This window comes from Biomphalaria glabrata, chromosome 7 (assembly GCF_947242115.1).
Source record: "Biomphalaria glabrata chromosome 7, xgBioGlab47.1, whole genome shotgun sequence".
Classification (NCBI taxonomy): domain Eukaryota; kingdom Metazoa; phylum Mollusca; class Gastropoda; family Planorbidae; genus Biomphalaria; species Biomphalaria glabrata.
Window position 1 is genome coordinate 23,627,702 of NC_074717.1, and position 60,948 is coordinate 23,688,649.

The 60,948-nt window shown below is 34.5% G+C and overlaps 2 protein-coding genes and 1 long non-coding RNA gene across 5 annotated transcripts in view; 2 read left to right on the forward strand and 1 right to left on the reverse strand.

The window, feature by feature from the left end:
- LOC129927295 (uncharacterized) overlaps nucleotides 1-1,711 on the forward strand; it is a 4,179-nt gene extending 2,468 nt beyond the window's left edge. The window contains exons 4-5 of one of the 2 annotated variants that reach the window (XR_008778957.1): nucleotides 1-51; nucleotides 769-1,711. The exon at nucleotides 1-51 is cut by the window's left edge and continues 18 nt beyond it. This is a non-coding gene — a long non-coding RNA (uncharacterized LOC129927295). Of the gene's footprint in view, nucleotides 52-745 lie in introns of both variants that reach the window. The other variant, XR_008778956.1, reaches the window with a different exon arrangement.
- A 32,040-nt stretch (nucleotides 1,712-33,751) lies between these two features.
- LOC106072381 (uncharacterized) lies at nucleotides 33,752-47,199 on the reverse strand. Its single transcript, XM_056034531.1, has 4 exons — nucleotides 47,063-47,199; nucleotides 42,853-43,172; nucleotides 40,066-40,248; nucleotides 33,752-37,363 (listed from the first exon to the last, which is right to left on the reverse strand). Exons 2-4 carry the CDS (start codon nucleotides 42,982-42,984, stop codon nucleotides 35,714-35,716), a joined length of 1,965 nt encoding a protein of 654 aa, XP_055890506.1. The 5' UTR covers nucleotides 42,985-43,172; nucleotides 47,063-47,199; the 3' UTR covers nucleotides 33,752-35,713.
- A 2,881-nt stretch (nucleotides 47,200-50,080) lies between these two features.
- Nucleotides 50,081-58,475, forward strand: LOC106072383 (dynein regulatory complex subunit 4-like). 2 transcript variants are annotated; one of them, XM_056034530.1, is made up of 10 exons: nucleotides 50,081-50,239; nucleotides 51,553-51,660; nucleotides 52,364-52,561; nucleotides 53,100-53,306; nucleotides 53,914-54,174; nucleotides 54,625-54,792; nucleotides 55,194-55,280; nucleotides 56,210-56,419; nucleotides 57,245-57,310; nucleotides 57,697-58,475. In XM_056034530.1, exons 1-10 carry the CDS (start codon nucleotides 50,237-50,239, stop codon nucleotides 57,844-57,846), a joined length of 1,458 nt encoding a protein of 485 aa, XP_055890505.1. In that variant the 5' UTR covers nucleotides 50,081-50,236; the 3' UTR covers nucleotides 57,847-58,475. The 2 variants fall into 2 exon arrangements, with proteins under 2 accessions (XP_055890505.1, XP_013088196.2); XM_013232742.2 differs by lacking the exons at nucleotides 50,081-50,239; nucleotides 51,553-51,660 and adding an exon at nucleotides 51,784-51,895.
- Nucleotides 58,476-60,948: the final 2,473 nt, after the last annotated feature.

A 60,948-nucleotide genomic window follows, 5' to 3' on the forward strand; every position in this document is an offset into this window, starting at 1 on the left:
GAAAAAGGCATGCATTCCTGAAAAGTCAATGATTGGTTGCACCTCCTAAAGGTAAGGTACTGCAATTTTTCCCATGTACTTTTCTCATAAGCTGAAGTACTTGTATTTTTGAAAAACTAGTTTTCCATGAAAATGTAAATCATAATATATGTTATAGTTGCTTTTAGATTAGTTCAATGTGCATCAAATTAACTGAACATCTGCCTTCACCTATAGTAATAATTCATAACTATTAAGGTCAGGGCCATGTCTACACATTAACGCAGTAGCTTATCTTATCTTATATAATACAGACGTTACTTCAAAAAAGAAGATGATTACGTCCTACGCGTCATGCATTTAGTCATGCATATTAACCAATGACTTAAATTCTGCCAAGTCACTGGTTTTCCTGGCTAGCTCAGGCAACCCATTCCATGCTCTAATAGCACTAGGAAAGAAGGAGTATTTGTACAAATTTGTCCTAGCATATGGGACGAGGAATGTGCCTTTATCTTTGTGTCTTTCAGAGTATTTTATTAAATTTTGTTTTTGTATTTGAAGATTATGGTTCAGTGTTTTATGTATTATTGCTACTTTACTTTTGAGCCTTCTGTCCTGAAGGCTTTTAGGTACAGACTATTTTTAGAATGGCAAAATTATATAACTATAATTAATAACATATATACGTTTAGCATGGTCAACACATATGTCACACATATTTTTTTATTTTTTTTTAAATCCTTTTATTTATTTTTATAACTAGATAACTTTCTGTTATGAGAAAAGATGAGATTCTTGGACTCCTGCATAGCACCACCAGAAAGGAAAATCCCATCATGTTGCAAAATAAAAGTCTTGGACCAATTTTAATTTAAGATATATATATTATACTGTAAGCTGTATACATATTTATGTATATCCTGTCATTCAGCCAACAGGTTTGGATTTAGTATATGTTTAAATCTGTTTGATATTGTACTTGAAAACTATTAATCTGAGCCCCATTAAAACAAGAGGGAGTGCAGTAGATGAGTGGTAAGGGAAATTTTACTTTTTTAAAATTAAAATAAGAATCTAACAAAAGTTAACATATAAAATATGGTGCATTCTCCTTAAAACTAAAACCTGGTGCAAAGGTTTAAAATGTTGGCAAAAAAAAAAGCAACATCAATTAAATATTCTTAATTCCCTTTGCAACATGCATGTTGTTCCCTCATAAGTTTCTTGACAGAGGAAATCTTGTTTATATTAGATTTGAATTAAGCAAATTAAGAAAAAAATTATAATCATTATTTCAAATGGTTTTATCTAAACCTTATGAATTATTTTTCAGTTATAAGTATATTGAAATGAATGGATAATCATGAAATCGTTAAATAATTGCTGCTGCATTGCTGCTATCATTCCATTGACTAAAGAACCATAATTTTTTTTAAAATTAATTTCAAAATGATTTTTTTCAAGCAGAGTTCACATAGATCTTGAGTGAAATTTTTCTTTTTTTGACTAATGCTTCAATTTTATTGTATCATTAGTTTTTTATTTTTATTACCCAGAATATTTTAAAAATGAGTACACTATTTTCATGTAATAATGTAACTTGGTATTCACACATCAAAATACGCTATAATCTTTAGGCCATATAGATTTGTATAAATATAAATTAACTTGCTTAAATACATTGTAAATGTATATTGTTTGGATAAGAATAAAGTTTTTCTGTAGACAATTATTGTTCAAGATTTGTTGATGCTCCTGCTTAATAAATTATATATACAGGTCATTAGTTTTAACACACTACTGACACAAGAAAAACTGGTCGCCCCCACTTCCATTACTTAGATGTAATAAAACGTGACCTCAAATCAGTGAACATCAATACTGACAATTGGGAAGACATAGCTTTAGACCGCAACAGATGGAGAGACAGTGACCAAGAAAGCTATGGACAGTGAAAGAACATAGGTCTCAGCTCAGGAAGAAAAACGTACAGTCCGAAAAACGGCCAGCTCCTCTACCACCGAAGCAAAAGCCACCTTAACCTGTGCTATCTGTGGACGGAGTGTCTCCAAAATAGGGCTCCACAGCCACATGAGCAAGTGTGCTCTGAGATGAAACCTTAGTCTTTCTACGACTGAAGGAGGCCAATGATGACGATACAGGTCATTAGTTTTAACACGTCTGATAATAAATGACAGTACAAGTTATTGAATGAAAATTTGTCATTATTTCAGGTGCTTTAGGCCTACATCAATGTGAGGTACCAGTACTTTGATTGTGTCATATAACAATTTAAAGCAACATTTTGAAATGAATAGTGTGTAGAATTGACAGTAAATACATTTAAGTGATGGGCTGTGATCTGCATGAATTGAGAGCTAATCATGTATTGAATTTGTGTTTTTGATCTTTACTTCAAGTAAATGTTAATGAACAATTAATTTTTAATGAATAAATAATTAAAAAAAATACAAAGAAACCATAAACATCTACTTTATTTTAATAATTTTTTTTCATCAGAACAGAATTTCCAACTTTGCATTCTTAAAATAAAATATAATTTATTTAGAGTAGAGTCAGAACACAAAATCATAGTTTTGAAATTAAGTAAATTAAGTTTTAGAAGCTGTGATCTCTTATAAACATTTGTATATAGACTACACACAATTTAATTATTATTTTTCATCAAATTGCAGGAACTAGTACATGTACTTATGCATATTTGACAATAAAAAACCTTAGTCAATGAAATAGTAATACTAGTAAATGAGATAAAAGTAAACTAAATATCATCAATGCTATTGAAGCCACACTTGTTTCTTTTTATCTTGTTTGGTGGACTGCAATTAAAGTTGCTATTAATTTTACTGATTGTCTTATCTGAAATGCCAGTGTCGTCTCTTTGAATCCTAAGCTTTTTTTCTTGGTTAATGGAAGTCCAGATGTTTGGAGTTTCATTTTAAACACCTATATATTCCGAAATGGCCTTCCGTTAGGCAAAACCTATTTGCCTAACATGTCATATGCACATAAAGAGGTACCACAGAAATGCTTTAAAGACAAGCTAAGGCGCCAACTTGCTTTAACTGACATAGAATAAGAGAGCACCTGGTTGCATACAGCTTCAGAATGAGACAGCTGGAGGTCACTTACAAAGGTGTGGTATACACCAATAAAAATTAATTGCCGAGGGTAGACGGCAAAAAGAAAAAAACAACTGATTCTACCACAGGTGGACAATGGTTATGCCTGTGCTCAGTGTGGCATAATATGTAGGTCACAGCTGGGGCTGAGTAGCCACTGGAAACATAGCATTCCTCATAAGTCTTCGGAATCAAAGACAAGCCTATCATTTTTGTAGAATAGTTTGTAGCTTCTGTAAATGCATGAAATGCCATCACAAATGACACAAGTCCTCTGTGAGTTTGATCATAGTTTGATGGATTATAAACATCTTACTTCTTTGCCTTATATTAAATGGTCCTTCTGTCTGTTCCACTAGGTACTTGCGTTTATCTAAATATCATTGATATATCGTAACATGCCATCAAAATAAAAACTAGAATCTCTGCAATTGGTTTACAAGTCAGAAGTCATCAATAACACTTGCCATTTAAAAAAAAAAACAATTTAGATTACTGATTAGTCAAATTAGTGACTGATTATTCGATTCATTTAGGCCTATAATTTTTTTTATGTGAATATATAATGATCCTTTACACGTTGTGACTTTACTAGTAGATCTATACTTTGGAGTAGACTTGTTTGTTGAGCTAAAGTCGGAAGTACACATTGAATTTTACTGTGATCTAGTAATCATCTAGTCAAATGTAGTGATCTACTAGTACTAGATCTAGATGTAGAGTCTAGTAGTAGAGAGAGTAGGCCTATCTGTCATGACTCATATCGTGATCAGTAGGTGGCTGAAGTTTTATAAATCTATTCCATGACAAAAACCCTGGCTAGATTTAGATCTACTGGTCTAGACATCTAGATCTAACTAGAATTAAACTAGAAAACTGAATTAGAGAAGTAGCTTTCTGGATCTAGATCTAGAACTAGAATCTATATATTACTAATATTAGATCTAGTTGCGTCAAACGCTTAATTTTTGGTTGTTGTTTTTAATAAATGCACATAAAATACATTGTATTTTGGCAATAAAAAATACCCAGTTGGTAGTCAAGTAATTCTAATAATTAATTAATGAATGACTCTATCAGTATTTGTTTTAGATCTATCAGATTCATATGACTTATTATTTATACTTATTTTATATCATGCGTCCAAGAAAATCTAGCTCTAGATCTATTTCATTTTAGATTAGGCTATAGTTGTTTTTTTTTTTTTTGTTTTTTTTTTGGTCATTTTATTTAGGCTACAATATTATCAAGATTAACTTTTTCTTTGTTTCCCACGAGACGTGTATGCCTATAGCCTAGTCCTTTCGATAATAATAAAAAAAACGATTAGAAATGCGTAGCTTGGAGTGTCAAAACTGTATTAGGCCTCCTATTTTTATTTCGTGCAATTTAGTATATCGTAACAAATACGCATTTAGCGGAACGGTAGACAGGTCTTCATCCAGATTTAGTGTAAATAAACCAAACACAGAAACACTGAAAGATTGTATTTTCGGAATTTAGATTCTATTTTTTGGAAAATAAGTGGCATTTTATAGGGTGATCGAAAAAAATAACTTTTGTGACGATCTCTTATTCAGGGAAATTGTATCTATTTTATCAGATAGTCAGAAAATGGATAAAGTTTTTACAGATCTAATAAAATATAGTGTGGGGAAGTTTTACTCTCAATGAAGGTCAATCCAAGTGGCTCTCGGAGTAAATTTCTTCTTTGGCATCCTCATCGATTTTTCAAATTGGTATGGTGCGCGAAAAAAGATGCGCGACGGCACTTCGACTCTCTTTGTCTTTGTAAAAAACTCGAAGCTGGTGTTCCATTAGTATAGTTCCATGGTTCAACCCTTTTCAGTTTTTTTAAAAAAAAGGTCAGCACAGCCAAAAGTTATTGCTGCACATCTTTTGAAACCAAGGAACACTTTTTACAATGACTTCAATTAGCTTGCAAGTTCTTCATGTGTTCTGGGTAGAGCCTTTACAGGATGGGCTTTTCAAAAATGGCTATAATGATTTTCTTGAACTTTGACAGTTTATGTACATCTTTGAGAAATCTCCTTTGACTGTTATAATTTTTCAAAACATAATCATCTTAAAATTAAATTTGGCTATTTTTAACATGCTTTTGGTGGGTATTCCCGCGCTCAACTCAAATGTTTCTTTGTATTCAGTAAAGACTTGAATAAATAAACAGATGTTCATGAACAATTTGAATCTTATGTAGAAATTTGCTGGACTGTAATAGAAAAACTTGATTGTGGAAGCTCACTGGAAAGGCTCCTTGGGATACTAAAGCATTACAAGAAATAAATATGAGAAATTATAGACCACCATCAGCTTCATAAGAGAGGAATTGATTATTTACAAAACTCTTTATTATGTTACTTGTTTCTTCATGTAACTATGTAACATACACCAAATGGTGACATGAATGATTTCAGCCTACATTTTTTTTTAAAGCACCATTACTTAGAGCTTTTATTTTCAAAAAATTTTTAAAACTTGGATTCTATTTAACTCCAAATTTCAGTTTTTACAGAGGTCATAAAATCAGTGTGAAAATAATAATTATACTGAAGGCCATGTCTTGCAAATCTAAAGTAAGTAAACTGTTTGTAATGCCTCAAGTATTATTTAAGTTTCTCTTTAACTCCTATCTATTTGAACAAATTAGAATTAATATTCTCATAAATAAAATGAAATCTCATATAGTTCTTGTTATGTATGCTATGCATTTAGTAGTTGTTTTTTTTTACGATTTGTGAAACATTCATAGAAATTAGAATATTTGCTATGTCAGGATACTTATTTATATATATACTTATGGTCGTTGTGCTGGCCTCATGACACCCTCCTTAACCATGGCCACAGAAACAGATGACCTTTACATCCCCTGCCCATAGATCGCAAGTCTGAAAGAGAAACTGTTCCATAAAGAGAAATTCTGTATTTGTTCACCTTAACAAAAATTCCCTGGCCTAGTTTGAAAGGAGCAGTTTGAAAGTAGCACCATGGGATGTACATGCTGAAAATACTAAAATGTATTTTATAGCTCATTCTATTGTAACAAAATTTTACTGCTAGTACCGGTTCTTGAAAGTCATGTTGACAGATTGCTAAAACATTTAAACTTTTACTGAATGCTGGAAATTTGTGCTAACTTAGGGTATACCTGGGTCTACTCTGCTCTAACAAGTACTATACATTTTATAACAAAAATAATTAAATGGTTAATACTTTCTTGAATCAACTCTTGTGTCTTAGTGAGTTTCTAATGCATTTCATATGCATTTCTTTCATCTGTGGATCTACGCAGTGCTGGTTGCTTTAATGTTCATTATCTCCATGTATAGTCTAAATTTATTTCCTTGTGTTGACATATAAATAATATGTAAGATCTAACTCTGTTCCCATAATGCTTTGCTCTGATAGATTACAAGGAAAAAACCTAATGTCATCATGACATGCCCTGCCACTTTCCACAGCCTGATTATCAACACAGTCTCAAGAAATTAATCTGCTGCTCCTTCCAGCACCTCCCCCCACCAGAGGACCTCACTGGCTCAGTAACACAACCACAATGTCCCATGAAAGCAATGAAGATAGTCATTTTAATATATTTTTGTATGTATTACTTTCTCTAATGTTACATTTTTTTTGTATAATTGTTCTTATAAATACTTGAGAGTTGAGATAACCAATTTTAAATCTGATATGAACTGCACAGTAGTTTTAGGCAGCTGTCCATTCAGTTGCTTTTATTTCAAATGAATATCATGGGGTCAGTATTTCAGTCAGACTTAATTAGACTTAGATCCTCCCGCTCAATTGCTACAGAAATGGCAAACTTTAAACATAAAGATTTCAGCCAGGCATCTTAATAAACAATGCAGGTTTTTAAAGGATGTGATGCTTAGGGCATGTTTCGCTAATTCCAATATTCATCTTCTGGAACATTTGTTGTCTCATTTTGCTGTGTCCTCTGCTGGAGGAGAACAGTTATATTTTGGTGTGTCATTTTTCTTGAAGTTTGGCTGATTTTTTTTTTTTATTATTAATTTAAATTAATTATTACATGTTCAACTTTAAAAAAAAAATGTTTTATCCAGCATGTGTTTGTTTACTTAATTCTTTGTATAAATGGTAGACTCATGACAGTTGGAGTTTGATTTTAAATGTGCCTTGAGTATATGCAATCAATATAACTCTTTAAAGGTATGGCATAAACTGTAAAGTATTTTTAACACTTTCCATCACACCTGTACACTTTGCAAAACCTTAAAGGCTAGTGCCTGGTCATGCAGTTTGCATACTGGACTGTTATTCAGAATTATCCATGGTTCTGAGTTTAAACCCTGCCCGTTCCCATCCCTTGTCATCCTGCGGGAGGTTTGGACTAGGAAGTAAATTATCATCAACTCTGAAGGAACATCCGAAGCTTGTAAAACATTTGCAAACATTTTTAATTCACTTCATGTACACAAATGATTTGAATTAATGCACAAAAACTTCAGTTAGATTTTTTGTTCCTACCCATCCTCCCCCTCTTTATATCCTTAGGTATTACATTTTCCAAATGAAAACAGTGCCAACATTTAACTTGCAATAGGGGTCTCTCTAAGATGCATGTATTAAGACATTTTAAACTATTAGGTTCTGTTGATCCTGTGTAGTTATGTTTGATTTGTTCTTTAAATTTTGAAATCACTGTGTGTACTATCTTCCATGTGTTGATATGGCTCCTGATGTCTCAAGAAACAATAGTTTTACCCAGAAAAAAAAATGGCACCAAGGCCAGATTTAAATAAGTGGAGGTGCCAGGTCAGTTTTTTTGTGGAGGACCCTGCACAATTCGAATCTTTAATAGAAATTCACATATTAATAATTATGATTCTATCTAAAGCATTCCATATTTGAGAAGAAATAGAGTAACAGTAAATGTAAATTTTATTTTATTTTCCTTCATAAAAAAAATGTAATATGCATATTTTAATTTTAAAAATGTATATTTTGGAATTAGTGGAAGCATTGACACACTGCCAAAAGTTTGGAGCTGCATTTGTATATTACAAGCAGGCTACTTAATCATGACAATCTTCTCAGCCATAAGATTTAGAGTATTATCTGTAAGAATGTGAAAAAAAATTGTTTAAAAAAAAAAGAAACCTAAAAGTTGCTGACTCTTTGAAATTAGGATGTCTTTATTGTGGCCCCATATGGGAGATCCCTTCTGTGGAATCCTTGGGGCAGTGGTCCCATATGCCCTCCCCTAAATGTGGCCCTGACTGGTTTCCTGGGTTGTATTTTTGTTTGTTCTGTACAGACAAACTTAGATTCAGTCTGATCACAAGTACATGTCCTATGCCCAGAATGACATTTGATTTCCATGGACCCAGTCTACAACTCTACCTCTTACACAAAAGTTTACACATCAATTTTGATTTCATTGTTATAGCCAGCCATTTGTTATTACTAGTCATAGAGTTTGTCTGTCAAAATACTTTCTTGGGAAAATAATAAATAGTTGAAAATGTATATATCTGCATTGTAGAATTTAAAATTCCAAATTGTCTCCCTTGTTTGGTTTTATTATTTATTGTTAAATTTTATTGCTACTTTTGCATGAACTTCAGTACTTTTGGCAAGTTTCTGATTTACTATTACTTGGCTTTGGTTTGTGTGGTCAGACAATTTTTGGCTGAATGTTTATTAAACAGAGAACGAGAAAAACGTAAAAAAAAAAATACTTTTAAAAAAAAGATGTAAATTATACCACCACATCTGTCAAGTAAAATTTCTGTCCCTTGTTCAAGATACCAGTACCAAACAAAATAATTAGCAATATTTAATTAAATAATTAGTTAATTGTTTTGATTGATTCTTGTGTTATCAGCTTAATCTTAGGTTGGGTGTGGGAAAAATAACGTGTATAAACTTTTTACCATACAGTGAATTGATGTAAGCTTTGTCAAAAGTGGAACCACCTGAATTTCAACTCATTTTTACTTTAAAGCGGTAACCTATACCACCTCCTCAGTCAAGTACAATTTCTTTCCCTTGTTTGAGATACTATATAAAATAATTAATTACCAATAGTTAATTAACTACTTGGTTTTTTATTATTGATTCTTCTGTCAGGTAAAAGAGATAATTGTGCAAAATTTCTGAGATTAGTTGAGAAAGAAATAGGGTATACAAACCTTTTACCAGCCAGAGTGAGCTGATATAAGCTTTGTAAAAAGACTACTATACAAACTAAAGAATGACACTTTGAAGTTTCTAGCAAGCACTATAATGCGCTAAATTGTCGTCTCCCCCTGCAGCATAAATATGTTTTGGACACTTATTTTAGTGCCATTTGTATCCATTTTTAGTGATGCCTATTAGTAACATTCGCAGAGTGCGTCTAATCCAGTTATCTTCTCCTTCTTATTTCTTCCTTCACTGGATTTGCATGGGGCGAAACCTCCAAGACATTGTCAATATTATAGAAACTAATGGAATCTCTATCTGCTCTAACGAAAGGTCGGGGAGGAAGAAGCCGAGCTTATCTTCTTACCTATTTTGTTTTCAAAACTTGTATCAACTCTGTCTGTTTGGCTTAAAAAGAAAATCCTTTAGTATTCACCCATTCTCGGATCAAGTTGAAACGTCAATTATTTAGTGTACGCAACAAAACAGGAATCATTTACAAAAATTAACCAATTAGTCAATTAATTATTGGTAATTATTTTGTCTGATATCAAATAATGAAAATAAATTGAGATTATTATTGAGAGATATAGTTGTAAGTACGGAGTTCTTTCCCTTAGTTAAGCTTTGTTGTTTTAAAATGATTTTTTAGCGGCTCCCGAAAGGGGAAAAGACGCTATTAGTTTTGTGCGAAATGTCTGACCGTCTGTCCGTCCGTCCCGTTTAGATCTCGTAAACTAGAAAAGATATTGAAAATCCGACATCACTATATTTTAGACCATTCAAAGTTCTGATGCAACGGCTACTTTTTTTTTCTTAAAAGGAAAAATCTAATTTTTAAAATCAGTTATGCAAGCAGTTTTTTAAAGAGAAAAAGCTAATTAGTATGCATTATAAGTTAGACCTAATTTAAATTGAATAGTAATCTTATAAACTCCATTTTTCTGAACATTTTTTTTTTATTGCGGAAATTTTTTTTAAATATTTTTTTTTGAGAATTCGAATATGAGATTGAACCTTGTCAAAACATTTAGATCAATTATAAGACATCAGTTAGGCCAGGGGAGGCGCGGTGGCTGAGCGGTAAAGCGCTTAGCTTCCGAACCGGGGGTCCCGGGTTCGAATCCTGGTGAAGAATGGGATTTTCAACTTTGGAATCTTTGGGCGCCTCTGAGTCCACTCAGCTCTAATGGGTACCTGACATTAGTTGGGGAAAAGTATATGCGGTTGTTCGTTGTGCTGGCTACATGACACCCTCGCTAACCGTAGGCCACAAAAACAGATGAACTTTACATCATCTGCCCAAGGTCTAAAAGGGGAACTAGTTAGGCCAGGTTCACAACTAACTTTACATTCACTTACACCTATGCTTTGATCTGCGGGACCGTTGGGGCACTACACAAGATCTGTTAACCTTCTTTCTCCATTCTTATCTCTCATTTGTCTTTGATATAATTTTATTTGGATGTTCTTTCTGAAAATATTGAAGCCTGCCTGGGTGGACCTTTTCGGGGGCCGATTTTGAGTTTGTGTTTCCACACAAACTGTCTTTTGCAACCTTGTTTAAATATTTTGTTTGTTTTTGTAACTACCATCTTATATAATCGTGCATTTCAGTAGACCTATAACCGCATCAAGCCATATGAAATTTTTATTACCAGACACTTATTTTATTGTACCTAATTAGCCGCTAAGGTTAAGGACGCAGATTTTTGCTTAGAGAAAATTACAAGGTGAAACTATTGAAAGAAGATTGTTAAATCGTGCCTCTGAACACCCAGAAGCTAGATCTGGCCATGACCTAGCTAGCCGTAGCGGTATGTTTTCTCGGAAACTAATACGAGAATTTCCCGATTTTCATTATCAGATTTCAATTTGGTGACTTCTAGACTTTAGGTTGTAGGTTTGGTAGTGTAATATGAATGTGTGTGTGTGTCGTAAGGGATATAGGCCATATGAGCCTTGTTCAAATGTGAAACTTCATTGGTGTGTGTGTGTTTTTATTATCTACTAGATGTGTTTACATTCTGCACTGGACTAGATATATGGGCATGATGAGAAGTACGAGTCACTGGTAACACACGTATTTATTTATTGAAAAGCTGTCATAGCACTTCCTTTCAGTAAAGTAGATGAATACAAGTAGTTCAGTTATCAAAACTTTGAAATCATTTCAATTATCGCCCACTGTCTCGGCCTATAAAAAGAAGACGAGTAGTTGGTCAGAGATTCTATATCCGTGTCGCATGCAACGTCCATAATGAAAAAAAATAAGGTTATTGTAGACATCGCCAATCTTTCACTGCTTGCATTTCATTATGTCCTTCCACAAGTCAAATGTTACTTTCTACTTCTTCTTATGAAATACAGACGTTACTTCACAAAGAAGATGATTACGTCCTACGCGTCATGCAACTAGTCATGTTAACCAATGACTTAAATTCTGCCAAGTCACTGGTTTTCCTGGCTGGCTCAGGCGACCAATTCCATGCTCTAATAGCACTAGGGAAGAAGGAGCATTTGTACAAATTTGTCCTAGCATATGGAACGAGGAATGTGCCTTTATCTTTGTGTCTTTCTGAGTATTTTATTAGGTTACTTTAAAAGAACAAAATTTGTTCTCAGTGTCACTGGTCTGATGAAGTGCTTAGAATTCCAAAATGTTTAATATATCAAAGCACAATTCGCAAATCAAGCTGTTTTATATAATCAAGTGAAATATAGCGAAAACTGTCTCATGTAATAAGCTTAATGTCTGGTTATTTAATATTTAGCATACATGTGGTTGATGCTCAAAATGCCCAGAAAGTTAAGTGTAGTAGTTACCTTTTTTATTGTGTGGGGATTTTTTAAAATGTTGCACGTGTTTAAATTTCACCTTGGGTCTTTATTCTGCTGTGTCTTGTGAACAAGAACAGATTTATGTGTGTTTTTCTGAGTTCTTAAACATTAAGATGGTCTTTTTGACATATGTAAATAAATATTTTTGTTGAAAAATGTGTTTTACAAATTCTCCTTTTGGTTTGCAAACTTTTCATGGGTTCAAGGTCGCTAGAAACGGGTAATTTTGAAAACGATTCAATGATTTTCCTACAAATCATAAAAAAAACAAAGAAAAAACTACATAATAAACCACACAGTGAAAACTCTGGTTTGACCGTTATTGCCGGTTATAATTTTTCTAAATATAATCACCTTAAAATAACATTTGGCTTACGTCTTTTACGTCCAAGGCTTGCCGCACTTGACTCCAAAGTCTCTTTGTAGTCAATGAAGAGTTCAATGAATAACTAGTGGTACAGGTTGTGCACTGTCTAACTAGTACTTATAACTCATTCTAAAATAAATACGGTCTCATGTAGTCGTGAAGTGGCTATAGATCATCTTATAGAAATGAGATGATTGTTTGTGTTTGGGCATTGGATATTGTCGGAAAGATGTCGACCACACAGCTGTCTCTCTCCCCCATCCTTTTCCTCGCAGCTGATGTATCTAGAGGAACGGCAAGTGGCGATTCAGTTTTTTTTTTAGCCGACTGTTAATAGAATAACTTGATTGCGCTAAGGTTACACAATAATGAAACAAGAAATAACTTTTTTTATTACTTGTTTTTTTTAACAATTTCATGTAAAAAGGCAAAGACTTGTATACCAATACATGTATTAGGCGCCATTAAAGCTAGAGTCTTCTTGGTCTTCCTATAAAACATGCGCCAGATTTGGCATCCTAGGCTATTTTCAATGCCAAGTGGAAACAGAATAATAACAATAATTCATCCGCGAACATAGTCTAAATGGAGAACATTTATTACCAAGCTTCTATCAACTCATTCTATCTGTCTGGTACACATTTTGAACACATTATTTCCCCCACATCCATTCTCGGATCAAGTTGAAACTTTACACATTTATTGATAAAAGAATTAATAGATTAGTCAATTAATTACTGGTGATTTTTTAAAATTTTGTTTGATACCAAAAGGAAAATCAATTATACACTATTGAGATATATAATGTAAATATGGAGTTGTTCCCCTTAGATAAGCATTTTAAAAAAGTATTTTTATTTTTCTTGTCAACAAAGAAAACTCAAATTGAGCTGTATGGCATAAAAAAAGATATATAAACAGGATATATATCATCTGCCTACAGATGTACTGATAAACTTAAAATAGAACATACTAAGAGATTAAAACCGAATACTGCATTCAGTGTCCTCGAGTAAAGGGGTTCACTTAAAAATTGACATGTCATATCTAGGCTAGTTAAAAACACGAGCCAACCCTCGGCGTAGCATACGCCCCCACCCCCTCTTTTTTTCTGAGCCTCGCTCTCTGTTACTGCAAAAGTAACGTGGGGTAACTCTAGTCCGACTTGCAGATATAAAGGAGTAATCTTTCCATGCCTTTTACATCTTGGTGTGCCGCATGGTTGGGCCACGAAGATAATTGTTTATACGAGTCGTCCCGCGGCATAGCATACGCCCCCCCCCCCTTCTTTTTTCTGAGCCTCGCTTTCTGTCACCGCGAAAGTTACGTGGGGTAAGTCTAGTCCGACTTGTAGAAATAAAAGAGTTATCTTTCCATGATTTATTCATCATGTTGTCCCGGTTAGGCCACGAAGAGAATGATATATATATATATATATATATATATATATATATATATATATATATATAGAGAGAGAGAGAGAGAGAGAGAGAGAGATAGATAGATAGATAGATAGATAGATAGATAGATAGATAGATAGATAGATAGATAGATAGATAGATAGATAGATTTGATAGATAGATAGATAGATAGATAGATGGTCATCTACTTCGACATCAATGACATCTCAGACGATTACAATGTATGCGTTGTTCATTAAAGAACATTCGTTTGCTCGAGGAATAAAGCAATATCGAAATATCTGCGTCGATATATATTTTAGAAATGCTTATCTTTTTTTATCTTTTAAGATACGGACCTTACTTCAAAAATAATATGATTACGCCCTACGCGTGTTCCAATGTCAATCTAGTTATGCATGTTAACCAATGACTTACATTTACCAAGTCATTGTTTTTCCTGGCTGGCTCAGGCATTCCATTCCATGCTCTAATAGCACTAGGGCAGAAGGAGCACTTGTACAAATTTGTCCTACCTCATGGAAAAAGGAATGCGCCTTTATCTTTGTTTCTTTCTGAGTGTTTTATTGGGTTTTGTTTTTTTGTATTTAATTTTTTATGTATAATTGCTAGATTAGGCATACTTTTAAGTCTTCTATCCTGAAGGCTTTCTAAATTTAGTGATTTTACTAAAGGTGTTGAATTATGTTGAATTACACGGTTGGGTTACCCGACAAAATAGCGCGACACAAAAAAAAAAAAAAAAAAAAAGTGATATCTCATTTGTGATACGTAATCATTACCAGATTTTAGTAACAGAAGGCCTCTTGGAAAGATTCAATGAAGGCACGTTTACGCTACCCTCTCAGGCTCAATAATAATAGATCGAAAATGTTATCTATGTGAAGAAAGAAAGAGCACCGGAACTACATGAACATTTCATCCCTTTGTCATTATTTCTTTAATATGAATATTTTGCTAAAAAAAAAAGCTTTGGAATAATGGGGATCCCTATGAAGCCATATGCGGCTACACAGTCTTGCACGGTCGTAAATCCAGGGCCGAAGTTAGGTATGTGGAGGACCCGGGGCAGGAGTTTTGTGGAGGCCCTGACATTTTTTCGAAAGCTTTATAAAAGATCCCCTTATGAATGAAAATACTTATACCTCAAAGCATGTTATATTTTAAAAGAAAGGAATGGAGTTCTTGTAAATTTAATCTCTCTTTCCTTAAAAAAAGAAATATTTTCCATGCATATTTTAGCTTTTAAAAAGTGTATACTTTTGAATTTGTGGAGGGTAAGGCCCTTGGTTGACGCACTGTCGCAAATCCGGAGCTGTATTTACTTTTTCCGTGCATGTTACAAGAATAGCCTACACTTCTTAATCACGTGACAGTTTTGACAACCGTAAAAATACGAACAAAAAAATGTTAGGAATAAAAACTTGAAAGTTTCTGACCCCTTGAAATTCGAATATATTTGTATCTCTTTTATGGAGACCCCTTTCTTGTGGAGTTCCCGGGGATGGCAATCACATTTCTAATCTTGCTACTATGTTTGGTTAAACAATCACATTTCTGATCTTGTTAACTATGTTTAGTTAATCTCAGGCGACGACTGACCAATTCAATCATCTATCTCACCATTTCTCCATCCCATCATGGAACTTTCGAGATCTAGTACAGGCGCTAAAATAAATTCAGTAGAGGGATAGGACGCCTGCTATTGAGCAGTCTAATGACGGTCATCACCCGAAAGTCTACAATCTATGAAACAAATGTGTATGTATAAATAGGAACTACATTAAATTCGTTCTCTTTTTGCCTAGTGTTCTATTATGGTTTCATATTTCTATTTAATATAGGCCTACGTATCTGAAGGAATTAATGAAAAATAGGATAATAAATATTGTTCTGATCTTGTTAACTGTGTTTAGTTAATCTCAGGCGACGACTGACCAATAATAAATATTGGCGCTATTTTGTCGTGGGGGTTATTTTGTCGGCGCTATTTTGTCGTTCGCCATTTTGTCGAATCGTGGAATCAAACACCTCCTTTTTTTTTCTAGGCTTGTCTGGACTTGAGGGCGTTATGGCAGAGTGTAGGCCCACATTCTTAGTCGAAATAACTGAAGAGGAGGAGGGAGGGGGCGTCAGTAAACACAAACACAATCCCTAATTAAATAGTGAAAAACGGAACAAAAGGAAAACGTTCTTCCGATTACGAAATTCTCGGTTGACACACACACACACGTTTCCAACTTGAAATCTAAAAGTCCATTGAAGCAATACAACAAACTACAACAAGCTACGGACCCGTTTTAAATCACAAAGCGTTACAATGTAGTCTGGCCTACATAGCTTTTTATGTATTTTAAATGTAAAATTCAAAACGAAACCACTTCTTTCTTGAGATATAGGCTGCTTACAGTTTCTGGGAAACAAAGAGGCCTAGTATCCTACTGTGTGGACTTCTTATGAAAAGAAAATTCCATGCCAATGTTGAAACCGGTAGTTCCAAGTATCGTGTTCCTATTGCCACTGGGAGGACAGGTTTGATTTTACGCGCATGTTAAAAATGAATTGAGATGTATAGACTAAATTTAGCTCCTTATAAGCAGACGATGACGTGACCTTGACAGTTGAGATTTACTTTAATAATATGATATTAGTCTTTCATTCAAAATTGCATTAAATATAGGCCTTAATAACTATAGTATCGGTAAAATTATTCCTTTAATTGCTGTACTATGGTGCATCAGTGCTAGACTACTACGTGCCTTAGGGCTATGCTTACTAGGGGCTTCAGTTCTAGACAACTAGGTGGTTAAGGCTAGAGACCACTAAGTGGATTAAGGCTAGACTATTAGGTGCTTCAGAGCTAGTCTACTAGGTGTTTCTGTGCTAGACTACAAGGTGCATCAGGGCTAGACTACTAAGGATACAGCAAAGAAAAACAAGCTTCTTGTGTTTAAACAGATTAGAACGATATTTTCTGGTGCACCCAGCAGTATTTATTATTAATGATAGATACCGTTTTTCTCTCAAAAATCAATTCTTCGTGGCTGGAGGTTCGGGCCAGACTCGGAGACATCTATAGTGTGAGATCGCAAAGGGCTTCGAGGCATTTCTTTTCCAAGAGATACAGCAACATACAACTTTTGCCGAGTAAAATGTTTAAAAAAAAACCAAGAACGCTTACAATCCTGGTCAAGCGAATGTATAGATCTACTAGACTTTATAAAATTCCAGAAGCCTATTAGGCCTTTAGAGCTAGACTTAGAAGTCGTTGTGCAAAATGTTCCTGAATATTAATTCATTTTACTCTTGAATGAATTATGCCTATATGCGAAATACCCAAAGAAAAGGTCGCCCTTACAATTGCGGGGCCCTATTCGAAAACGATTGCGCGGGGACCAGTCTGAGTAGGGATAAGGATAATGAGTGAAAATCCAGATTTTGTATTAGACAGTAAATTTGTCTTTGTATTTTATTCATTCTTAACTAAGTAAAAAATTACGATCAAATTTACTTTACGAGCGTTGCGTGTAGCGACGTCATACAGAAGCCCCCCCCCCTATATCATCAAAATTCTATTCCTACATAGATCACATTCAATACCGGTAGCAAGAGTAGTCAAATTGTTCAATCTATCTTTGTGAATTATTGACCTTAAATAATTCTTGATTAGTTTGCATGAAAATATCAAATAACAAAATAATGCAATGCGAACTGCACGCACATTAATATCTTATAGATCTGACAGTCTCACTTCAGCATCACTTAAGTGCGTTTACAATTATCTTTTATTCGATAATTTTATGACCAAGGGAACAAACGAGTCGTGTAGACTTGGTGGCTATTGGCGTCTCTCTTACGCTGTCTTACAAATTACTTCACGCCATATTTTCGAGGGTGACTTTGAATAAGAGTTTCTAATACAATACCATCCGAGAACAAGACACCCAACCCTCTAGAACTCTCTAGATCTACTGGGAGTCATTCAACGTGCTATTTAATTCATGTTATCTAATAGTTCAAACCTGAAGAGGGGAAGTAGCTTAGGGTTACTAACATGAGATCACGAAGACCCCACCGAAACGTGATTTTTAGAGACGTTTTTAAAACCTTAAACGAACCCGGGAATAAAAAGTGGTATTCCCGGTCAACACGGATGTTAATTAGGGGCCTATATAATTATTGGAACAGTCTTTCTTAAGTATAGACAAACTAGCTTCCTAAAATCAATATAAACTGCTTCAAGGACAGATGAACCCATTACAAAATAGGCCTACAAACTCGAAGTGAATTTCTCAACTCTATCTTTAGCAGTACATGCCGGCTACGCCCGTAGATTTTTTTCCAGGCTCTATATTGTTTAGTATGGCCGAAACACTCCTCCTTTTCTTTTTTTTTTTCATTTTAATAAACGGGCCACATTTTGACGATCGCCGTAACATACATTTTAGCCCGTGAAGTAGTGTATCTAGACCTATTATAATAAAATTTAACGGCCATCTCTCTCTCCAAATTTCGGAACCCCATTTTTTTTACTTTTTTTTAAACATAGACATTTGATTTAATGTCAAAAAAAAAAAACAGCTTTATAACGTCACCCCCGACACACATATGCACTTATGTTTTAAGTTCTTGAATTCTAGTATGACACGCCCACCCCCTTCTCCTCACAACAATAAAGCTTCTCAATTCACTATTTATTATGCCCTACGTTGCTTTTCGACCGTCACCTCACACACGCACCCACTTTCACACTTTCCCGCCCTTTTTTTATATTACAATAACAACTCTCTCGACCCTTCATTACACACTTTCAGCTTTTAAATTCTATATATAGCTCCTTTGGTTAGATTTACCTTTTTCTTTTGCATCCTTTAATCATTAGGCAAGCACTGTAGTATGCTCAAGTATTAGTGTTGTTGTTTTGTAGGGTGTATTTTTTGTCGCTGAAAATTTTTTTTTTTTTAAAACCCACATACACATACGTGTTGATTGTTCAACAATAATAAAAACAAATGCAACATTAGACACCGCAAAATGTTTTAGACTTTAGACCATCCGTTTCAGGCCTACAGGAAAAAAATACGTTGTCCAAAGGCCCTAACTGAATGCCTTATTTTCATTCCTCACTGTTGTGGACGGTCGTTGACTTGTAGCACCAAACTGCTGGTAGACAACTAAACCGTTGTAGGCGTATTATGTCTTGTAAAACTTAAATAATTTTTTTTGTGAACAGAACTAAATATACATTTTTTTTTTTTACAATATAGACAAATTTAACGAGATAAAATGAAGCGGACCGTGACTGTGATTGTACTATTTCAGTGGCGAGGCTCAGTTACTGTGATTGCATTTCTCTGTGGCGACGCTCAGTTACTGTGATTATACCATCTATGTGGCGAGGCTCTGTGAATGTAATTGTATATCTCTGTGGAGAGTTCCAGAGACTGTAATTGTGCCATCTCTGTGGAGAGTTCCAGGGACTGTAATTGTGCCATCTCTGTGGAGAGTTCCAGAGACTGTAATTGTGCCATCTCTGTTTTGAGGCTAATAGAGGCCAATCGCCATAGAAGGCCTGAACACTCCCCTGCAACGTCACAACCTATGTAAAGTGGAGACCAATAGCTAGTTGGCATGTCATAGGCCTGTACGGCTTGGCCATGAACTATTGGTCTCCACTGCCCACAGGTTGCGACGTCGTAGGTCAGTGTTAAAGCCTACCCTAACGATTGGTCCAGTTATGAATATAAATATTTGTATGTAAAAGCTTTTAACTTAATCTCACTTTCCATTTTGGTTTTAAATATTTGATTTATCCATATTTGAGTTTTAAATCATCTACTTTTTGAAGTAACGTCTGTATGATATAAGTTAAGATAGGAAGATAAGATATTCCAAGCATGCTACAAGCGCACATTTATTAATCGTGACAGTTTTGCCAGCCGGCGTAAGATTAAAAGTGTTCGCGTTAAAAATGCGAAAAACGTACTTCAAAGTTTCTAACATGTCAGAATTGTAATATATTGCACAATGTGAAAGAACCTAATGCCAAGGCAATAGTAGTTGAAACATAAAAGCAATGACCAAGTGAAGCCATATTGCTTTGTTTACACTGTTACAAATGTGCAATCATAACACATCTGGTACATGGATCCTGATATCATCACCCCCTATGTTTTGTTTTTGTTTTGCACAGCCACTATGACATTTGTATTGCTGTTAGTATGTGAAACTATATAAACTTACGCTGCACACAAGGCCTGCCTTGGTCTTTACATTTGTGCCAAGTTCTCAATCGTCACCTCCAACTTTATAAGCATCCTGATTCTGACATCAACATGAAGGGAACCCGTGGTCTTCAAATGCCCCCCCCCCCTTTACATAATCAGCTAACAATGCGTGTGTTCAACAAATACATCTAACAAAGAGAAATGCAATCTTGGGTTGAAAGCAATTTACTTCCTTGATGATTTACGTGAATGCTATACAGGTAAGAAAAAGGTGAAGTAAGCTAGAGGGCTCAGAAAAGTTTATAAGCATCCGTGGAGTTCTAACATTTGTAACCCCCCCACCCCCCCACCTCAAAAATACTTCAAACTTTGCTGAATTTCCGATGTTTCCTAACACTGAGTGACATAAACCGGGTGGCTACCTAACACTGAGTGACATAAACCGGGTGGCTACCTAACACTGAGTGACATAAACCGGGTGGCTACCTAACAATGGGTGACATAAACCGGGTGGCTACCTAACACTGGGTGACATAAACCGGGTGGCTACCTAACACTGAGTGACATAAACCGGGTGGCTACCTAACACTGAGTGACATAAACCGGGTGGCTACCTAACACTGGGTGACATAAAACGGGTGGCTACCTAACACTGAGTGACATAAACCGGGTGGCTACCTAACACTGAGTGACATAAACCGGGTGGCTACCTAACACTGAGTGACATAAACCGGGTGGCTACCTAACAGAGTGACATAAATCGGGTGGCTACCTAACACTTATTGCACCCCTTCCATCCCCATTATAGCGACGCTACTGACCTACAGAATTAAAAAAGAAAAAAACTTTAAGCTGATACTAAACAAACGAGTAAAGATGCGGGAAAAAGAGATCGTTAAAAGTGATGTGCAGCTACATAAACGACGTGGCTACCTAACAACGGGAATTGAATCTCGATGCAGACCAGGAATTTTTATTTTGAGATTTGTCTCGAACTGAATTTTGTCTGCATGTACTGAACACCTAAAAGTAACACGGAGAACCTTTCTCCCAGATACCCCTCCACACACACACACCAGTATATACAAGAAATGGTCCAGAACATGATTTTCATATCTGGCGCATACCTATAAATTACGTAGCTAACATTTTGGTGTATTAGAAAAAAAAAAAAAAGATTTGTATGCAGTGTACAGAATAAAGGCAGTGTTAATAAACAACGTTTTGAAAAAGATGAAGAACATGCTCATTGTTACAAAGCTTATTTCCTTATTTTACTCTATCTGGTTTAAAAAATTATACGGGATATTTCTCCCACACACCAGCAAAGAACTAGCTTTTGTTGAATGAGGAAGAAATAAAGATACCAGAAATGTTCTATCCCTATGTGTGTATATATAAACATAGTGATTGAAACAGGCCTACTTGGTAAAACAAGAAAAGTAATTTTTGTCACACAATTGGCAGGGGTCCAAAGTTGATAAAAAAAAGTATGGATTCAACCATTAAACAGGGAAAGAGCCCTTCCTTTACTTGGCATAATACGTTACACAAGTAAACTATATAAATAAATATATATTATATAGTTCGTCCTTCGTGGTTTGATGTTGACCATTTTTGTCATCCAGGAGGCTGAGGGCTTTGCACTGGGGTTTTGTGGCTGGTGAGATCTATGTGAGCCCGGAATGTTCGGCTGCATGTTATTCCAGCTGGAGCTAGTGTCACTGGCCTTCCTTTTTTCCTCTGACGCTTTTCCTCTGCCAGCGGTGTTTTCTTGTCCTCTGCAATTTATGCGCCAGTTTTGACAGCGTGACGTCATGATGCTCAATCAAGTTTTTTCATCTCCTATGTGGCTGGGTCTATGCTGAAGCCTTCAGAGAAGCTTTGAGGGTGTCCCTTGTGAGCGCTTCCCTTAATTGATTGTGTGGATGCTTTGCAGGACAGCTCTTCGAAGGACTTCATTATCTGTTGTTTTTTTTCTTGCCATTTAACATTCAGTATTTTCTGAGACAGATCATGTGGAAGTGATTCAATTTTGTGTGTGCATGTTTTCTATATACTGTCCACGCAATGTAGGGAGGATGACAACTTGATAGACCCCTAGCTTTATATTTGTGGTGATTCCTCGTCTGTTTTTAGAAAGTTTGCCATTGGATGCACTGGCCTTGGTGATACGCAGGTCGATTTCATTATTGTTTCCGTTTCTAGAGAGTGTGCTGCCAAGGGAGATGAATCTGTCAACTGCATTTATTTCCTGTCCATTTATCTTAATGCTAAGATCCGAGTGAGCTTTACCTGAAGCAGGCAAATATAAGACTTCAGTCTTTTTTTTTGTGTGTGTTTATAGTGAGACCGTAGTCTGAACATGCTCTTGAAAAGTCTTTGACGATGCTCTGCAGAACATTTTCAGATCAGGCATTTAGCAAATAGCAGGTCCCTAATTACTGCTGATTTTGTTTTTGCTTTGAGCTGCCTCGAGTTGAATAGGCCACCATCAGACCTATATGTTATATTTATCCCTTTATTCTCTCTGTTTGTGAAAGCATTTGTCAGCATAGCAAAAAACATAATACTGAACAGTGTGGGTGCTAGGACACAGTCTTGTTTTACTCCATTTGATGCTTCAAGTGGCTCTGATGGTTCTTTACTTCCCTGAACACGAGCCTGCATGCCATCTTCTTATCTTATATAATACAGACGTTACTTCAAAAAAGAAGACGATTACGTCCTACGCGTCATGCATATTAACCAATGACCTAAATCCTGCTAAGTCACTGATTTTCCTGGCTAGCTCAGGCAACCCATTCCATGCTCTAATAGCACAGGGAAGAAGGAGCATTTGTACAAATTTGTCCTAGCATATGGAACGAGGAATGTGCCTTTATCTTTGTGTCTTACTTGGTATTTTATTAGATTTTGTTTTTGTATTTGAAGATTATGGTTCAGTGTTTTATGCATAATTGCTACTTTACTTTTGAGTCTATCCTGAAGGCTTTCTAAATTTAGTGATTTTACTAAAGGTGTTGCTCTAGTCAAATGTAAAATAGTCTCATCGTGGATGTGAATTTTTGTGGACATCCATACTTCGACATAATCTTCCAGAGTACTTCTCTGCTAACAGTGTCGAATGCTTTTGTTAGGTCGACATATATTGAGAATAGATCAGCATTTTGTTCTTGGCCATTTTTCCTGGAGCTACCTTGCTGCAAAGATCAAGTCAATGATTCCACGCTCCTTTCTGAAGCCGCAATAATAATAATAATAATAATAATATAAGAAAAATAATAGCCAGTCTCACAACATAAAAAAATGAAAAAAAGAACAAAATAGGAAAACTTAAGCTTAAAGATAGAGCAACTATGGAAGTCATCGAAAACAACGATATATCCTGTTGTTCTATCATCTGAGTGGAGGTTGAAAATTTACGTCGCAATCACATTCGAGGCCTTAAACATCCCAAGAAGATTCTCGTTGCCTGTTAGAGCTCGGGACTGCACAGTGGAAACCGTTAGGGGGTTTACAATAAATTCATAGAATGAACATTAATTCATCTGTATAACAAGATTACAAAGACAATTTGTGTGGAAACACAAACTCAAAATCGGCCCCCGAAGTGGTCCACCCAGGCAGGTAAAAAAGCAGGTTTCAATATTTTCAGAAAAAATACCAGAATGAAATTCTATGAAAGACAAATGACAGAGAAGCATGGAGAAAGAAGGCTAACAGATCTTGTGTGGTGCCCCAGCGGTCCAGCAGACCAAAGGATAGGTGAAAGCGAATGTAGGGTCACTTGTGAACCTGGCCTAACTTATAATGAATATCTAATTGATCTAATTGTTTTGTAAAGGGTCAATCTCTTACTGAAATCCTCAAGAAAAAAACACATTTTTTCCTTTAGATAAGTGGCTTATAATTGTGATGCAGCGCAGCATTTCACGCGATTATATGGGAAACTACTTATTTTTTTCTTTTCTGAAAGCGAAAACCATTTGCATAAATGTGTAAAAAAATTATGATAAATGGTCATCTCCCCTACTAAAGAGTCTCCCGTGTCAGTTGCTACTGCTTGCATAAGTGATTTAAAAATTAGATTTTTCGCTTTCAGAAAAGAAAAAAATAGCCGTTGCATCAGAACTTTGAATGGTCTAAAAGATTATGATGTCGGATTTTCACTATCTTTTCTAGTTTACGAGACCCTCACGGGACGGACGGACGGGCGGACAGACATTCCACACAAAACTAATAGCGTCTTTTCCCCTTTCGGGGGCCGTTAATAACAATAAGAATATATTGACATTGACTTCATATTAAACATAGTTGGATATACTTCGCTTTACCTGTTTAAATTGTGCAATATCTAAAGATTGATGTTACCCTGATATCACCAAATCATACAACTTTTCAATAATGGTAGTCACCTAGTGAAATAGTAATAGTATATAGTAATATTTAAATCATCTCTATCAGAGGCTAGTGAGAGCCTAAATATTGTATTAAGCAACTCTTTGAGCCTTAACGAAACTAAAGCTTAAAAAAAAACAATATAGAAGGTGACTCTTCGGTAATAGTGTGTGTTGGTATTTATATGATGTGCCGAGCAACGCACAGCAAGCACCGAGGCAGCCCCACTTGTACACAACGCGCTACACGTCACGGCGTCAAGACGGAGTAAGGATTATTCGTTGGTGTGTAAATAACTTCTGATTCATCGAACTGTACTGTACTAAATGGTTGCCAAAGGGAATTCCCCTGTTGTTTTTTTTCTTCCCAGCTGACCCTGTTCTATTTTTAAACTATGCTCGCCTAACAAATTAAAACAAATTTCACCGATTGTATCCCCTGGAACTGATTTAAAAGTAATAGTTAAAACGAAATTTTCCATTTCCTTCTCAGTCTGAATGATTCACACATTTTACTAGATCGTTATTGACATCCTTTTCCCCGCGTTTATCAATAAAATATATTTCTGGTATAATTATAATTGATTCGTTAGTTTTACACAAGAGAAACAAGCATTTAAAAAACCAAGAGGAGGAAAGACGTGATTCAGTGTTAAATACTGCTGGGTGGATAACACTGTGTCACAAACTATTTTTTGTAAACTTAATATTAAAATAGACTTAAATAGAGAGAAAACCAACTAAATAAATTACACCGTATGAACAGTCGTTAAGAGTGGAATAAATTAGTAGGCTATACATGGTATCTATATAACTTATAATCTGTAAGCTTTTGGTCCTAACAGTGCACATTTCAAACGTGTTGTTTTCTCTCATGTAACTTCATCTCTTACAACAAATCCAAAGGACCCGATGAAATGATTAGCACTGCTAATAGGATTTAGTGATACCTTGATAGGGCCAAGAGGATTGGGAGATGACTAGATAGTACAAATAGGATTGAGAGATTACTTGATAGTGCCAACGATGGGTGACTTTGCTCAATGCAATTTTATTTGTTTGTTTTGGAAAAAAAAAAGACAATTTTGTTCCCTAACAAAAGTGACATCTGGTAAATGATCTAAGATTAACCATTGTATTCGTTCGCCTAGTTGGTCCAACTATTTTGGTATTCTCTCAATGTATATCTAGTACAAGTGTTCATTAATCGTGAAGTTAACTTGGGAAACAGATATATAACAAACGTAAAACGCAAGGCTGTCTAACAAAGTGATATAAAACAAGTGTACTACGCAAGGCTGTCTAACAATGTGATATAGAACAAGTGTACAGCGCAAGGCTGTCTAACAATGTGATATAGAACAAGTGTACAACGCAAAGCTGTCTAACAATGTGATATAGAACAAGTGTACAACGCAAAGCTGTCTAACAATGTGATAAAGAACAAGTGTACAACGCAAAGCTGTCTAACAATGTGATAAAGAACAAGTCTGCCTAACAATGAAATATGTACGTTTCGAGCTGTAGTCACCAGTGGAAGATAAACAGTCGCATCGTTTTGAAAGATGGTTTGGCTTAGATTTTATTTATATTGTGTTGAAATGATTTTTCTATTTGTGTTTAACAAAAAAATAAAAATACTGTCCTCAAAGTATTATTTTGTTGTTGCTAGTCCACGTGACGAGTCTACCCTCTACATTCTACACTCTTACGGTCTACACAATACTGTCTACAGTCAACACTCTACAGACTATACTCTAAAATCTACACTCTATTATAGTCTACTCTACTGTCTAGACTCTACAATCTACACTATACAGTCTACTCTCTACAATCTACACTCTAAAGTCTACACTCTACACCAGTGATGGGCAAACTCGTTAGTGAGTGCGCCAAAAACCTTTAAAAAAGGGTGGACGGGCCATAGCCGCCATTTAATTTTTGTTTCATTAAATTAAAGAATTTGAGTATTCTATTTAATGACAGTATAAAAATGTTTTGTATGACGTTTCGAATGTTTTGATCGTAGTTTGTCTTACTTTTAAGCAAGTTGTAAGAGTGAACTGTCTACTGATACATTCATTCGTCTGACACAGACTTTCCTCATTTATTTTAATAAAAAGCTGCTTAAATAGTTGAAAATGGAAACATTGCATAAATTCAATGACCATAAGATATAACATTTTGGAAAACTGGATTTCGATAATCAACTTTGAAACTTATTGGAAAATGTTTTAAAATGATTATTAGATTGACGTTTAGGTACTTGAATCAAACATTGTTTAACAAAATTCTCCATCAGAATAAGTTCAATTACTTTTAGCAATATATTACGCTCCAATATGACAACCATGATCAGCGGCTTTCTGAGAAGTAACAATGTTTTGCTAATAATTATAATTGTATTAAAATTTTGAATTTTACAGTGTGATAGAGATTTTTATTTTACATTATTATTATAAACTTGAGACGGGCCGGATTAACCCATTTGACGGATAGGAGTTGGACCGCGTGCCGTAGTTTGCCCATCACAGGTGTACACCAATACTGATAACGTTGACTGCATTTTTAGATCTTCCCAGTTGTTGTTTTTTGTTGTTTTTTTTAGCATTTAATGGTTTTCACATTGAATTAATTTTGGCTTCCCCCCCCCCCCCAGGACTGCACTCTGCGTGAAAAGAACTGTAAGGCTTAGAAATGCGAGAGAGTGAGAGTCCTACTACGTAATGCTTCTATAGTACGACAAAATGTTTCATTGAACTGCTGAATGACGTTCAGTAAATGCCATTGTAAAAGGCTGTGAACCTTTTCATAATGACTCACCACTGTTGTTCTATTAATGCGTAGTTTGGCCGTAAGGGAGACAGGCGCTAGGTGGAGCTGCTTGCACATTCCTAGCACGCCGTATCAGGAATTTCCGCAAATCTGCGGTCAACGCAAGAGAGAGGGAGAGAAAGAACGCCATTAAGTGACGCATGGCGAGCGATGAATGAAAGTTGTCGAGACGAACCATTCGAGAAAATCCAGAGCAACCACGCAAAAACACAAAACGCTTTCATTAAGTTCTGTACCATGGGTGCGATGGCCAGTAGTTTTTTTTTTTTATTTTTTTTAAGTGGGTTTTCTGTAGAGGTTTTAAAATAATACCTTGTTTATATATAGAGAGAGATCTCTCGTCTTTTTCGTTACGCTAAGTTGAAAGGTCAGCTATGTCAATTTACTTTTACACTCATGATAAGTCCAATGTGTGATAGTTTACTGGCGCAAGAATACAATGACTGGGACAGGAAATGTTGCGTAAAACTTCATACATGCTAATATGGTTAGGGGAAAAAAGGGATTTGAGTCACGGAGGGATGAACTCAAAGTCGGGACAGAAAAAGAGAATAGGGCTACGTGCATTTTTTAAAAATTAGAACAATATGTCATTTCTAAAGAAGTGTTGACTTGTAGTGCAGGGGTTCATTAAAAGAAGTGAATTCTGGTAAATGAAAAATATTGTTTTGTTTTGTTTTTTTTGCTACGTAAACTCGCTGTAATTTTTTGTAAACTCAGATTTCAGATTTGACGAGTAGTCCTAACCCTAAGCTCCGGTCATTATAGTAGTCCTCAGGGCCGGATTGAAAGAAGGGCAGGCGGGCTTAGCCCCGAGGACATCACAAGAAACGGGTCTACACAAATGAGATAAAAATATAGTCGAAATTCGACGGGTCAGAAACGTTTAATTTTTTTTTGTTTTTTAACATTTTTTTTGGGGGGGGGGGGGGGGGCATTTTACGACTATCAAAACTGTTGTGATTAAAGACGTGTTCAAATTGTAGCCAGGAATAAGTCAATGCAGCTACAGATTTACAACAGTGCGTTTACCAAGGGTCTTACTCTCCACAAACTAAAAACTATAGGCTTACACTTTTTAAAACCTAAAATATGCATATTAAATATTTGTGTATAAATGAGAGAGATTAAATTTACAAGTACTCAAAAAAAGTGTTAAGGGCCTCCACAAGAAATCCTGCCCCTATACAAAATAAAATCACGACACGCAGAAAGGACACTGGATCAACGTTTTATCCCGACACTCAAAGTTAGCATTGCACTAACACATAGTCATGTAACAGAAAAAGAACTGCAACAATCACGACACACAGGAAAGGCTTTGCAACTACAACAGCGTCACGACACACAGGAAAGGCTTTACACTATAACAGCATCACGACACACAGGAAAGGCTTTGCAACTACAACAGCGCCACGACACACAGGAAAGGCTTTGCAACTACATCAGTGTCACGACACACAGGAAAGGCTTTGCAACTACAACAGTGTCACGACACACAGAAAAGGCTTTGCACTATAACAGCATCACGACAATCGAGAACATAAAAAATGTTGTTGTAGGCCTTGAATGAAAAAATATAACAAAACCAAGGGACCAAAAAAAAAAAAACCCACAATAGTTTCCAAATTGAGAAAACGTACATTAGATCTAAACCATAAAGGATGTGTTCAATAAAACAGGGGATAATATTAGACCAACATGAAAGGTAGTCAAACAAAGATAAACAATTCAGACTTATTATTCACTTCCCCCATGAATGTAAATCCTAGGTCCGTGTGTAGTTTAAAAACACACTATCATTGTGTAGATCTGTTTAGACTGATGGCAACGTGGCAGGGCGGAGATCAAAACATTTTTAGGGAAAGAAAGGCTGCACTCAAAGACTCTCTATAAAACATTAGTAAATAGATATGATACATTAGTAAATGTAAATTGAAACAGGTACAACGCACAACTAAAGGATTCAAGAAGTGTGCTGTATGTGAGGTCCTGAAGAGTTCTAAAAGGCCGATAAGTCTTGCACGAAATTAAAAGGTGAAGGAGAACATTCCTGGTCTGATTGATTAGGAGAGTCCCAGACAGAGACTTTTACTTGGCAAAACCTTTATCAAAACTTGATTTCCTGGTCGTTTTATCTGAAGCCTAATAATTAGATCTAAATGGACTTGATTTTGCTTTATGCTTTGCGTTCATATCCAGGATTTTCCTGGTTTTGGGGGGTATCACAGTTGTCACCCAAATCAGGTAAAAAAAAAACAAACACAAAAACAAAAACACAGGAGCTGGAAGTGAATGCAAGTTTAGCTTCAGATCACAACTAGTTCAAAATCTTGCTTCGTCACGCACACGCAGGAACTGCCGAACCTAAGACTGTGTGATGTTGACACAGAGATCTAAGGAGTACCGGTACGCAGATTCAGGGGAACCGATCTTGGAATGGTGTCGGTTTAAAAATAGCTCCAGTGTGAGAACTGCATCATAGAGAGTATAGAATCTAGACCCAGAGATGACTAATCAAATAGAGAGTATAGAATCTAGACCCAGAGATGACTAATCAAACAAATAGAGAGTATAGAATCTAGACCCAGAGATGACTAATCAAACAGATAGAGAGTATAGAATCTAAACCCAGAGATGACTAATCAAACAGATAGAGAGTATAGAATCTAGACCCAGAGATGACTAATCAAATAGAGAGTATAGAATCTAGACCTAGAGATGACTAATCAAACAAATAGATAGAATCTAGACCCAGAGATGACTAATCAAACAAATAGAGAGTATAGAATCTAGACCCAGAGATGACTAATCAAACGATAGAGAGTATAGAATCTAGACCCAGAGATGACTAATCAAACGATAGAGAATATAGAATCTAGACCCAGAGATGACTAATCAAACAGATAGAGAGTATAGAATCTAGACCCAAAGATGACTAATCAAACAAATAGAGAGTATAGAATCTAGACCCAGAGAAGACTAATCAAACAGATAGAGAGTATAGAATCTAGACCCAGAGATGACTAATCAAACGATAGAGAGTATAGAATCTAGACCCAGAGATGACTAATCAAACGATAGAGAGTGTAGAATCTAGACCTAGAGATGACTAATCAAACGATAGAGAGTATAGAATCTAGACCCAGAGATGACTAATCAAACGATAGAGAGTGTAGAATCTAGACCCACTTACCATTGGAGTGTGTGGCTTTAGATGAGGAAGAGAAGTAGAAGAGATTGTTGGTCCCTAACCAACACAACAACTCCGTGTAACCCCCCGACACACCCGGAAAACAAAACAAAGCTTGATGGGATTGACCGACATGAATAAGAGGAGAGAACTTGAATGAGCAATACAAATATCTGTCGATGTTGACCAACATAGACGTACTTAATTACCTGAACAAAAGTAACAGAATGCGACACAAGTATCTATGTATATCCATTTGGTTTTGACCTAATGTATATCCTTTTAGTCGCAGCCGGCAACTAATAAATACAGGTTAATAGGAACTTCCTTTACAATCCTGTTTTAAAAGTGATTTATACTAATATGCGTAAACAATTGTTTAATAGGGCACCATAATCAGATTAGCTAATAGACATATCTTCAACAAATCTTTTTTTTTTTTAAACACAATGAGGAGGACAGTCAAATCATACGAGGCAGGAAAGTGTGTACCAAGAACTGCAGTCTTTTAAAATGTTGATGTTATGTACATGTACGATTCAAATAAAAATATGCATGTTTTTATTTTAAATACGCTTTTAGAAAACAATAAATCAATTTCCCGCCCATTTCTAACAAAATGAAAAAAAAATGAATGAAAGTTATTTGTTTAGAGGATTTCGTTTTTGAGAAAAGATCATGCGATACTCTATTTTACCTTGTTCTAACATTTTTTTGTTTTCACGTAGGCGACGTGCACATAAGTATACATAAGAAAAAAATACAACAGAGTTAATTATCAGAAACATTAGGCGCTGTACCTAAAACTGTAGCTGACCACTTGGAAGGTGATTATGAAGTCGAATTTTCAATACCCATTAACAGAGAGATGGACGAACAACACAAACACTAATAGTGATTTTGTCGCGCTTTAAAAAAAAACACGTTTCTGTAATATGAAATGAGACTGTAGGCCTACAACTGTAATTTAAGTCAAGACTGTTAATATATTTTTTCCCAGGACCTACGCTATTACATATACATGTAGTCAAAAATTGATAGACATTCAAAAAAGGTTTTCTCACTGCTGCCACATTAAAGTTCACAATGATTGGTTTACTTAATCCCGCGTATCCCCAAGGGCCCATAGGGCTGTAATTACACCTATTCACCGAACTCGGTTCTGAGCAGCTTTCTTCATCTTCATGTCATTCCAATATCCTTTGATTCGCTGATGATCAATTTCCTCCAGATGTGTTTAGACATACCCACTTTACCTGCCTTGCAACATTGGTGGCTGGGTTTAGCAAAGTGTGTCCTAACCCGCTCCATTCTCGCTTTTTAGTATGGTTTCCCACAAGTTGACAGTAAATATCTTTTCGGGCCACTAATTCCCAGTATCCGGCGTAGTTTACTATTGACATAGTTTTGAGTTTTTTTTTTTTAATGTGTGACTCGCGATGACTCGGAACCATACAGGAAAAAGTCCACACTACACTTCATTTTATGAATTGTTCCTATTACTGAGACGCAATTTATAGAATCGGTATACCCTAGATATACCCAGTGACATTTTGCGCCACGAGAGACGATCTTATCACCTTGTGGCATCTGTGTGGCGCAAAAACTGCAGAAGACGAGACAGCAGAAGAAAGCGCGAGAAAAAAATTAAGACAATCGACATAAGCTCCAGCTGGAATAACCTGTGAACATTCCGGACCCATTGGTCCCACCATCCACATGAGCAGGCACAAAACAGCAGTACAACGCCCTCAGCCTCCCTGGATGAAGACAGTGGTCATCATAGTATCACGATGGACGAACTGTGGTTAGAAATATGTGGCTAAAGATACCAATCCTTAAGATGCCGGTACATGCAAGGCTTCAAGATATGAAGAATTCAACAATCTCAATAAGTCAACTTTGAGTAAAAAGCTTCGTGTCTATCTATGTCCGATTGTTATCTAGGCTTAAGCTTAAGGAGACGTTTACAACGCTTAGAGAGGCACACAACTGTGCAATTCATTGAATCCATATTCAGTTTATGAAAACGGAATGTAAAGTACTGTAATCATTAAGGAAATGGAGACACTTAAGTCACCAGCAAAGAACTAGCTTTTGTTGAATGTAGATTAGCAATGAGGAAGAAATAAAGATACCAGAAATGTTCTATCCCTATGTGTGTATATATATAAACATAGTGATTGAAACAGGCCTACTTGTAAAACCAAGAAAAAAAATATTTTTTTTTGTCACACAATTGGTAGGGTCCAAAGTTGATAAAATAAAAATATGGTTTCCACCATTAAACAGGGGTAGAGCTCTTACTTTACTTGGCATGCTACACAGGGAAATTATATCAATAACTGTTTAAGTCGTTCATCGTGGTTCGAGGATGTCATCAAGGGGGCTGAGGGCTTGGCACTGGGGTTTTGTGCCTCCTCATGTGGCTGATGATACCTGTGTGAGCCCGGAATGTTCGGCTGCACACTGGGCAGGTAATTACAGCTGGAGCTAGTGTCATTGGCCTTGCTTTTTATCTCTAACGCTTTTCTGCTGCCAGCGGTATTCTCTTGTCCGTAGCAATTTGTGCGCCAGTTTTCACATCGCGACGCCATGATGCTCTATCATGTGCTTCCGTCACCCAGGTGGCGGGGTCAATGCTGAAGACTTTTAGCTTTGAGGGTGTCCCTTGTGAGCGCTTCCCTTCCCTTAAATGGACATACAGGAGTCATTTAGGGATGCGGCGGTCTTCCATTCTGCAGATGTGACATGCCTATTGCAGCTGGAACTGCATCAGGATTGTGTGGATGCTTTGCAGACCCGCTCTTGGAAGGACTTCAATATTTGGTATTTTTTCTTGCTATTTAACATTCACATATTTCACATTGCATTTTCATAGGACAGAATTGCACAGTGACTGTTTCAAGATGAACAACAAGATTCCAATTTAGTTATAGACACAGAAGCTGAGAAATAAGATCAGCATAGAGCCTCTGACTGAGGTCCAATCCATTTCTGTTATTCAACATTATTAAATTGTGACCATCTTCCAAAGGTTTCAGTTTGACTTCTATCTATTTGATGAATGCAATGAAACATCTGAACATCTAACCTACAATCTACAATCTAGATGATACATTGATTTAAAACAAAAAAAAAAAAAAAAGTCGCATTGATTTTCAATTTATATTTTCACAATAGTCCTTCATGTAATCATAACACATAAAATAATGGTAATATCTATATACATCATTTTAAAAAATATTCATTTTTTTTCTTTCATTATCAACTAGAAGATTTGAAATCTTATGTGAAATAGTCATTCAAGATTTATTGTTGCCTGCCAGTATTCAGAACAAAAAAAGATTTATGACTAGAAAAGATTTAACTAAATAAAAGATTAAAGTTTTAGAAAAATGTGAAAAAACAAACTGTTAACAAATATATATGTACCAGTAACTTTGATGTTTTTTTATCATTGAACTAGTGACTGTACTGAGTGACAGCAGCTATAAGGTTGGGTATTTTGTATTTGAATTATAATAAAGCATGATTTATTGACAATGACTTCATCCTTTAGATTTCAATATATTTGGTTCAAAGCCAAATCTTTTAAAAGGCTAATTTTGCCTTATCAATTTTATTACCAAGATAAGCTAAATATATGAATTTGTATATGTAACACCTGCTCATTTTTCCTTGTTCCACTCAAACATAAGTGATTCATTCATTGTTACAATTGTAACCTGTGTTTCCCATAATTCCATACTATATACATTAATCAAATAGTTTTCAGAATTCTAAACTTAACAGTGAGTAGACAGAAAAAACAACTCTACAAAACAACAAGTCATTAGTTATAAAGAAAGAATACAAACAAATGCCTTTCCTGGACAAAACAAAAAGTCCAGATCAAAAGGGAAATCCTTTGAGGTTGAGTTTGAACAGAACTGGGAATATGTCTTTGAAAACTATCTACTGGTCAAGTGTTGGGACACTGGAAACAATCACGCTCGACTAAAACATTGGTGAACTGATGTCCAATGGATACCAAGGTGTCATGTAATCTTCAACACTAAGTAAATAATAACATAATATACAATTATAACCACCACAATAAAAAAAAAAAAATTACAAAACTTTTATGAAAGAAATATTTGTGTCTAAACTGCCTAATACTAAGTAAGTAAAGTTTCCTCAAAAACTTAGCTGTTCAAGGGACCATGGCTAACAAGGGTATGGTGTGGCCAGCACTCAAGCAACAAATTTAATTTCTAAAATGATAGTCAAGTACTGTTTAAAACTGGGTGGACTCTGGGACATACTAAATACAAAATTGCACAAATATTGTACTTGATCCCTTAACCCTCAATCCACTTGTCTTTAAGTGAATTGATCATATCAAAAACTTGAGCCATAACTTTAATACACTAGATAAATGAACAAAAAAAAATAATTAAAAAATCTCCTACTAGATAAAAAAATAACAACTTAATGAATTGGGAAAAAAAGTTTCATGTGTGTTTCTGTAAGTTTGAATATTTAATTGATTATAATTTTAAAATGTATTTTTCTTTAAAACACAAAAATTAGATTAAATATAGAAGAAACTACAATGAGACTTTGACAATAGAAAGCCCATTTGATCAACCACCACAACACAGGAATAGTTCTTCCAGGTGGTATAAGATAAAATGACTTTAATATTGACATTTTCATTTAAATGAGGTTTGTTGTGCAGGCATTGAGCTAAGCCTTCAGCTTTCTTATGAAATGAAACTGTAAAGTGTTTGGTGTGGTAAGAACCAGTTCAATAAAAACTACTTACAAGAGTTCCTAGGTCTAGATGCTAGGACATCATTCTGTCAAGCCATGTTGTTGGAAAGAATGCACATGTAATCCAAACACAAAAATGCTGAAATTTTTATAAATGTTTATCACAGATGAATATAAAAAAAAAAATAAAGGCAGACATTCAATCTGATTACCACTCACAATTAAATATTCACCAAAATGTAAAAATAAAGAAAAAATGAAATCCTGTGAATAAAAATAAAATCAATTAAATCTCTCCTTACATCTACTGGTGTTCTGTCAGACATAAGTAAATCTCTCCTTAAATCTACTGGTGTTCTATCAGACATAAGTAAATTTATCTAGCAACTTCTCCCTGCACATTTCACATTCTGTTCTTGAAGGAGCATTTTCATACGTACATTTAGGACATGCTTTATGGGTTTTACCACACTCTGGCTGCAGGCTAGTATCTGGGCCTTTCCTACTGCACGAACATGCAAAACACACATTTTCAGAGGCTGAGTTCTCAGCTGTACAAGATTTACACCTCCAAAGTAAAAGAGTCAAGTCCATGCTATGAGCTGATCTAGTTCCTGTCAAATGCTGTTCTACCAAATGTCCTTTTCCGCTGTATTTCAGGGAATTGGCTTTGCTGATGGACATTTTGTCCCGAAGATGTGACTGCTTACTGCTAGGCAGTGCCAAGTTTGGAGTAGTGGGCCCAACTTTGTAAGTCTGGCTCATGATGATTTCACTCTGGGATTGCCCTCTGGCTAGTGCAGTTGGACTAAACAGGTCACTGCCATTGACAGAATCCCCTACATCCTCTTGCACTGGTTTGGCAGTGTAAGAAGGTTTGAGTGTTCTAGATGGGATGGGTGGAGGTCCTGCAGCTTGTCTTGCCATATATCCATCAGTTAGTATGTTTGGTGCATGATAAATTGTTGGTTGCTGGAACAGATAGTTAGAACTCTGTGCGTATGCACCCTCTGAAGGTGGACCAGTTCTATAACCTTGGTCCATAAACGATGGAGAAAAGCTTGGTTTTAAATGCTGGCTTGTAGGATTAGTCCCATGCACTGATGGGTAATATTTAGAACTACTCATACCCGATGATCTGCTGAGATCAATGCCTTCATCATAAGATGATTGTGATGATCCTTGTCTACTACGTGGGTGAGTTAAACCAGCAACAGAATTTATTCCCTGCATTGTAGCATTCATTTTAGAGTATTGTGGAACTGCATTGTAGTTCAAGTATTTAAACTCATCTTGCCTTGAAAGATTTTCATAAGATGGGACAGCACCATAGGGCTTTATATTCTTTTGCTCTACTATTTTTAAGCTCTCCCGGATGTGGTCATCACTTGTGCCTTGCTGGAGGTCAGGCCAGACCTCAGGAACAAATGCTTCAGGAATCATATTATCTGACAGGAGAGGGGGTATGTTTGGCGGCAATACACTATTGCTAGGAGAGCTGTCAATAATAGGAGCACTGACTCTCTCTGGCAGAGCAGGTGGTGAAAACAAAATAAGCTCAGATTCATGTCGCACATTTGACTTTCTACCATTAGAACCATTTGGTAAAGGCTGTCTCTTTGGTATAGCTGGAGGTGTGATATCTAGCTGATCAAATTGTGAGTCAAAGTTTATAAGATGACCATTGATAAAATCAATGTTTGGCTTAGGATGAGGTACACTTTTAACTAGGGGATAATCATTATTTTTATTTTGCATAAAATTTGATACAGCATCATCTAGACAAAGCCCTAAGCCTTTCATCCTGTGATAATGTTCCACAATCATTGTACAGAGGGTACTACTGACTTTACAGTCAAATGCTAAAAGTAGCAGTTTAATTTTCTGGATGGGGCCATTAAAAATCATCAATGAACCTTCACTGAAAAGATGGTAACCAGCCAACTCAAATATTGTATCACAATCAGGTAAAACATATTTGATTTTTGTTCTATAAAATCCTCCATACGTCTGAAATATAATAAAGCATAGTATGTTAACATTTTGGAAGATTTAGTTTTTAACAGTAAAAATAAAATGACAAAGGGACCCTGAGCTAATTTTGAGTAAATGGTGCCAGTAGCCAATCAAGTTGGTAAGTAGTGAAAGTCACATATTCACAACTTAAAAATATTAATGTCCTTATTTCATGATGCAATTTATTTTTGATTTCAAGAATATTTTTAAACAGAATGAATCTCAAATAGCGTCTGACAGCAATAACAGTGTTAAGATTGTGGCTAAGACTTTTCTAATAAAAATGCACCTACTGACAGTTGCCTGCAATTCTAATATGGGAGCTTCTGTCAGAGCTTGTCAGTCTAGTTAGGCAATACATCTATTGCAGTAATAGAAAATTAAATACAATACATACAGGTAACCCTGCCGTACCAAGTAAAAGCAAAGGACGTTTGAGCAAAGGACGTTTGGGCAAACAAACAAAACAAAATTGGCTTATAGTTAACTTTTCTGTCAGTTGTTGTCTTTTGAGGCAGAAAAGAAATTAGCTGTGCTGGAGTAATAGTGCAGGATATCAGAAAGGGGGGTGATGTCTGACAAAGATAAAATGGCTAAAGGGTAGAGTGTGTGTCCCCATCTCATTTTAAATAAAAAGCATGTTGGTTGTTGATCCCGTAAAGGTGGAGGGTGCCTAACATGTAAATAAGTTTATTTTCAAGCTGCAGACAGGTGTTTTTGTCGTTGCATTGTTGTATCACTGTGATAACGAGGTAATGGTACCACTATGTTGTGTGCTATTGAAATGAACGAAAACAGGCTTAGTTGCAAGATTTTGAATGTCTCTAAGTTGTTCTTGGATTCCGATGATTCATGTTTTTAAAGTCCTGCCTGTGTTTCCAATGTAAATCATTGGGCATCTTCATGGTCATTTTAGGACAAGTGGTGGACATGGTGATTGAAGCAAGCAGGTGTTTGCAGGTCTGATAGTTATATCACTTGCATGGCCAGGTGCCAGGTTGCTCAAAATGTTACGAAGTTTAGTGCACACTAATATGTCTTTGGTCTCGCCTAATACCACAAGAGGTGGGGATGAAAATACACAGTGAGTTTGTTCGTCAACTAGGAGAATGTTAAGTTTTTTTAATGAAAATATTCTTAGCATTCACATTGTGAAGGTGGTAATTTAATATCAATTTAGATCTCATGTCATTGCTAGTGTTTTTCTTTTTCTTGAAAGCTTGTTAACTGTAAGCCTATTTTGCGTTGACAGTCCGTCTTTTTTGTTTGTTTGTAGCTGATGAGGCCTTATGGCCTGCACATAATTTGTATTTACTATATGTATGTGTATTGTATTTTCTATACAGTCATTCACTCCTGCAGCATTAAATCTTTCTTTTTTGCTTTTTTACCCTGCAGTAAGTAGGTGCCAAATGCAATGCACAGCATTAATTTTGGGTCACAATGCAATATTGAAACCCATCATAACACATGGGCAATCCATGATCTTTTTATCTAAGCTCAGGTAATGCTCCATTTAGTCTCTCCAGACAGGAGCCATAATAATATGTTTACTCAGTTGCTAGCTAGACCAGCAAAGTTTTCAACTTCATGAGTCAAGACAACTTAAACTCAGGTGATCAGACTGGTCTAAACTATGCAAATGAATTCAATAGTACTTTATTTTTTAAGAACCAAGAAATCATTCAATTTTTTACTGTATATAATATCAGTAGGTCAAATACCATCTGAGAACTGTCAATGATGTAAGTAAAGTTAAGTGCATCTGTTTTTGTGGTTTAAGGTTAGACAAAGGTGTTAAATGGCAAGCAGTATGACCAACATCTTTCATCCCCTCAAGATTAGAGCTAACCATAAGATCTGTATGTAAAAGTACTGTAAAGTTCCCCTTTCAGACCTTGTGATCTATGGTGCAGATGATGTAAAGGTCATCTGTTTCTGTGGCCCACAGTTAACAAGGGTGTCCTGGCCAGCACAACAACCAACCGCCCTTACTTTTCCCAACTAATGCCAGGTACCCATTAAAGTTGGGTGGACTCAGAGGCGCTCTAATAATCCCAAACTTTAAAAACCCAGTCTTAGAGAAACCCTAAAATCAATAAAATTCCTGTTTTATTATAGCCCTCTATTGTACTCTACCATCACTTGACCAATTAATGCAAAATTAATTTTTTTAAATAAGATATATTATTACATTAATACGAAATAAAAGGTTATATTTAGCAGGTTTAGGTTAAAAACGTAGAGGTACTAGAAAGTTTCTGCTCACTTTCTCTTACTTTCTTTCCACCATCCTAGAGAAACTGGTCAAAACTGATGTCATTTAATCAAATTACTGATTTCAAAAACAAAGTATCCCTTTTAGACCTTGCAATTTATAGGGCAGATTATGTAAACAGTAAACAAGGGTGTCATGTGACCAACTGCCAACTAATGTCAGGTACCCAATAGAGTTGGGTGGACTTGGGCATCTTAAAAATCCTGAAGTTCAAAATCTCTTCCTTCGCAGATTCAAACCCAAGACCAACCCCTACCCCCCCTGTTTGGAAGCCTACTGCTTTACCACTCAGCCCCCTGTTATAGATTTACATAAATATATATATATCTATTTTTTCAACCAGTAAAGTTTGCTACTAGTATTTAAAACTACTGTAGAATAGAGTTACCCCAAACCAAAATTTATAAAATTTTATTACCTTAATCCTCCTGAATTCTGGCTTCCATGGCTGCTCCACCAACAGCAATAAATATTTTTCCAAACTGTCAAATGCTCTGGCTATGGGCATCAAATCATCATTATCAGTGGAACGCAATGCTACTGCTATTTTTAGCATATGCAGCAGCACAGAATTTGTATACAAAGCTTCATGAGATGATATCTGCAATCAGGAAAAAAAATCAAGTAATGTAAGATTTTTAAATTCTTGCTTGGATTCCATTGTTCAAATTCTATCCAAAAACGAACACCTCAAACTTAAGTAGTATGTATCAAAAGAATCTAGTTTAGATTTTTATTCAACAACCGAAGGTATAGTTTACAACTACTCATAGTTGATTTGAATAAATTGTAAGTTGATATATATATATATAGTATTTTAATGGACCATATATATATACATTTTTTAAATTAATTCAAAATTTTGTTTCTAACATTGACTTAGGATGCAACAAAATATGTTCAGAATGTTGTTTTTTTCTTTCATTTTCCAAAATAAATATTGTCTTTATATCACCATTTAGCAAGCGCAAGGGAAGGGGGAGTGCAATTCAAAAGAAAGAGAAAAAAGCTAAGAAAAAAAGATTACATTTTCTAAAATTGAAGCTTATCTAAAGGAAAGAAAATCTAATTACTGCCATTTATCTAAAAATGGCAGGGTTTAGCTCCCTTTCTGCCATATAAAAACAAAATTATTTAATTAGTACTAATAGATTAAATAAATAGTTAATTTTTGGAATGAATTTGTATATTGTCATAGACTATGAACAATTATGCAAAGTTTCAAACTTTTTACCAAACAGACAGACAAACATACAGAATGAGTTGATATAAGCTTTGTAAAAAGTATGTGATTCGCATGCTCCCTGTTTATGTGATAATACAAGGAGCCTCAGTGTGGATGGAAAATGTATGGTGCTCATCTGTTTTTAAAGAATTGTTGAGTTTATCGGATGCTTTCTTTGTTACATTTGTACATAAATTGAAGCCCATGTTACCAGTGGCGGACTAGGTATCAAAATTGGCCAGGGCATTACCATTTAAACAGGCCCGCAAATGGCCTGTCATATCATGGGCGTAGCCAGATATTTTCCGTGTGGGGGAATTTTTTTTTTTACACTCCTCTGCAATATATATATGTATATGTATATATATATATATATATATATATATATATATATATATATATGAGTGTGTGTATGTTATTAATCTTCAATACATTCTGACCTTTCATTCTTTCAAATGTATTAGAGTACTCTCTTCCTTTAATTAGTGGAAAGACAGTACACACTCACTGCCAAGGACCGTTAGAGAGTTTGGGAGAGCGCTGAGAGCCCCCCAGCTTTGCCCCGGACCCAAGCATTACTTCCGTTTTTTTAAGCTTTAAAAAATGCATATTCTGAGGTATCTACAGTGCAATTAACTCTCCCGCTAAAAACTTCAAAAAAACTAATCTGCTATTCACTGCACTTAATTTTGATTTGGTTTTTGTATTGGAGGGGAGGGGGTAACCACAAAACCCCTTTTGGCTACGCTCATGAAATTTGGTGACTGTAGTTTGCTTAAGTTGGCTGCACTGGGGCAGTAAGTAAAGTTTCCCTTTCAGACAATGAGGTCTGAAGTAAGTGATAAATGATGGTTTGAAAACTCCCCCCCCCTCTTATATGCCCATGTGTAATAGTATAATAATAAGGCTTGTCTTTGAGCCCGAAGATTAATGAGGAATGCAGTATTTCTCGTGGCTACGCAATCCCAGCTGTGACTTACATATTTTGCCATATTATAGGTGTAAGCCTAATTCTCTTCAAAATACATAAAGTTTGATAACACATCGACAGCGCCATATAAAACCAGATAATTATTATAAGAGTTTCTGTCATAACTGACTTCCTACTAACCATAAGTAGATCTGTTGTTTTTTTTTAAATTAAATAATATTTTTTGAAGCCTTAAGTGTAGTATTTTTAGATCTATGTTATTCAAAATAAACAAAAAAAAAGCTTCCTTTTTCTTTATAAATCGCAGAAAGAACTCTATACCTATATTGAGCTGTCAATAAGTTGGCTGATTTATTTCGCGGCTGTGTGTGTTAAAGTTAATTTCTCTTAAGTATTGTTAAAGAGCTAATTGTTGCCCTTATTTTTGCTGTGTTATATCAATGTTTTCTAACTTCACCTCTCTCATCCCTCTTTTTCGTTAACTGTCAATGGAACCATCAAAAGACAAGGGAGGAAATGAGCAAAACAAATGGGAGTGCCATCAAACGTCCATGTCCACCAGCAAAATGATTAGGCCAAACACAACCTTGAAGACATCAAAGCAGTGTTGAAGTCCATGCTGATAGAGCATAGCAAAGAGTATGGTCTAACGTTTGGCAAATGATAATACGTACAGTTTATAGTGTACATTTTTTTTTAATTTCAAAGAAAATTAATTTTAATAATAATAATAATAAAAAAAAAAACACAAGAAAACATGTTTGGGCTTTTGTGTCTTGCTGCTGTCACTTTTTTTTGTAAAGTTGTCTGTATAGAAAAAATTATTTTTTTTCTTTGGTCACAACAAGACTGGCCCATTTGATACTGGCCCATCGGGGATTTGCCTGTTTGCCCATATAGCCCCTGCTTGTTACCAAGCAACAATCATTAATCATGGGGTAGACACACTATCTGTATCCTTTACCAGTTGTTTTAGAACAACAGTGAAGTTCAAAATGTAATTAAAAATATAAAACAATATCTATGTATATATATATAAATGTCTTTACCTCTTTGATAGAAATGGAGATGAATTTTCTGATATCCAATGTGAGATTCTCTTTATCTCTGTCTGTGAGAAATGCTTGATGTTGATGTAGCTTAATATAGAGGCCACGAGCCTTAGTAATTGGCTCTGACATTGCGATCAATTTAATGCTATGAGATAACCATACAGGTCAGAAATACTCCAGCTACGAGGAACATGGATCATAACAGACGTAAAAAAAAAGTAAAAAAGACAACATGTTTCAATTCTGTATATCATTTTGTGTCCAGACTATTTAGAAAAGGTTCTGGATTTTTACTATTTCCATTCAAGCCATTTAATCTGCAATAAGAATCAAGATAATAAATCACTTAGCTAAGTAAATTTCAAGCATTATTTTTATATCTTTCAAGTATATATATGTAAACCAGCAATCTTTTAAAAAATGTATGCAAAAAAAATATTATAAGAATACCAAAAAGTTATTTTAAAAAAGGACTTAATAAAAAATGTTTTAATAAAAACAATATACAAAGGCCAGAAGATAAAACTTGGATGAGAAGAATAAACTTGGATGAGGTATGGTCAGGATAATATTGATAACCCCTACAACAAATAGAACCATCTTAACTGAAAACACACCCAGCTTTACAATATAAATAGCATTAATTAACTTATCTGCTTATTTGCTTATTTCATTGTTAAATTTCTCCCTACCCTAAAGCTAAGTCTGTTTATTACCTTGCAACAAACTTTCAAACCCTTTAACCCCTCCATTTTATTTTCTTTCTGCCTGGTTTTGGTAGATACCAGTATCTCTCTTTTTTTTTTATTATTGATCTTCTCTAGATGCGCTAGACTTAGAAAGAAGAGGGTAGGGGAAAGTCGTGTCTAAAATATAAAAAAGCAGTAGAAATAAACTTCTTTATTTTTTAGATGAAATGGAGTGCTTCAAGTCAAAGCTTTAAAAGCACCATTACACAAAGACTTAGAAAAAAATATTTAGTTGGGGATAAGTGACAAGGATGAAATGACTGGATACCAAAAATATAAAAGAACAACAAAAAAAAAAAAAAAAACAACAACAACAGTGAATTAATACATAATTTATAACTATTACAGGTATCCAGCACAAAGATTTAACCAAAATATTGCCTAAAGTCTTTTTATCATTTAGAGTGACTAGATGAAATATCGAGACATTGACTTAGACTAGGCCTATCTGACTAATCAAAGACACACTAATGGCCCTACTGCCCAACATTTATTGTTCTAGCCAGTTTATTTTAGGGCAGAGAAAGAGGGATGTGGAGGAAAATGTTACATGTTTTTTTCTAAGGTTGATTACCCCAATGCTCTGAGCATATATATAACTGTAATTGTAGATCTAGAAATCTAGATCTCAGTACAGCAAACTAAAGGATCTATAGGCCAATGGTTCTGAACCATCCAAATGTTTAACTATCTGTTTAAGTTGAAACTATAAAAAATTATAATTTGATGCTAATTAATTAATTAAAACCACTAAATATTGTCCTTCAGATTTCCACTATAAACTAACAAAAAACTAAGCAAGATGTAAACACAGCAACCATGAGACTCGGAAGAAATTCTGAACAACCCCATTTGTGCAGGGTATACACTGGTGCTGCTTATATCCATAAATGTGGGTAATATAAATTATATGCATGAAAATGTGGTAGATCTAGATCTAGAGCAGAGTGACTAGAGTACTAGAGGAGAGAACAACTAGAATCTAGATCTAAGTCCATGGCATAAAAAATGGTCCATACAATATTATACATCAACAAATATATGACATTAAATTAAATATTAATGATTCTACAATATCTAGGCCTATATACAAGATCTATGCTATGGCCTAGGGCTTATCTCTATAATCTATATATAATAATAACAGATATCTCTATCTATTTCAAATTCTATTCTATTCTAGACTCTTATCTTATCTTATATAATACAGACGTTACTTCAAAAAAGAAGATGATTACGTCCTACGCGTCATGCATTTAGTCATGCATATTAACCAATGACTTAAATTCTGCCAAGTCACTGGTTTTCCTGGCTAGCTCAGGCAACCCATTCCATGCTCTAATAGCACTAGGGAAGAAGGAGTATTTGTACAAATTTGTCCTAGCATATGGGACGAGGAATGTGCCTTTATCTTTGTGTCTTTCAGAGTATTTTATTAAATTTTGTTTTTGTATTTGAAGATTATGGTTCAGTGTTTTATGTATGATTGCTACTTTACTTTTGAGCCTTCTGTCCTGAAGGCTTTCTAAATTTAGTGATTTTACTAAAGGTGTTACTCTAGTCAAATGTGAATATTCGTTTGTTATGAATCTCACTGCTCTATTTTGTGTCTGTTCCAGTTTCTTAATGTTTTCTTGAGTTGAGGGGTCCCAAACGGAGGATGCATATTCTATTATTGGCCTAACCAAGGTTAAGTAACATTTTAGTTTTATGTTCTTATTTGATTTATAGAAATTTCTTTTAATAAATCCTAATGCTTTGTTTGATATTTTTGTAGTTTCATCAATATGTGGATTCCATGATAGTTTTTCATTTATTATAACACCTAGGTATTTTGCGTTTTTAGTCTGTGATACTGGTTTGCCATGAATAAGATAAGTGGAATTAATTTGTTTTAGTTTTTTTGTTACTCTTAACAACTGACATTTTTCTGGGTGGAAAGACATGCTCCAATTTGATTCCCATTTCTGTAATTCATCTAATTCTCTTTGTAAAATATCTGTGTCTTGTGTTGTTTTTATTGTTCTATATATTATGCAATCGTCTGCAAATAATCTGACTTTTGTTCCTGAACTAATGCAATTTGGTAAATCATTTATGTAAATTAAAAATAGTAGTGGACCCAAGACTGTACCCTGAGGTACACCTGAGTTTACTGTTATCGGTGTTGATTTAGAGCCATTTATTATTACAGTTTGTTCTCTCCCTATCAGAAAGTCTTTAATCCACTGATGCAGTGGACCATTAATGCCGAAATATTTTAATTTTTTAAGCAAACTATGGTGGTGAACTTTGTCAAAAGCCTTAGAAAAATCTAGTAAGATAGCATCTATTTGTTCACTATTATCTAAACCTTTTGAAAAATCATCAATTAGTCCTATTAGTTGTGTTTCACATGATCTATATTTCCTAAAGCCATGTTGGTATGGTGTGAGGACATTATGTTTGTCTAAGTGGTTTATGATGTTGCTACATATTATGTGTTCTAGGATTTTACATGTGATGCTGGTAAGTGATACTGGTCTGTAGTTCCCTGGGTCAGATTTTTCTCCTTTTTTAAATAGGGGGGTGACATTAGCTTCTTTCCAGTCCTTTGGTACTCTGCCCTGGTTAAGTGAAGCCTGAAAGAGTATTTTGAACACTGGGGCTAGCTCATTACTTAGTTCTTAGTTCTATATTTATAGATCTAGACTCTAAACTAATACTATTACCTAGGTCCTAGATTCTATATACTGTATAGGTCTATATATCTTTATTTGTATTAAAATTATAATTATAAATGAAATCTCTAGAGATAATCTTTATCTTTGAATCTAGCCTAGAGTCTAGTCTCTAGATAGTCATCTAGAATACTAAATATAGACTCTAGAAATCTATAAATTTTATTTTAGAAAGTTAAAAGAGAGCCACGAAAGGTCAATAGACTATACGTTCTTTTTCAACGGTCACGGGTGATATCGGGCCATGGGCTCTACTATCTTACTTTCAGTCTCTACGGTAGTCAAGTCAGATTTTAGTCACGTATAGAATCTATAGATAGATCTATCATCAATCGATTCAATCTATCTACAGACTAGGCTTGACTTTGTCTCTACTACTCTTCAGAATCCAGATCTGATCTACACTAGAATATAAGAATAATGAATCTAGCCTTCATTTTCAATGATTTTCATACACCTGTGTATTGCAGTGTAACACTGATACCGACAGTGTCAAGACAATAGTGATACTCAGAATGTCAGATTCAGATAGTCACAGTCATCACGGTGAGATGAGATACTTTCTCAGCAGAGACTTGAGAGACTGATTAAATCATTCATTTTATATGTCTGAATTTACTCTGTCTGATACTCTCATACTTTAGACATAATTAGATATCTTTATCTAGAATTATTTTTTAAGTGGTTTTAATGTTACATCTTAAACTAGGTCTAAAGCAAAGTAAAATGAAAACTTACATAACAAATACACAATAAGTTGGCTTCCTCGACTGCCCTACACTCTACACACGTCACTAACACACAGAAAAGAGGTTGGGGATTCCCCGTTCCCAGAAGACGCATTTTGCAAGAATTGATTTTAGCTCATGTTCTGCCTAGGTGTAGAGTACTGTGTAGATCTAGGTTAAATCGTAATTCATAAAACTATTAAGGATATAATAATAATAAGCATATGTTAATGTGCCATTTTTTAAATGTAATTTTCATTGATAATTTCCAAAATTAGACATAATGATAAAATATGTCATAAGTTTATGTCGAACATGTGTAAATCTATAATTATAATATGAAAGCTATCGCGTAAAATTAGGACAATTTAAAATTACTAACCAAATCTGACATTAGAGATCCATATATGGATATATCAATAGGCTATTTGCATAAGATTATATGACTATATCAAATATCAACTATTTTGATCTAGTAGTCTAGTCAAGGTGTATTGTTTATAGATCTAGTTATAGAAAGTGACCTTCATAACTAATTCACTTCCTTAATCTAAAAATAACCCAAACATTAATCTGAGGAAAATTAAATGATGTTTTTTTTTTTTTTTTTGTTAAAATACTGAAATTCATTTGTCTTTAAATTGTCTTATAATCCTATGTATTAAAGCAAACGTATAATTTAGGCCTAGATCTATACTATATAATAATAATAAGACTTGTCTTAATTTTTATAATAGGCTCTAAAAACGATGTTAAAAATTACACAATATAGGCCTTTTTTTTTTTTGGTGAGCTAAAAGGTGGTCGACGTAACAGAGGAGCCCCACGGAAACGCTTCAAAGACCAGCTTAGGCGTCAACTTTCCTTGGCTGGCATAGAAGAGAGCACCTGGTTGCATGCGGCCTCAGAACGAGACAGCTGGAGGTCACTCATGAAGGCCGCGGGATACACATTTGAGACCAAAAGAAAATCTGCAGCGGAGGTCAAACGCAGACGGCGAAAAGAAAATCTAAATCGACCGCCTATGGACAATGGTTATGCTTGCCCTGGATGTGGCAAAATATGTAGGTAACAACTGGGACTGTGCAGCCACGGGAAATACTTCATCCCTTACTAATCTTCGGACCTAAGACTAGCCTTATTATTATAGGCCTATATCATATATGGCTACAATGAATTATCCCTACGATGATATGTTCTATAGGGTTTCATAAACACCGGCTATACACCTTTTTTTTTACCAGTAACCCCCATGGTACCTTTTCTTTCCCACTTTCAATAAATTAACGACCGGAAAAAATCCTCCCTCTTTTTTTTTTTTTTTTTTTTTGCATCCTGTGTATCGTACCGCTGTCTTTCATAGTATTCTGGAAGGAACCACACACTTTCCCTTTTTCCACCACGTCCAATGAAACGGCCCGCGTTTTATTGTCGATTCCCTAACATGCTTCTGGCGCGTAAACTCTAGTATCTTACGCTGAACTGAAACAGACACACACACACACCTCTTAACCGTGAATTCTAATTTCACTTCATATCCCCACCCCCTTTCCGGTTATAGTTATGTTTATTTGGCACATGATGTGATATTTGCTGCGGACTGTTGTCTCGATGGTCCCGGGTTCGAACCTTGCCCGCCGTCTATCGGGAGGTTCTGACTTAATAATCATTAGATAGTTTTGTATTCCGGTGCTCCCAAACCTCCAGCATAAAAGTCGTGGATTGCGAGGGGGCAGAGGCGGCGCAAGGCGTAGGCGACACGTGGACGACTGCCAACGGCCTCGCGAGTGTAGAAGCCTCGCAGTCCTTACCGTATGCCACACAAAAAAAAAAAAAAAACCTACGTTATAGTTAAGGTCACGGGTGACGCCTCTGCGTTTAGCGCTAGCTATAAAATAGCAGAATGCAAAACCTTCCCGCTCTTTCCCTGATGCAGATTTCGTGAAGAAATGACAGCTATTGTGAATGAAGTTTGTTCTACTAAATCAAAAGTTGTTTAGAGATTTCATACTCTCTGCACGAACAGAGACATGGAGAACTGAATAAATAAGAGAGAATCTTCCCGATCAACTCGGTAAGTTTTGTTTCAGTCTCTGAAGAATTAAGACACAGCTGAAATCAAGTGGCCAGCGGATTAATTTCCATTTTGTTTTATAGATAGATCTATAGGCCTACGCTTGTTTGAGAAATCGTTTGCATTTATCTCATCTTCTTATCTTATAAAATACAGACGTTACTTCAAAAAAGAAGATTACGCCCTAACGTGTCCACTAGGGAAGAAAAATGTAGGCATAAATGAAACTCCTCAAAGGAGATTATTGAGCTGCAAGCAAACGGTAGATTTAAATCAACAATTCTAGATCAAGAATGAAGATGGAGTTAAAGATTACTGTGTTTATTTCGCCTTGTTGTAATCTTTACAATTGAGCTGCAAGCAAACGGTAGATTTAAATTAACAAAGCTGTAGGATTGAATAGCGACTAATTTCCACAGTTGAAGAAGTTTCTAGCGCAAATATATAAATGGTCCACTTACCAGCACACAATATGCCTATGTAAACAAACATATTCAATAGACCTACTGAACTTGTAAAAAAAACTGTGTTCTATTCTCACAAATATAGGCCCACGGCCCACATCAAAAAATATAATAAGAATTGCAGCATCTCTTTTTACAGTTGACATTTACAATTACCAGCCTTATAAAACAAATCCACAGAATCCACATTGACATTAATTGATTAAACATTATTAGGTTTATGATTATATATTTGTGAAAAGCTTTGTGTCAAAACATTTTTTAAAAACTCTCATTTTACTGTATGCAATATTTAAACATTCTTATACTATAGGCCTACTGTCCTGTGATTTCGATACCTAAACGTGGCATACAGACGAACAGGCAGAAAACACAGTGTATCGGCTTTCCACGGTAAGAAAAATAAATAAATTAATTTTCGAAGTTCCACTGACCTGTGATTCGAGCATTTATATTAGTATTCTATTAAACTCTTAAAGGAAAGAGTTCACATTATATCCGGGTTGTTGCTGTGACGAATGGCATAACAACAGCTAAACTAAAGCTTGACAACGAACTAAAAAAAACAACAACAAAAAAACACGACTAATAAGTGATGTTAATATAATCAATTTGCTGTGGACTAGTGAGGACAAACTAGATCAAAATGGTAAAATATTCTAACCAATTTAGCATTAGAACATAATTAATTCAAATCGATCTTAGATCACTACTACCGTACTAGAAAAGTAGATTAGTAGCTAAGTAGATCATTATCATAGTAAATGATAGTAGAGGAAGACCCACTCAACTCAACTGTCACTGTTAGTGACTGTTTAGACTTGCAATTTGCATTTGGAATATTTCAAATTTGTGTTTGTCTTGGAACCCTAGAATAGATGATAATAATAATAATAATAATAATAATCTTTATTATCCGTAAGGAAATTTGTCTTACAATTTGTGCATTACACCAAACAAAAAACATTATAACTATAAGAAACCAAAGTGTACATTCACACCAGACGCACTCATAATTTACATGATAAAGAAGTAAATTACCGATTAAGATCTAGTCATCTCAAGATCTAGTAGGTACATAGTCTATGATTTTCAACTATATTTTAGTAGACTAGCAGTACTAGTAGTAGTAATTATTTATGTTATTAATTATAGTTAGGTAAGAAGTATACCAAATCATGGCCAATACAGTGTGATGTATATATTATATATATATACTCAAGTATACATAGAACATTTATTTATGTACAACTACATTTTTAATGGGCTAGAATAAAATCTGAATGATACATTCCTTATTTCTAATAAGTGACTGAGAAGAGTTGGACTATAAAAATCTAACCATGACTTGACATAATACATTAGACTACTGTTGTTTGCTGATCTCCATCTCGACAGGTCTGGGAAAACGGAAATTCTCTACCTATATGGTGACATGTATGCACTATGCAAAACAACAGGCTTTCTGTCCAGGGTTTTTGCAAGAGAGGATTTGAGCCTCTCAAGCCATCACTCAAATGGAGTTTGATGATGATGACTGTTTTTAGCTAACTCTCAGAGATTGAGACATTGTATTACCATTCAATGAACTTGCTATGAGTAGGCCTACAACTAAAATGATTTTATCAAAACTTAAAAATTATTTACATTTTGCACAAATCAGCAATTTAATTAATTTGTTAAAGATGCTTTTAAAACGTTCATGATCATTTAACTACAAAGCTGTCTTGTCACTGAGCATAAATAAAGTTGTAGTCTTTTGTTGTTAATTAAAATTTAAACTACATATCAATGCATCACTTTTTTTGTTAGCTCTTTCTATAACTTACCAACAATAAAATAGCACAACTAGCTCATACTAGTACAAAATATATAATAAATAATATCATTTATGGATACATTTTATGCATGAGATTTTTTGCTTTTACTTTATAATGATTAATTTGTTAATTTATTTTTCAGCCTCCTAAAGGTAAAAAAGGTAAGGGCAAAGGGAAGAAAGGGAAAAAGGGAAGTACATCGTCAGGTTTTATTGATATTATTCCTACTGATGAGATGACTCCAGAGCAGGTAGAATTGAAAAAAAAATGTTCAAAAGGAATGGTTTCTTATTACGTTTGTTAACTTTTAAAAGAATTCTTGTTCATGTTGCATTGTTAAAGTTTTTGTTATGCGTTGTAATTTTGTCATATTAGGGAAAGGGAAAAAGGGCAAGAAAGGAAAGAAATCAGGAAAGAAGGGAGGAAAAAAGGGAGCGCCAACAGTGATTGATGGCATCCCCACAGAAGAGATGTCTAAAGAGCAGGTAATATTTGAACTAACTCCATATATATATGTTTCCTACAGCAAAATGTAAAAGTGCCACTTGTCTCTTAGATAATTTGGCATAAGGGTTTTCGCAAAGCAATCTTGTCATTTTTCAATTACCTAAAATTTAAAAAGTGTTACAGTTATGTTTTTTTTTTTTTCTATTAAATGTTTGATTTTGTTTTTAAAATTACTCTTATATTTAAAAAGTTTAATAGACAACTATTTTACACTCTCACATACATACTCACACACAAAAATAAGCATTAAAGTCTGCAGTATTTTGTCTTGCCTAAAGATTTTTCTGACATTAATAACTTATTTTTTTTAAATGATCTAAAAAAAAGAATTTACTAAACTACCCATATTGTTGTTTACTTACTGTAAATAATTAACAGAGTAATTAACCATTTAATAGAGTATTTAGCCATTTTAAGTGATTAATGAATTAATCATGTATTGTCAGCTTGAAGAGCATGTTCAAAGAATTAGAGAGGAACTGGAGCGTGAAAGGGAGGAGAGGAATTACTTTCAGTTGGAAAGAGACAAAGTTAACACATTTTGGGAAATCACAAAGCGACAGCTGGAAGAGAAAAAGGCTGAGCTTCGCAATAAGGACAGGGAGATGGAAGATGCTGAGGAAAGACATCAAATAGAGATTAAAGTGAGAACATTATCATTAATATCATGCACATTTAGTTATAGTTTTCATTTATACTTACATTTTATAAACTAATCACACATTTCTTTACTTTTTAATGGGAAAAAAAACAAAACCCTCCCTATCTAATTTTTTTTTTTTTTTATAAATTACAGGTTGTTTTTTTATTCAAAAAAGAAGATTAACACATGTAATATCCATGTCTTTACTTAGTCATTGTTGTTAATTTTAGCATTAAGTTCTACTCAGTTATTGGTGTCCAGTCTGATCCTTTCAGTATTCTAATGACAAATGAGAAGAAAGATTTGTGTGCACTAATCCAAACATGTGGAACAAAAATGTGCTTTTATTTTTGTGTCTTTCTGAGCATTTCCTTTTTGTTAATAGTTATATATTTGTAGTTATGGTCAATGTATTACTTTTACTTTTAGTCTTCTGTTATGGGATGTTTAAATTTTCCTGTAATAATGTAAATGTAATGTCACTATTATTCATTTCATTATTTTAAGACTGCGTTTATGTTTCACCTTTTTTTTCCCAGGTCTACAAACAAAAAGTGAAGCATTTACTATATGAACATCAAAACAATATTTCTGAACTTAAAGCTGAAGGTTCAGCAGCCCTTAAGCTGTCCCAAGACAATCACTATTCTTCAGAGCTTGATCTTCGCAAAGACAAAAGAGCTCTAAAAGTTGAGCTCAAAGAACAGGAACTGGCACATGAAGATGTTATTAAGAACTTGAAGAAGGTTAGTGCATTAGTACTTGATAGTTGATTTTGTTTGAGTTAGAGCAAATAAGCAGTGATCTTGTTTAGTTTGAATCTTTATTCCTAAATCAAAATGTAATAATTATTTAGTGCATAGAAGCAGTGATCTTGTTTAGTTTGAATCTTTATTCCTAAATCAAAATGTAATAATTATTTAGTGCATAGAAGCAGTGATCTTGTTTAGTTTGAATCTTTATTCCTAAATCAAAATGTAATAATTATTTAGTGCATAGAAGCAGTGATCTTGTTTAGTTAGAATCTTTATTGCTAAATCAAACTGTAATAATTATTTAGTCTGTTTAACTCAGCATGATGTACTTCACTGTTACCAGTCTCTATATGGGTTAACCAACTAAATGCATCCAAGTTTTTTTTAATAGTCTGTTGCTTTCTAATTTCTAAGCTTGGTTTTTTACTGAAGACCATTACACATCTCCTATTAAGAAAGCTAACAAATTTGCAGGCTATTGTGTTTCATATATCATATAATAAATGTAATTTTAAAAAATCAAATGTTCTGTAAAAATCTATTTAATGCTCATAAAAGGACCATGTTTGAGAGCATTATATTTATTTTAAATCTGCAGAAAAATGATGAGGCCATGACTGCCTTGAGAAATACATTTGAGCGCCAAGCAAAAGAAATTGAAAGTAAATATGAGAAAAAAATGAGAAGCTTGCGAGATGAACTAGACCTGCGACGCAAGACAGAAATCCATGAAATTGAAGAAAGGAAAAATGGTCAGATCAATACCTTGATGAAGAACCATGAGAAAGCTTTTAGTGATATAAAAAATTATTACAATGACATTACTTTAAACAATCTTGCACTCATCAATACCTTAAAGGTAAGAATAAATCTTTTTTTGTAATACATTCTAACTTTCAAATTAGCTTTTTACAGGAAAGCTTATCTATACTTTAAATTATTTCTTTCTTGATAGATAATGAATTTAATGAGAAATAGTAAGTTACTATTTAAATAAAATAAATTATTATAATCACAATTTAAGGAAAAAAAATGAACATTATATTTCTTTGAAGCCTAAAGACCAAACTGTTAACAAAATCTTTTTTTAAACAATGCTTTACAAACACATAAAAGTTTTGTTTCCTTTATAACTTAATTAGCTGCTTTTATATATACAATCATCTACATGTATATTTTTTTTCTCTTGACAAATTTGCTTTGCTATGAAAATGATATAATGTCTGCTTAAAATACTTTGGATAATTTGTCCCATGAATATTTTTGAGCTAATTATTTTGCTGTATGAGAACTCACTTCAATATTTCAGGAACAAGTGGAGGATATGAAGAAAAAAGAGGAAAGGATGGAGAAGCAGATGGCTGAGGTCATAGCTGAGAATAAAAAGCTTGCTGAACCCCTACAGAAAGCTAGAGAGGAAGTTGAGGATCTCAGGAGGCAACTGGCAAACTATGAGAAAGATAAAGAAATACTCAAGGTATGTAATTGCACTGAGAGTAATAGTGGCTGTTCATTTTTAAATAGATTACAGGCACAAAAGAAAACTTAAATAGACTGCCAGCGGACAACGGCTTTGTCTGCACAAGATGCAGGAAAATATGAAGGTTGCAACTGGGTCTGCATTTTTATGTGAAACACTGCACGCATCCTTAACTTAATAAACGGAATCAAAGACATTGCCATTATTTATAACTAAATTTAAAGCTTTATCAAAAGCCTAGATATAATGATGAAATGTTTTCTTTGTCAATTTATGATATTTGTCTGAGTGTAGCCTTTATTTGCATGCATGTTTTTGATAATAAAATATTTTTTTAGAAAAGAAGATTAAACATTACCAAATGCATGCTGATAATATATATGACACTTTCTATCTAGAATGCTAAGGGACATGTCAAACATTTAACAGATGAATTCAAAGCCTTGAAATGGGAACATGAAGTATTAGAGCAGAGATTCCAGAAGGTAGAGTTTGATTGTCTTAACTTAACTAAGCACTCTATTAGATCAGATCATTTTAACTATTGAGTCGGTATAAATAATTATTAGATTTAAATAGTATTTTACATTTAAAAAAAAAATTATAAGATTTAACAAATATATCTGAGATATTTCTATATTAAATAGTTCAATATTTTTCTACATTTTGTTTATAAAGTCTTTTTTTTTTAGCAAGATTACCTTTCTCCATCAAGTTTAAAATTTTGTGTTTTCTTTTAATAATGTGATACATATCTCCAAATGCACATTCTTAATACTAGAAACAGAGTAGGTTTTAAATGTTAATAAAATTTTTTGAAAAAGTTAATTGTTAAGTAGATCTAAAGCAGCTAGTACCGTACTATTCTAATATCAATCACAAACTAATGAAATAATCAAGTGTAAATGTTTTAAAAAAAATATATAGTTAATCTCTACATTTACAAATGTTTGCATGGTTGTAAATTCCAACATTAAACATTTACTCTGTGAATTTTATTGGAAGTTTGTTTAATTAACTACTTGCCATCCTGTGAGGCAATTTAGAGCACTTGTGCAATGTTCCTCAATCCTGCTAAGCAGTTAAAGCTATTGATTGATGGCATGTGGCAGTTGTGAAGACAACAGTCAAGGAAGGTGGTTTAAAAAAATCCTCCAGCAACAGTTTTTAGATAAGCTTTTTATTTTTTAAAAAATGTTTATAGTCATAGCCACCAGATGTAAACATATTTAAATATTTTTTTTTTTTTTTTTTTTTGATGTGCTAATTGCTATCTTTATGTCACTGCTGCCCAATTTAATCAATACATTATTCTCTGTAGTCAGAGCTTTACATAGAGCTATTTTTTTTTTTAAAACTTTGTTCTTTGAGACTGTTGTAATGGATTCTCACATTTTAATTTCTTGGTCTCCAGATCCAGGAAGAGAGAGATGAGTTATACAGTAAGTTCCTTAAGGCTGTTCATGAAGTCCAGCAAAAGTCCAGTTTTAAGAATCTATTGCTAGAAAAGAAATTGTCTGCCCTTGCTGACACCCTAGAAAAGAAGGAAGCCCAACTAAATGAAGTATTGTCTGCCTCAAATTTGGATCCAACAGCACTTACAGTAGTGACAAGGAAGTTAGAGGTAGGCATGGGAGACAATTTAACTGTACATCAATTCTGAAATAATGTTGCATTTAAAATAGTTTGAAAAATTAACAAATTATAGGAAATGTCAGGAAATCCCAACAAACTCAAAAAGAAAAAGGGATATATAAGCCATACATTAAGGGGACCATCTAAAACAAAAGAAAAAAAAATCCATACTTTAAGGAAGGGGCAATCTAAAAGAAAAAATAAGTATAAGCCATACTTTAAAGCAGGAGACCATATAAAAGAAAATAAGAGGGATAAACCAACTTTTAAGGCAGGGGACCATCTAAAAAACAGAGATTCCAGTAAGAGTAACCAAGTCAACAAACATGTGACCTTAATTAATTGGACATGACTGGTTAAAGAAATCCATTTTAAAATTCAATGTCTATTTTTCATCTTCAATTATTGGATTATTTTAAGTCGTATACTCATTTTTGTTTACAGGGTTTTATTTTGACATTTTTTTTAGATTTCTTAAATGTATATAAATTTGTTCCAATTTTATTTTTCAAAGTAAAAGTAATTAATTTGTTTGACATTTTAAAGTTTTCATCAAAGATAACATACAGATTAGTATTCTATTGCCAACTGTTTGCTTTTCTATACCATGTGACTATTACTTCACCCTATTGGTTCACTACAATTGAAAATTAATGGACAAAATACATATTTTTTTCAAATATAAAATGCTAATTCACTAGACAAGGAATTGAATTCAACACTATCTACCTCAAAGCCATTATGTCTCATCAAAATTTCATACCTTGATTATATTGCTAATTGATACATTAATAAAGTCAATTTTTTGTCACAGGATGTGCTTGATTCTAAGAATAGTGCCATCAAAGATCTTCAGTATGAGCTGGCAAGAGTCTGTAAGGTGAGTCTTGGCCAGTCTTTTGTACAATTGTTGTTCAGTCAAAACATTTTTAATACACAAAAGCAAGTTAATAAAAAAAATGAAGTCCAATGAATTTAGTAATTATTTAAATTAATAGAAAATTTAATTTTGCATCTTAAGTTCGTAGCCTAGTCAAAAATCAAAGTTAAAAAGAAAAGGATTTTCTAAACTAAAGTTTATCTTTGTTTAAGACAAATAGTGTTAATTGAATTTTTTTTCTAAGCCAAATGTTAATAAGGATGTTGTGACTGTCATAACATCCTATTTCCTTAGGCCAGATAATTATTGTATTAAATGTATAGTTAATAGTTAAAGAACTTTATTATTTTCATTAAAGTCATTTATTTGTATCTAATCCTAATTAGGCTCATAATGACTTGCTTCGCACATATGAGTCCAAACTCCATCAGTTTGGCATTCCAACTGAAGAACTTGGTTTCAAGCCCTTGGAAAGTACTGTCGGAGGTCAGACTCTCGGCCATGGCCCAGCAGGTTTGGTCTCTGCTCCGACGTGATTGGACATTTAAAACTGTACTTTGTACAGCAACCACTCTTGGGAAATAGATCTTGTTAGGACTTAAAAGGATATATGAACTTTTGCACATTCTGAGAATCACTTCAAGATTTCTTTGTGCTTATTTCAATGAAATCACACTTTCAAATGCATCTAAACATAAATAAATTTAAAGTTAGCAGAAAAAGTAACCCCAAAACTATTCTTATATTTCAAAAGTAGATTTCCATCTTAATAGCATATTGTGTTATATTTGCATACCAGTACTGGTACTTTTAATTCTGTTAACAGCAAAGGACACTTTTTGTACGTCATTGTTGTATTCTGATAGGGTAATAGGATATTTAAAAATTTCATATAATGTAATAAGCTCCATTTTTCACACACAAGACAAATCTATGTAAGTATTGAAGTACTTAAGAGACATAGTTATACACAATTTAATTTAGTCTACTTTGCTTTAAACCATTTGTTTTTACTTATAACATTCAAGAGGTAAAATTAATATAGAAGTCTCTTTGTCAAGTTTTGGTAACCAGTACACACAACATCAGCTGTATGTACATTGTATCTAGGAATGCAAATGAAAAACTATTTATATACATATATATTATATAATTTATATAATGATTTTATAATTTCGTTTGTTTATTTGAATCCATTTGGTTGTGCTGTTTGCTTGATTGATTATATGTTGTTTACTGTACCAACTTAAGTCAGAATTATAATGTTGAAAAAAAATGAATTAGAGATCTTAATTTTTTTAACTTTATAAACATATACATTAAATAATTTGAAATTACAAATTATCTGGTTCTTATAAGAATTGACAATATCGATTGTTACCAAGTTGTCAAAAAAAAAAAGTTTTCTAAAAGCAAAACTGATTTTAAAAAAATGGATGATAGAAACTGGGACAGACACTGACACATGACTGAATCTAGAATGTTATTACAACACATTGAGTTTTTAACAATTTATATTATTTGTGATGCTAGAGAATACAAGCATTTTTCTTGAGTATTACTAAATACATATTTGATTAAAAACACAGCTAGTTGAATGTTTTATTCTATCAGTGCAACTATTTGTTTAAACAGTAAAAGATTTGATCACCTATGAACTGCTCACCACAAACCATTGGGATATCCTTTAGAAATAATATTCTGGATCCATTACAACATACAACTAATATATTTTTTTACACTAGGCTAGAACATCTTTCCAAGTACCATTCAGACAGGAAACAGTTTTTCCTGAATTAGTTCACTTAGTTTTACTTTCATTTCAGCAGGTGGTCCAAACAACCAAATGGAGTCTGTCATAAGCACAGGAAGTAAAATTTTTTTTTTCCAGAAAATATTGACTAATGTAGACTCTACAGACTTATGTAAATGGTATTTTAAAGTAGGTATAGACTGGATCATAAACAAGAAGGACCATAAATTGTTGATGGATTAAAATATTTCACCAAAAGTGTTCAGTACAGACATCTTGCAAAACTCTATAATGCCTAATATTGATCTATACATGGGCAGGGAGGTGCAAGATGGTGCACTTGCACCTCCTGGATTTTAAGCAGTCAAATTCTAGATATTTTTTTGCACCATCATATCAATTAAAATCTAAGCAACTGAAGTACAGTTGTAGTAGACTAGCCTAGGAATTGATGGCTGACCATGTACGTGTGAATTTTGAGTAGCCCAATTGTAGCCAGTTTTTTGCACAACTTAACATCTAGTGCTTCCACTGAAATAAAGTTAATAAGGATAAGCTATTATTGTAATAAACTAGAATAGGCTAATCTGTAGTAAAGGTCCAACCATGTGCGCTTTATTTTAGGCTTGCAAGTCAATACGCTATAACACGTTAATTAATTAGTCGTGACGATGTGTTTTCACTTGCACACAATTATAATTATTATATTTAGTAAAGGACTAGAATATGAAAGTTTTTTTGTTGTTTGTTGTTTTTTTTTGTCTTGGGGGAAAAAACCTTGCCAGCTGTCTTTCGATTTGATAAATGGGAAAGTTTCTTTGAACAAGATTGAAGACTGCAGTTATCTTGTTAAATGTATTTACGTCTTGCGAAGTTGCGGTCAGTGTAAGCACTCGATAAAATAGCCGGTGAAACAAGTCCACCAGTTTACGATAGAAGAGATCAAGAAAGTTCTTCCCATGTCATCTGAGTCAAAACGTTGATTTGTATTGGCGGAGCACTGGCAGCAGCAAGAAACAAAAATATACAAGCAGCTGCGTTTTCTTGGTATTTCGGTAATGAAATTGCAGATATCTCTGGCACTAAATAGATATGCTTTGAGCGTTGGATTTGTTGATGGCGATTGTATTCGAGAAGAATTCATGGGTCTTTTTCCTGTCGTCAAGAGAGAAGCACTGTGTCTAACGTCATTGTCAACGAATACATTAAATATAGTCTAGACATGGACAAACTACTCGGCTGCCCAGTGATGGGTAGCATTCAGAACTGTGTTCAGTCAAGGATTCGTGAAAAATATCCTAAAGCAGACTTTGTGCGTTCCCTTCTTCAACTTGTTATCATTGACCTGAATAACGTTACAGATATACGTAATGCTGTTAGTGTCATCGAGAAGACTATTACTCCCGTAACAGTCCCGGGCGGGAACGTTGGTGCTAAATTCACATCTTTTGTGTGAGACACAACAGATTGATAAATACGAATCCATTCGCGCTTTAAGTCACAACTTGGAGGATATCTTTGACTGTATGGCGTATTTTAAAATAACGGTTGTAAGTAAAACCAAACAATGCCTGCTTCTCACGTCTTTCTGATATGTCTTTTAATTGTCGTCAATTCTTCACCCGTTCTTGAACCAGTTTCCGCGATGTTGCAGTCCATCTGAGCACAAGTGGCCGCTCAACAGCACAACAACAGTCACATTAATGACACAATCAAAAACCAACTTGACCAGGCTGAGGAACACTTCAGGATAGCATCCTGAATAAGGCGACACCGCTGGCACCTGGTATTGAGTTGGTGCTGCCGAGAATTAGGAGTCGACAGACGCACCGAACAAATACCACATGTTTGGATTTTGGGATTAATACAGAACTCTGCTTTACTT

Bases quoted from the DNA above. Each gene is read 5' to 3' on its own strand.
- LOC106072381 (XM_056034531.1), bottom strand. From the start codon at position 42,984: ATGTCAGAGCCAATTACTAAGGCTCGTGGCCTCTATATTAAGCTACAT. The intron at 40,249-42,852 runs GTAAAGACATTT...TCCTGATTGCAG, and splicing joins TCTCCATTTCTATCAAAGAG to ATATCATCTCATGAAGCTTT. The intron at 37,364-40,065 runs GTAATAAAATTT...ATTATATTTCAG, and splicing joins CAGAATTCAGGAGGATTAAG to ACGTATGGAGGATTTTATAG.
- LOC106072383 (XM_056034530.1), top strand. The intron at 51,661-52,363 runs GTAGAATTGAAA...ATGTATTGTCAG, and splicing joins ATGAGATGACTCCAGAGCAG to CTTGAAGAGCATGTTCAAAG. The intron at 57,311-57,696 runs GTGAGTCTTGGC...AATCCTAATTAG, and splicing joins AGCTGGCAAGAGTCTGTAAG to GCTCATAATGACTTGCTTCG.